Raw genomic sequence first — 60,948 nt, forward strand, 5'->3', positions numbered from 1 at the left:
TAAAAACCAATTATTTTGTCTGTTGTTATGACAATAAACGCAATTGGTGCCAAAGCATGCAATTTTTTACAACTAGAAGATTTGTACACGTTAATGTGTGTGGCGCTTCGTGTAATTAAAACACAAAACTTGTCGTAAAACATGAGATCATGTTTTCCTTAGTATGTTGCCGTTGTTCCATAACATCTGCTTTCTTTTGAAAAACAGAAGTAATAAATGTTGTCATCTTACTGTCGTTCACACTTTTATATCCATTAAGACTAAAATTACGTTAAGCACGCTTCAATATCTGTTGGAATTCCATTATCTATATTGTTGTCTATCCCTTTATGACATAACGTCAGCATATTAAAATGCCCTTCCATCTAAAAAAGTGAAAACAACACTTTATAAATTTCTTGTGTCCGCAACTTGACTTAGGACTCTAACAGGACTAACGTTTTCTGTTTTTGTCTCTACTTCTCTGTCATAATACAATGTCTGTCTCTGTTTTACTTTCGATGGTATACTATACCGTCGTTCTCATATTTTCTCTTGTGTCTAAGCTATCAGTATTTTCTTCGGTAGAACATTAATCTTTTCACAAAGTCAATTACACAAAGAAAGATTGATTACTAGTGCGAAACATCGTCGTAGTAGAAGAGAGACAAAAAGAACACTAGGATATTCAAATTCATAAGTCAAAAACGAACAGAAAATGACATGGCAAAAAACGAAAAACGATCAGAAGACCAAAAATAGTATACAAAATACAACATAGAAAACTAAGGACCGAGAACCCCGTCAAAACCGGGGGTGATGAAGAGTAAGCTGTTCCACTTGTTGCACCCCTCGTATTGCTTATGTAAGTGCGAACCCAGTGATAAGTCTAAATTGGTAGGTCACTTTCGAGAACAAGAGAACAGGATTGTGGTTACGACAATTGGAACATATTCATCGTCTTCTATGAAACTGATATTCCATAAAAATCAAACAACTCGTGATTTCGTCCGTGAAATTTAAGGGATGATTTCAACTTCACCGCTTGGAACTTTTGGTTTAAACCCTTTCTTAAGCAACAACTCTCTATCAAGGAATTCATGTTAAACTATTGCCATGACGTCAGCCTATTCATTTAACGTGGTTTCTTTTTCTAGAATAAATCTGTCGCTGAAATAGACTCACCAAATTATATTCAATTGTTTTCTTTGTGTGCCTAATTTCATTAAGTTTGAATTGGTTAATTCACTGATTTCTGTTCACTAATGGAATAAATTCAAAACCTTACCTTTAACTTTTGTAATTTTTATATGCCTTCACTTGGAATCGAACCCCTCCTTGAAATATGTTATGTGTGATTGACATCAACACATCGACGAAACCTCTCGATGGGTTGCATTTTAGATGTCATGAATGAACATATGATACACATTGGTACAACGGACACAAAGGACTTGTAGCTTTTTGTATATATATATATACGATCGTATAGTATAAGTTGGTAGTCGCTAGGATAAGATCAATGAGTTATCGAGTCAAGTTAGAAGTAGAGACTTGTCGGTTTAGGTTCGAATCCCTGTGTTCTCTTTGTTGTGGTTATTTTTTCTAGTTATAGCCGTTTTTCCCGTTTATTGTTTTAGATTATTATTGGCTATTTCACGTATTTGAAAAGAAAATGATTACACACAATTTGTCCATTTTTGTTTTATAAATATAGTATGATTTCATCTGTTTTACTACAAATCTTTACAAATACTTATTCGCAAATCCCTATGCGAGTAAATCGTGATGTGCCTAGAATTAGGTTCCTTGCTAGAAATTTCTGTAACATACTTATTATATATATTTAGAAATAAGTTGGAATATGCCTTACTTTGTAAATTACGGATAATATTCAGATGCATAATTATTTAAAGTCGTGTATTTCTCTAACCAATTAATTGTGAACTTTGATTTATTAATACATCATTGAACAAGATAACATGGTTATTCAACCTCACTTACAATACCTTTTAATCAAGAAAAGGCTTTAATTTTGAAAAGACATCAACACAATATTCTAAGTTGGAGACACAATGGATAAAAAATTTAAAAAAAAAAAACAACACGTCAGAAGCGCTTTTCTGGATTTACCTTCATTAGTAACGCTCAAAGCCGAATATTTGAAAGCCAAGGATGTATAAGGACCGAAAACGTTGAAGAGCTATATACCAAAAAGGACATAAATAAATAGCCAAATCCATCTGAGGCCAACTTTGCCTCAGGATTTGAAACTTTAATTTCTGTATAATTTCAACATACATCAACGGGCAATTTTAGATAGTTTGTTACAAATCATGTCAGTACCGAATTACTGACTACTGAGCTGATGATACCCTCGGGGACTGATAGTCTACCAGCAGAGGTATCGAATCAGTGCTGTAAAAGATAAAAACAACACGTCATAAATTTCATGCGTCCAAAAAAAAATCTTTTTTTTTTCAAGATCACTTTCTAGATTTATGTCAAGATATGAAGCTTACTTAACTGTATCTGTTTTTTCTTGTATTGCAAGTTCGATGGGATTGATGCGTTCAACATAGTCACCAAACTTTGAATTATTTAGTGAGAGGACATCATCTATGTAGCGGAAAGTGAAGTTAAAGGATAATACTAGCTTATTTTCATTCTTTCTAAGTAGCTTCTGTGTGATTGATTTATTGATTTATTAGGGTTTAACGCCATTTCAGCACTATTGTCTATTTCGTGGCAGTCAGTTTGATTTTGGTAGAGGAAGCCGATGTGCCTGAAAAGAAATACCGACCTTTGGTAGGACTATTTCTGAGTGTTAGCACAATTTTAACTGATTTCGGTTACGCAATTTTCAGTTCTTTTTCTTTTGATAGATACAACTTAATGATACTGACAATGCTTTGAATATTTGTCTGCAATATACATTTTTAATCACTATTTTTTATGACGTCTTATATAATGCACGTCAATAAATTTTATAAAGTTGTTTATTGGATATATTGCAATTATCTTAAATACCTTGTATTGTGGATAATTTTCAGTTATTTCTTTCGCACATAATTCAACTGTTAATGAGAAAACTGGAATGTTGTATGGTGTATGGGTACTAGCGTACGGTAAAATAGTGTTCTCAGGTATTCGTATGGTGTTATGGTATTATTATTTTATGATTTATGTTGTATTATATAATGATGTATGGTGTTAATGGGAAGTGTTATAACTCTAAGACTGTGCAATATAGACACACAAATATTTATTTTTTTGCACACAATATCTCATCTACAAAAGGATTAATGGTCCTGACTACGAACTGAAAAGGTATTGTGCAACTGAAAGACAAGAACTTGCAGTAGAATCAGAAAACCTTTGGATCAAAACAACAAAGTCCGACACAAGCATTGTACCACGAGAGTAAATCACTATTTCATTTTAACAACAAACTGATATTGGATATTAGTTGAACACATGTATTTGAGTAGCTTTTTTAAAATAAAAACGTCAACGATTACAATACAGGATGATGCAGCTATAATGTATCGAAAACATAATATATTTGTTGTTATCCTCATCATTTTAACCATATGTTTTTCAGAATAATACTTAGATCCCACAATGTTGTTTTGCATCATTATAGAACATGTCCACATGAGCGCAAGTGGAAATACTGCATGCAGTTTACACCAATTATTGATAGGAAGATGCTTCATTTGAAGTCAAAGCTACTCAGGAATGTGATGGGTGTAAAAGAGCAAATTGGTCTAATCTGATGTAAATAACGAGGAGAAGCAAATACAATGTGTTATTGTTAGAATAAAGACAATGTATGTGAAATGACCTGGGAAATCTTCAAATTTTGAAAAATGAGTTTGTTCTTCAGAATGTTCTTTTCGTTCAGTTTTGATTATTATCATCTATTGAAGTTAAAGATGATAAGCGTAACTTATGATGAGGATTAACTGCATTGTACGTATAAATCAATGAAAATTGAAAAACCTCCAGGAATGAGGGGTCCTTTCATCATTTTTCCGTCACAGCATTTTCTAAAATAGTCATCACCTTGGGTAAATACATATATTTATTAATAACATTTCATTTAAACTAGAAAACTACTTTAATACCCCTTCGAAATGTTAACATCGATAATAACATCGCCAGACGAGATCGCGGACAAATCAAATACGGCAGAGGTGTCTCTTTCATTGGAAATCATACCACATATTTTTTGTTGTATATTCAGCTGTTACTTTTTTTCGATTTTCTGGGTTAACGATTCACCCACCTGAAAAAAGGAAACAATACAGTTTGTCTTGTGGTTTCCTTGGTGTATTTAATGGCTCGAAATGCCGACCATAAAGTTTGTATTTGCACTTTAAGTCATGGACTTTCACAAAGGTACAGTTGATTCCTAAAGAAATTGTTAACTCAAGGTATTAACACTTGAGGACCCTAAATAAATCATCCCTACTTATGGCATTTTTTCTAAATGAAATTAACATACCTAATATAGTTTTGTTTGATCTGACTATTAGATAGATGAATGATATATATCTGCCTTTTCATTTATAAACATCAATGTAACCAACATCTTTTTATTTATGCATGTTTCTTCCTCCGATATCTTTCATCATATTGGGCGTCCGCAAATATTGACACCTGAATAGTCAAAAACGACAGTTTCAAATGTAACAAGAGTTTACAATTACATGACATATATTAATAATTTTTCAATATGGATAATAATAGTGGCACAGATTAGAATTAATCCATGTTGTTTTTTCAAATATTGGCGTTGTCAGTTTATTTTCGATCTATGTGTTTGACTGTCCCTCTGGTATCTTTCACCCCTCTTTTATATATATTTAATAAAACCTCCTACATTTCATATATTATATTGTATTCATGTATCAAGCTAGCTAAAAGATGCACAGTGTCTGAACGGTGACCTATAGCTGCTATGTTATGTTCTGTTAGAGGTTGTCTCATTGACATGTATATCATTTTTTAATTGTTATACAGTGTGTATGAATAAAAATAAATAGGACGAATATTTCGATGAGACTGCTACTGGTGTTTGGTGGGGTTCGTATTGCTCAGTCTTTAGTTTTCTATACTGTGCTTTGTATATTGTATATTGTTATTTATTTTTTTGTCTTTTTATTTGTTTTGCCATGGCGTTGTCAGTTTATTTTCGACTCATCATTTTGAATGTCCCTTTGGTATCTTTGGTATCTTTTTACCAGACAATCAACCAAGATACTTCTAGACTAACGGTAGCAATACATGTTGTCATGCCACTTGTGTAATGTAATATTTGGTCGTTTCGTGATGTACCAACACAAACATTGATTCAGTCAAAATTCATCATGATTAAGTATCGAGCAAAAATTACAAGACTTTCTAATACCAGAACGCAAAAAAGGACTATATTAACGGTGACATTATTCTTAATCAAAAATCATGAATAGATAATTGCATTATTGACACAACTGAATACAATGCCTTTGGATTCAGAGGTCAGATCTGTCCTGAGTCGTACTCTGATTAGGTTTGCTAAATTTGAAAACCGCACAAATCTGCTGGTGGCCAAATCAGAAAACCCGTTGTGCATTCATAGTCCACTCGAATATTCGTTCTAACAGTATGTCGCCTTTTATAATAAACATTAGAGTTCGTTACTTTTGTTATATCTTTTTTAGTGCCACTGGTGAAAGTTAATCCAGAAAAGAACTTCGGACGCATACAAAAAAGTAAAATAACAAAAGTACCAAACTCCAATGAAAACTAAAAATTGATCAAATGTTATTTTCTTTTTTTTTCACAAATTGTTTCCGCGGTTTAAGATACAAACGTTAAATCGGAATCAGTGATTGATGAACGTACGTCGATAAGAAATCACACGTTGATCTTACATATATCTATGTCCGCATGGTTTTAAAATGTATGCTTATATTCACATATATGCAACTAGTTGTTGGTTCATTGTCTGTCATATTTGTATTTTTTGTGGATTGTTTTATTATAATTAAGGCCGTTAGTTTTCTATTATGAATTGTTTTTCATCTCGGACCTATCATAGCCGATTATACGATATGTGTTTTTCTAATTGTTGAAGGCCGTATGGTGACCTATAATTTCTAACTACCACTTCATTTAACTCAGATGAATAGTTGTCTCTATGGCACTCATCCCATATCTTTTGATTTTTCACTTAATTTTTAGACGATATTTTTATATTTTTCCAATTACTTATTCAGTTCTATGGCCTACATAAAATCACTCATGAACTTAGCTGTACTCACCACATAATATCGAGACAAACGGAACATAGATATGTGTTTGTTCAACTTTTTTCAAGTATTCGATATCACTTGTGAGTCCAGATCTCTTTTTTGTGAACATCCAAAAAATATATACCAATGTCCAAAATAATTTTTTTTTGAAGAACGAATATCAGTTTTTAAACGTTCTCATACGGGGACGTATAAAAAAAACACTTACAGATTCAAAAATTCCGTCTGAACTTAATGTTGACATAGTCATTGCTGAAAATTTATCTTATCACAATACATCGGAAAGTGACTTTAGAACAAAGGCAGTTTTCGCTAAGGGATCAACACATCATCCATATCAAACTATACAAAGAGTAGTGGTCTTGTGAATAATGGCTACTGATATCGCATAAGGGAATTATAAAAGTAATATTTGAATTATCATAAAAACCCGTGATTAGACAAGTACCTCAAAGATTCAAAATTAATCTAATATAATAATGATAGATAAAATCAAAAACTCATTAAAGTTCAAGAGAATAAAGCACATAGTTATTTGTAATCATGTTCACCAATCATCTTTTGGGACATAAAGCTTTAGGTAAATACAGAAAAATAGTTCTTTCCACTGATAACGACGTCACTCAAAGAAAAAAAAATTGTGACTAAGATCTACAAGACAAACATAACGAAAATAACACTTTACAAATTTGGGTCGCCTGATTGACAATCTGTAGGAACGCCCAAACCAAAAAAAGGAAAACCTAGGATTAACAGCTCTTCAATACATGCGGAGCCATATATTACCAAAACGGACATAAATTTTCTAACTAAGGACAATCTTGACTGTTGGAGTTGAAACGAATTTTGTAATAATAAGCATAATCATTCCAGTGTCCAAACTATATGTTATGTAGAATCTATTAATGTACTGGAAATAGCGCAAACAATTACAATAATTGTTTACCTGTTATCTCTCGCACATACAAATTGTAATAATGGCCGAGGAAGTCGAAGTTATAAGGTCACTAAAGCTACAATTATACTCAATTTTAGAATTTCTGTCGGACGCGAGAAAGGAGTAAAAGTTTGTCAACTCATTAAACTTTTTTTAAAATGCTATCAATAGATAACATGAATTATTTGCAGTATTAGATGATAAAATTGAGAATGGAAATGGGGAATGTGTCAAAGAGACAACAACCCGACCATAGAACAGACAACAGCAGAAGGTCACCAACAGGTCTTCAATGCAGCGAGAAATTCCCGCACCCGGAGGCGTCCTTCAGCTGGCCCCTAAACAAATATATATACTAGTTCAGTGATAATGAACGCCATACTAAACTCCAAATTGTACACAAGAAACTAAAATTAAAACTAATACAAGACTAACAAAGGCTAGAGGCTCCTGACTTGGGACAGGCGCAAAAATGCGGCGGAGTTCAACATGTTTATGAGATCTCAACCCTCCCCTATACCTCTAGCCAATGTAGAAAAGTAAACGCATAACAATACGCACATTAAAATTCAGTACATGTTTTGTAAAAGTTTAATTAACGAGGCCCGTTTAGTAATGGAAAATACGTTCATAGAGGACTACGAATATGTTTCAGTGTTATGTATAAGAAGTAAAATCACAAAAATACCTAAATCCAAGGAAAATTAAAATCGGAAAGTTCCTTCACAAATGGCAAATTCAAAAGCTCAAACACATCAAACGAATAGAAAACAACTGTCATATTCCTGACTTGGTACTGGTATTTCCTTATGTAGAGACTGGTGTATTAAGCCTGGTTTTATAGCTAACTGAACCTCTCACTTGTATAACAATCGCATTAAATTCCATTATATCAACAACAATATGCAAGCAAAACAAACAGACATAATAGGTAAAAATGTAAAACAATTGGGGTACAGCAGTCAACATTGTGTTTAAAAAAAACACAAAAAAGTATTTAGCACGAAGAACACGATGGATGCCACATGTGGCGCAGGATCTGTCTACCAATCCGAACACCTGAACCTAAGATCGCCTAGGTTTGTTGGTAGGATTCGTGTTGTTCAGTCTTTATCATTTAATGAAGCCTCTGTTTCTGTTTTTTTAGTTTATTGCATGATTTTGTCGCTCTCTCTGTGACTTGTATGTATGGCGTCTTCAGCCTTACTCATATATCTGTTAACCCTGTTCAGTTTGTTTCAATACTACGATGTCATTAATTCTCATTGGAAGACTTGTTCAAGAATTAGCAAAAAAACGTATTTTCATAGATACTTTAAAAATTCTTTTCTTCGGAGAGTTTGGTTTTTTTTAACATTTATTTTTGTGTTTCTCTTTACCTTCACAAATCCCGGAAATAAGTACCAAAGCAGCAATGGCAATCCTTAGTTATAGAGGTAGATAAAAATTAATCTGATTTTAGATATATAAATTACCTTACTATAACAATATTCCAAACAATGCAACAACGGTATTCAGCGATTTTAGACATAACGCTAAAAAACAAATTTAGAAAACATTGAAACTGTAAAGGTCTTTAGAATAAGGTTTAGGAAAAAGGAACGGGTTTGACATCAAAAGTGTGACATATTAATGATACAAGAAGCACATTGAACAAACAGAAATAATCAGAATATATAAAACTGTACTTCCTAGTAAAATCATTATATTGTATGTATACAATACGCTCTATTTTTAACACAGATAAAAATTGTGTGACAATTGAGAAAGAATAATCATAATTGATATCAAAACTTTAAGATATGATATTTACCTCATTTACTTATAAGCACCTAACGAATTTCACAAAGGAAACTAGTTGTAAAGCGAGTATGTCTAAAAATATGGCAGTTGAAGAATACACATTTCATGAATTAATACTAAGAGAAGACATGATGCAAGAAGTTATTTACTACACAATATAGCTAATAATCTAAAATGATTTAAGACATTTGGAGACAATGAGATGAAAACATAACAAAAAAGGGAAATTGAAAAAGCCATCAATTTAAATCAAGTATATTGGATTAAGCCTGTAGTTCAGTGGTTGTCGTTGGTTCATGTCTGTTATTTCACTTCTTCGAAAGTGTTTTTGTTATAAATTAGGCCTTTAGTTTTCTCAATTAAATTGTGTCATCATTTTCATGTCGGGACATTTTATACCCGACTATACGATATAGGTTTTTCTCATTGTTGAAGGCCGTACGGTTGCCTATCATTGCTTAAATCCACTTCATTTGAACTTTGGTGGATAGTTGTCTCATTGACAGTAATGCCACATCTCTTTATATCTATGTAAGAAGATTGTTTTCATTCAATAGCGAATGATGTAGACGGACATAAAGAGGGGAAACAGTAATACCTCCTCTCGGTCTTTGACATCCACAAATCTGTAAGCGTATGTTTTATCACAAAGAAGCCAAATTTAAGTTATCGTAATTTCTTTTAAGTATAAAATAAAACCGCCATTTTCGTGCTAAAAAAATAAAAAATGTGGCGATTAAAATTCGTTAATGGCGAAAGAATTTGGCGAAAGAAATATAACGGTTCGACTTCGTCCATCTTGTTTACTTTTTTCGGGATTTCATTTTGAACCCGTTGCGATTTTGATAGAAAATCAATAATCAGCTGATTGCATTTAATAGCTATCGGCAACAATGGATTATAATTAATAAAGGTGTTGATTGTATTGTTTAATGAAATAATTTGGTTAAACGGAGTCACGTAAAGGATTTTTTTAAATCTTTGATAGAAATAATTGTTTTAAAGTGGGTACTGCACAATTGTTTTGGCAACGCACATGTTTGAAGCATGGTTTTATGTCTTCCCTTTTTCTTTTAACGTTGGTCTTCAAAAGAAAACTGTTGTTAAGAAGAAAAATATTCAAAAGTAATCTCTGACTTTAGTCTTTATCCTTCATCTAGACGGGAAGTATCCAATAAATTTATTGTAGATGAATCTCGTGTTCCCCGGCAGAAGTAAAAAATGATTATTTCGTGATCTATATTGCAATTTTACTGTATCTTTTAAAAAATATATGTTTGTAATTATTGAGTGTTTGTTCATTACAATGTAGACTAAAGAATAAAATTAAGAATCATAATAGACAAGAATGTGACAAACTGATTTTTTTTGTTAGAAAGAAGGAAAATTTTAAAAAATATGTTTATGTAAGTTGGCGAAAAAAATTGAAAGTGGCGAAGGATATATTATTTTGGCGAAAGAGGTGCCGAAAAACAAAATTGACGCAGGGGAAACCCTGTATGCAATGAAGTCAATATACAATATGTTCGCTTCTTCAAAGGTAGAGAAACAAGAAGAAATTGAAAATGCACAGAGTAATTAATGTTTTGTTTGGCCTTATATATTCTTTTATATTGTCTAGTCAAATCATCCAACCCGGTTATTACCTGATCAATTCACTTATCCGTATCCAGGAAAATAAGAGTTCTTATAAAATTGATATAAATATAAATTTGTTGTGTCCGAAGAGCTTTTCTGGATATACCTTGATCAGGAACACTCATACTACAAAACGTGAAAACCAGTACTTATTGGTACCTGAATTTGATAGGGTACGGCAGGTGAAGGGCTATGTCGCCAAATGGGACCTAACAGAAATAACTGAAATAACCAAATATGAAAAGGAAATTATGCTTCCCAATTTTCAGCACACACATAATATTTGTTCGGAAATACCAGCTAAATAAATGATAGTTTTAATGAAATATGTTACACCAATAAAAAAGCAGCCGGTTTTTTGGTGCCTTCAATATGGATAAGATATGACTATATGTTTCAACAACTATATTTGACGTGTGATGATAACCAAACTTTAGTGCATACAAATGAATTCACAAAAATATCGAACTCAAAGGAAAATTAAAAAAGAGAAGTCCATAAAACCTGACAAAATCAAACGCTCGAATATATCAACCAACGGAACAATGGAAAACAACTGTCATATTCCTAACTATAAAGTTATTCATCAAATATGGTCAATTATTCATCAGGTTAGCATTGCCTTTTGCTGAAGAATGATGAATCATATAAAGGGTTCTCAGGAATTTGAAGAAACAGTTAGATAAATTGATTACAACATCAATAGAAAATACAGAAAACCAGGCTTTGTTTCATGGTCGACATCATCACAAATATCGCATAGGTTATCCAAGATAAACGGCAATTGTCAACGAATAGACTTGAAAAAAGAGTCAAGGTAGAAAACTCATTTAAGAAGCGAAAATTTGTAAAAACATTAGCAATATTGAACCAATTGTATAAATGTGTGAAGCACTGTAATCTATTCGAAAGATTCTTCGTGGTAACTAAAGTTATACTGACATCTTAAATTGTATATTACCTACTTTTAGTGTATTTTATAAAGGTTTAACTAGATTCAGTGAAGTGATGTTGCAAGTAATAATCGATGTGGTATTGTCAGCTTCAGAATAATATAAATGAATTTACGGATTGGGTTCATTAAAACTTAATAACACTAATATTTACACATGAGAATTTCAACTCACTGAACTATCCTTGGTATCGGTATCGGTTTCGGTATCGGCGTATAGATTATATAGGTATTTAAAATTGAAAGAAATGTGACATTTTTAGTATAAGTACAAATGCGGCCATTTGGTAATTTAAAGAATATTTGTATTTTTTTTTTTGCACACGACAAAAGGTTTAAAAATGTTCACGCCAGTTGCGCGTTTTGTATATAAAAGGCTCATCAGTGACGCTGGAATAAAAATCCAAATACAATTCGAAGTATTAGAGTATTAAGGACCCAAAGTTTTGAAACATTTTGCCAAATACAGCTAAGGTTATCTATTTATGGCCTTGCGGTAATAAAATTTTCGATAACAATTATCGATGCTAAACGATGCCTTTTGTGAAAATCTTAAATGCTACACATCTTAAAAGAGAAGCGCAATATACGAAAGGAAAGTTCAAACTCATAATATGAAAACGAACTGACATCGGAATGGCACAAAACGAAAAACGACAAAAAGGCAAACAACAGTACATAACACACAACATAGAAAACTTAAAACCTGCGCAACACGAATCCGAACAACAACCGGATGTGACGTCTGGTGCTTTGGATATGTAAGAAGATCCTACTTCATGTGTGGTACCTGTCGTGTTGCTCATGTAAGTTCAAACTTAGTGATAAGTCTAATTCGGTATGTCACATTCATTAAAAAAAGAGTGACGAAAGATCAGAGGGACAGTCAAACTCATAGATCGAAAACAAACTGACAACGCCATGGCCAAAAATAAAAAGACAAACAGACAAGGGATATAGTTACGATACTGTTGTCAGGTCATTAAAGATTGCATATTTTGGCTTTAATATTGATTCACTTATAGGGTCTTTGCATCGGAATTAAACATATTTATTCTGAAACCAGTTGTTGGCATGACACGGGTTATGTTCTTCTCATATATTTTATGATGGTATAATACTAAACCCCTAACAGGAGGGATTGTGCCTGATACTCATATGATGAAGACATAATCTTTCAATCAGTTTAATTGAGGTCTGGAGCTGTCATGTCAGTAACTGCTAGTAGTCTGTTGTTATTTATGTATTATTGTCATTTTGTTTATTTTCTTTTGTTTCCTATTCTGACATCGGACTCGGACTTCTCTTAAACAGAGTGTTACTGTGCGTACTGTTGTACGTTTGTTTTTTCTACATTGACTAGAGGTATAGGGGGAGGGTTGAGATCTCAAAAAACATGTTTAACCCCGCCGCATTTTTGCGCCTGTCCCAAATCAGGAGCCTCTGGCCTTTGTTAGTTTTGTATCATTTTTAATTTTAGTTTCTTGTGTATAATTTGGAGTTTAGTATGACGTCCATTATCACTGAACTAGTATATATATTTGTTTAGGGGCCAGCTGAAGGACGCCTCCGGGTGCGGGAGTTTCTCGCTGCTTTGAAGACCCATTGGTGGCCTTCGGCTGTTGTCTGCTCTATGGTCGGGTTGTTGTCTCTTTGACACATTCCCCATTTCCATTCTCAATTTTAAATAATAGTACAGATGACACAACATAGAAAACTACAAACTAAGCAACACGAACCCCACCAAAAACTGGGGGTGATCTCAGGTGCTCCGGAAGGATAAGCAGATCCTGCTCCACATGTGGCACCCGTCGTGTTGCTTATGTTATTACAAATCCGGTAAATAGTTTGATTCGGTAGGTCGCATTCGTGAAAAGGGAAGTGTATTGTAGTTACGACATAAGGAAAATATCCGATATCATCTATGAAACAGTTATTCCATAACGGTCAACCAACTCGTGATGGCGTCCGTAAAATTTACGAAGGGATGATTTCAACTTCACTATTTAGAACTCTTGGTTTAATAGCTTCCTTGTGCTCACAAGCAATCCTTTATCAAGGAAATCATGATAGGAAATACAAGCCCGGGAATATCGTAACAATTGGGAGATATATACTCCGTATGCAGGCGCTGCTGGAATGTTGCTACATAGAAATGGAAAGTTCACAATTGGGAAACTTAAATCATCCCCTTTTGTTGTAAAGTTTTGTTTTCAACCGACCCTCATTGTCAATTTCTAGATGTAAGTCAAGGTATGAGATATTAAAAATAGCATACTAGGCGCCGTCTTAAACAAAGAGATGAGTTTTGTTTTGTTTTGTTTTTTTTGTTTGTTTTTTTTTCTCTGTGTTGAAGGCCGCACTGTGACTTTGAGATGAAGAACAGCAATACAACGCTGGTCCTTAGCTTTTTTTTGTGCATATACTGATTATGTGTCATGGATGGATACCCCATCTGTTATATAAAGGAAAAAACATATATTTCTTATACCAGATACCAGGGTTAGAATTTTGTACGTCAAACGTGCATTATGTCTACAAAGACTCATCAGTGACGCTCGATCAGAAAAATTGAAAGGCCAAATGAAGTATGAAAATGAAGAGCATCAAGGAATAAAAATTCCGAAATATTTTGCCAAATACAGCTAAGGTAATCTATTCCTGGGGTAGGAAATCCTTAGTATTTCAAACAAATCAAAGTTCTGTAAACAGTTAATTAATTGACATTTCCATATGAATGATAACGCAGAAATGTGGACTATTAGGCTCAAATGAATTTATTCCCGAAAACTTTACGTTGACCAATGACCATGAAAAATAAGTCAAGGTCAAAACAAACCTTGCAACAGTTTTGTAAATATTATGATAAATCAATCAACAATACATAGTCTGACAGAATATAATTTATTGATTTGTTGTAATTGTCTTTAAACTAGCTTTCGGTAACAAACAAATAAGTTAGGATCCTTCTTGAAAAAGTCATTAGAACTGAGGGCAGGGGACTCTTAACAGCTTGTTTGTTTTTATAAATATTGATGCTGTTTTTATTGTGTTTGTTTAATATGTATGTATATATGTTTATTGTGTTAATACATGTTGGTCACAAACTGTAAAGTTTATACGACAATAAAATATTTGATTTGATTTGATTTGGTAAGTGTGGGTACTCTTATTTCGGTGCGTAATGTCAATTGTTTTATGTTAGTTGTTTTTATTGCCTCCTATTGATTTTTTGAGATAAACCAAATGCTACTGATTTTTATAGTTTGTTCTTATGATGTACAGTTAAACCACTGTCCCAGGTTAGGTGAGGGTTTGGCGCTCACAGCCATATTTTTATAGTTTGTTCTTATGCTGTACAGTTAAACCACTGTCCCAGGTTAGGTGAGGGTTTGGCGCTCACAGCCATGCTTAACCCCGGTACATTCTTTGCGTGCCTGTCCCAAGTCAGGAGCTTGTTGTTTAGCTGTTCTCGTTGGTTCATGTCTGCTATAATTGTTCTTCGTAAATTGTTTTGATATAAACTAGGCTGTTAGTATTCTCGTTTGAATTGTTTCACATTTTTCATGTCGGGGTCTTTTAAAGCCGACAATACGACAATTTCTCATTGTTGAAGGCCGTACGGTTGGCTGTAATTGCTTATATCCACTTTATTCAACTCTGGTAAATATTTGTCTTATTGGCAATCTTACCACGTCCCCTTTTTTTTATAAAGTCATTCGATAACTCATGTTAGCTGAATACAATACATTATCGAAAAAACTAAACAGTTTGCTTTAAGCGGTCATTGAACTATAAAATAGTTTTAAAAGACTATCGAAGCAATCAGACCATGAGACATCTTCGTACAATGTATTAAATATCCAGGCTTTCTATGTAGTATATTGCAGAAGTAAACGTGGCCGTGATTGCTTGCTAATAATTAATTGTCCCCGCATTCTGTCAAAATTCGAGATAGACAAAACAAAACAATAAAAATGACAAAAACGACGATGGCATTTTTTCATATTGGATGTCAAAACTTTACAAAGTTATTCAAAATGAGAAATAAACAGCAGGTTCATCTAGGTGGTCCTCGAAATGTGTTCATTTTATTCCGGCTACCATTGCTTTTGAATTAAAGGGAGGTTGTAAAATACATTGTGGTAAATTCTACTTAACAACGTTGTCAATCATAGTTAGATTCTTAGAAATCAAAGACTTACTATAAAATTTCCCTTCAAACTCATTTTATAATTTCGCAATAATTGTTCGTCATTTTTCTCGGTCTGCATTTCATTTAACCCTATTGAAAGATTGCATCTTCTCGTTAAACATGGCATTTTCTACAACGTTTGTGCACATTAAGAACAATATTGATCCCACCAACAAACACACTAAAGAAGATTAAATGGTGACCAGTATTCAGTAAGCTTATTAGTCTATCGGAATGGGTTGATCTATATTTCAACTATATTCCTTTGGGTACTGAGTGTTTACATTACTGGTCGATGTGTCTGTGTGATCATTCAATGCAAAGTTCTTCGAAAACGGTCACAAAGATAATATAATTTGTTAATATCATGTCTAACAATAACCTATATTTCAAGGATATCTGGCTTGTCATATATTCAAGTAGATTTGTACTATAGTGTTATTAAATGGGTGTTTTCATATAAATCCTTTATTATATTCAAGCAAAGTCGTATTTGGTCGAGGTTAGCTGTATTGGATAGAGGCGTCTACAATCAAAATAATTTCACTGACGTATGTAAACAAAATGGCAACGGCCAGTTGAGAAGTCCTTCGGAAGTTAAAATCCTGTATAAAGACCAGTAAAAATTATGTATTAACCGGCTTTTCTGTATTAGACTTGCATTAACGACCGGTTATCAGACATATGTGACTGTATTAAATGGACAATTTATTATGTATTTTCATTCATTGGTTAATAAATTATATTATTACTTGAAGGTACTGCTTCATATTAAAATCCTTTCAAAATTGACATAGATGGATGACTCTAAACTAGTATCTAAGAATAACATGACGAATTCTACTTGTCTAATGTCAACTCTCGGCTAATTCCTCAGGAGTAGCAAACGTTCTTCCAAAACGAACATATTTTACATTTCTCAATTAAGACTGTATGTGCATGTATTTTTACATTACACGGACGTTTGTAATAAAGTTGTTCTACTAGCGCAAGAACTGAACTAGCGATATTATGATGAAGAACCTTACTAGTTGAATGGTCATCATCACAAGTTTAATCACCGATACGAAACGGCTATGTCTCAACTAACGAGAGAAATGATTTCGTATACTTGGGTCTTTCGAAACTACAATATCTGACTTATGTTGTAAACTTCCTGAATTAGTATGCATTATTGTTTAGGGGTCAGCTGAATCCTGCATCCTAAAGCGGGATTTTCTCGCTGCGTTGAAGACCGAGTGGTGGCCTTATGCTATTTTCTGCTCTTTGATTGGGTTGTTGTCTGTTTGAAACATTCCCCGCTTCCATTCTCTATTCTATTTTTCCTATTTCTTATCAAAGCATTTTACTGAGTCCTCATTTGTATGACCAAGGAAATATATACTGCCTAGAAAGAGGTACTTCAACGTATTAGTTCGGATGCGGTTTGGATAATGAACACTGAAATTCTTTTTAGCGAAGCTTTTATCAAAGGTTGAAGGAAAATAGTGGGAAATGCGCGTTTAATAAGAGTGGCAATATTAAGATTATGTGTCTAAACCTGAAATTTATAATATATGGACGTGTACTTCATATAAGAACTTAAGTATACCATGGAAATACTCAAACGGTCCCTAGCATTCAAACTGCATATTATATCCAAATTATTGTACGCTGTGCATTTCGATTTCCAAAGTATAATTTGATTGTTTTGGGTTTCCTTTTAATTTGCTCATCATTTTTGGATTAGTCAGATTTTAAGGACATGTCTGTTTAAAAAGTATCGGCTTTTTTGTACTGAAGAAAGGAGGATAAGGAAAAAACACCGAGCTGATATCAAAATATTATCTATTAAAGGGTAAAATAATCTTAAGTGATAGTATCAAATGCGGGAAAAAGTAAATAACAGCAAACTTGATAGGGATTTTGATGACTCTCAATATAAAGACTAAACAAACAAATTATTAACAGAGTTTGGCAATTTTAATCGTAGCACAACTCAACATTTAAAAAAAAGACATACTTGGATGTCTACGGCTTACATTAATAAAGAGTCTGAGAATGTTGTAAAGAGTATATTAAAGGCAAAGGACTCATAAAAGGCCTCGTTTGGCTCGAATAATTGAATGCAAAAGTTACCCAAATTTATTTGGAATGTAGAATTTTATTTCCCTTGCTGTTTGAACTACAATGGCGATGTAATTTATCAAAGAATCAAAAGTCAAGGTATATTTTGGTCGGAAAAAAAATTTCATCACAAATCAGCAACACAAACTCTGCACTGATTTCGTGTTACAAAATTACGTGTTTCGCTAAAACAAATTGCCGAAAAGAAATCTTCGATGTATTATGATATAATATAATGAATTGAAATTTCATTATTTTGTTAACAAATCTTACAATTGATGGTTATATTCATTTGACTGCTGACTTGACAATTATTGAGGGCCTTTTTAAGGGTTTGCTATCATCTTACTAAACGACAAAAACGACGGTGATGCTGTGCAGATCCTTTACATACGTAAGAGGTCAACATAAATGTTAAACTTGTATATTTTTTGCTCATTTTGAATTTTATTTTTGGATGATTTTCCATGTTATTGCATTCAGATATCACCATTTTGTATCGTAATATTAATACTAAAAATAGGTGTTATCTGGTAAATTCTTTGATAATTGTATACTTATTTGGTATAATTTTTGTTCACCTATATTTTCCAGTTTTTAGTTCAAATATACATGTACAACAAAATTATGTATTTTGTAAAAAATATTTCCGTACTCCATTATACCTTACAACAAAATTATTTTTATTTACCTGTGTACGTTATTTTATTTGGCGGCATTTCGTCCAAAGTTATGGTTGTCTTTCTGGTATTGTTTTACAACTAACCACCTTGTTTTATTAATTTTGTATTTAAATTGTGTCATAGATCAATTTTTTTTGTTCAGTGTATGTTCACTTGTTTTTGTTAATATGTCTTTTGATTTAGTTAAGCCATTGCAATTTATATTTTATAGTGTGTCTTTCTATGTTGTGATGTTACACTTTTGTTTCAGGTAAGGGCGAAGGTTAGCGCCTATTTACACGTTTAAACCCGCTGCATTTGTTTGCACCTGTCCTAAGTCAGGAACCTGATGTTCAGTGGTTGTCGTTTGTTGATGTGGTTCATAAGTGTTTCTCGTATTTCATATAGATTATACCTGTTTGCATGGTTTTAAACTAGTCATTTTGGAGCCCTTTATAGCTTGCTGTTCGATGTGAGCCAATGCTCTGTGTTGAAGGCCGTACTTTGACCTATAATGGTTTACTTTTACAAATTGTGACTTGGATTGAGAGTTGTCTCATTGGCACTCATACCACATCTTCTTATTTCTATGTACAATGAAATGATTGGCACCATTCGTTCGTGTGTTTGTTCTTTAATATGCAGGTGTTTCATAAACTGGACATGTAGTTTATTCGTCCTTAGACTTATAAGCAATCTCCCAATAAAAATGCCAGTTGGATAATCAATCATGATATCTCAAACAGTGAAAATAAAAAATTCAAAAAGAGATTGAATATCGTAGGCATAATTGCTTTTTTTTAAATCTGACATAACAATCCTCGTGAAAAAGAAATCATGTATTCAAAAGATATAAAACCGGTAAGAGCATTAAATCTGAAACCTGTTTTTTTAATTAAATAGGTACAAAAAATAAAGATTGAACAGTTATCCTAAAACTTAACTATCTATTTAGTAAGCATTGACACTATGTGGCTACGATTTTGCGACTGGAGTGCTTCTCACAATACTGAGTATACACTGTTTGCTTGTGATTGGTGTTCGTCCAACTTTCAAAAGGGAACATTCCTTCTATGATGATTTGCCTTGCAAGTAAAAATAAAATCAAAAGTAGTAAAAAACCCATTTTTATCATAAATAAAGAACAAAAATATTGGATATTTCTTATTTGTATATAACTGCAGTTTATTTTCTTTTTTTTTTTTAAATTTGTCAATACAAAACTTTCGAATTAGTGTGTCACAATGCTTATGTTATTACGTTCCAGTATAAACCGATTATTTAAAAACGTCATTTACAACGATTGACATCGGGTTATCCGGTTTAACTAATTCACAAAAGCAATTCGAGATTGATGTTTAGTTCAATTCAGAAATTTCCGTTATTCGGGAAATCTAGAATTAAACCATTTAAACCTTGTAAAATTTACCTTCTAAATATATGTCAATAGTTAATTGCCCAATCTTATGTTCAGCATTTTAAATGCAGCCAAGGTTGATTTTCATATGATGAAGACATTATCTTTCGATCAGTTTAATTTAGGTCTGGAGCTGGATAAGACATTAACTGCTAGTTTTCCTTTAATTATTTGTGTTGATCATCGCCATTAACATCGGACTCGGACTTCTTTTAAAATGATTTTTACTATGCGCATTGCTGTGTGTTTGTTTATTCTAGTCTGAAGTCAGGTACCTCTAGCCATTGTGAGTCTTTGTGAGGCTTTGTACTGCTCTTTGATCGGGTTGTTGTCTCTTCGACTCATTCACTGTTTCCATTCTCTATTCAATTTTTAGAGTTTGTCTTTAATGTCCTGTGGAGACAGTAGACTGCCTCCCCATGCTGAAGGATATAATTATAATATACAAGATGATGGAGTGTATGCCCGAGCGATAGCTTCTCTACGTTCATTTCTTCAGGCATATTTCATTCTGCACCCCATTCTTTAATTTGTCAGACATCAAGCGCTACCTTGATATACCCTGTCTTTTGTTGCTGTTCTCTGGTTTCGTAGTTTACATATTTTGTCGGATATTTGATGACGAATAGCGTTTGACGTCTCACGCTATAGAGTTATATCTTTTTACTTTCTTCAATTCCTAAATGCTGGTTCATATTCTGTATGCCAGTTTCTGTTCCTTTCAATCAAGATGTGATAACAAAATCATGCTCAAAAACGGAAAAATACTGAATACCAATCTTGGGCATAGGTTATCTACACGCATCAATCTTCAACATCGCTTATCTAAATAAAATACAATTGCTAACATTTTAAATAATCAATATCGTTGTTACCCTTCTATTGATGAGTGCCAAGACAAAAAAAAGACTTACATGTCCCCGTCTTTCCACCAACAATACAGTATGGTCCACTTTAAAGATTGTACAGTTTCCTGAAATTTTGAAACTGAATAAATTGAAAAACAAACAACATTATCTGTTTACTTACCTGAATTAAACCGGGCTGCGGTGTTCAGTGCGTGGGTGAAGCAGAAAGCTTTTTATCTAAACGTACACAAAAACACCTTTATCGTTTTGGAAGACCACATCAATTTAAAAATATCATTTATCAACACCTTCAGAAGCACAATCACTATATCAAATATATAACAGTTCTAAAAAAAAAGAAAAATAACAAAAATACCGAACTACAAGGAAAATACAAAGGAAAGTCCTTTATCAAATGGCAAAATCAAAAGCTCAAACACATCAAACGAATGGAAAACAACTGTCATATTTCTGGCTGGGAACAGGCATTTTCTTATGTAGAAAATGGTGGATTAAACAGGATTGTATAGCTAGCTAAACCTCTCACTTGTATGACAGTCGCATAAAACTCCATAATGTTAACAACAATATGTGAGCAAAACAAACAGACATAATAGGTTAAAATGTCAAAATTGGGGTAAAGCAGTCAACATTGTGTTATAATCTTAATCACTATAAAAACAAACTATTTCAACAAAGAAAAACAAAAAAGTCATATAGATACTCTATGGACAAAGTACATGTGCAAAAATGAAAGACAAGAATATGAAAATGACTATAGCACAATAACACAATGGTGGGAATACCGAGACACGTTTGCAACATTTAGAAGAATTCAATATGCAACCTGGGGAATCTAATTCAAAGCTTGTACGATCACGGAAAATAATTGAATTAAATTGGATTAAATATTTACAGACAGTTTATCCTATTGCTCTTAATGATAATATCATGGGAATTGATAATTTATCAAGAACCGATTCTGTTAACATTTATAGTTTCTAAAACTGTACATAAAAAACCGTTCTCACAGATGTAGAATAAATTGTAAAAAGAGAAATTTCGAACTAACAATAAAAATATTTCGGACATACAAAAACAACAGCAGACATCATCTATTTACCAAGATCTGTTCTTTACCTGTCAATGAACTACATCAAATTTTGGAGGATTGCAACAAATTTCCATATTGCATTTCAAAAAAAATCTTCCAAATTATAATTGCATACTGTTATTCTCAACTGTTTCCCATAATTGATAGACCGGAAGATCATAAAAACATTTCTTTAAAATCAAATAGGTTAATAAAAAGGTTTTAATTTTATAAATATTGTCGGTATTCTTAATGATCATGCTGTAAAAGAACAAATTCCTGGTTAATTTGATCATACTGAGCTCCCTCTGATTTGTTATGTTTACAAAAAATCTACCCGAAAATATGTTTTTCATTAAAGCGAGGTGTGTAAAGATTTAATATCAGTGACACTACACCTACGACATGAAATTGCAGTAATTCTAAATACATTTATGACCCCAGTTTCCATGTTATAACACTGTCTAGGAGCAGGAGTTAAAACATTACTTAGCAAAGTGCCTAAATATAGTCCATGGTCAATTTTAAGTGGGTTGAGTGTCGCAACATCATCGATGACTCACTCAATACTTACTGTATAAAATGGATATTTTTTTTTCAATTCAGTAATGAGAATAGTTGATATTCGTATTAATCATTTTAAAGGATATTTTACTCCTAACAGCCATAATAGCCCTATTTCTCGTATAAAACATAGCTAAGAGAATTGATAAGGCTGCCAATAATGTAATTGTTGTTTGACGTAAATTTTATATTGAGGTTCTGCAAAAAAAAAACACAAATTCACAAACATTTCAACTGACTGACTTAATTTTCGGAAAACGACATCATTAACAAAAACATAAACCTTTTCCTACCTCTTTACAAGCAGAACCGAGTAACATGAATGTTCCAAGTTTGTACTGGTCTCCGAAGCTACACAAAACACCTTACAAGATGTGGGTTGTCTTCAAGTCATTGTTCCACTACTAAATCGTCTATTTTACTTACCAGTACACTTTGTTCAATCAAGAACCTGGTAATAAAATAAGGTTGAAAACAGTGTGTTAATCACTTTTGGAGTGTCAAAAAATCGTTGAAAGTATTTGATAAATTGCATGTTCATATTGGTGCTTTCGAATCTGTTTATGGTGCTGATTTTTCTACCATATATACCGCTTTGCCTCATACCTTCATTTAGAAAAAATTAACATACCTGATTAAATGGACATTTAAAAAGTCAAATTGTGAATATATATATTCAAACACTTTTCGGTCATATTTCAAAAAAGACAAACCAATTGGACCTGCTTTGATATGATAACTGCATTTGATTGTTTATAAAATAACATGTCTGTTCGCTTTGAAGATTGCCAAATTATCGCGATTCCACTTAGGACTAACTGTGTACTATTAATTGCGGACCTGTTTCTGTATTGTTACGAATCACAATTTTTCTAAAATCAGCAAAGACCAGTCATCTTGATTCAAGGTTGTGCACAGACAGCATAACATTTCCTTACCATATTGTTTCAGTTAACCTCAAACATTTAACTTAAAGAGAATAATTATTCCAGTCAAATTCACAGCTGAAATCGCCATTGCTTTTTCAAACAAACACACTAAATGTCTTTCTTTCGGAATTAAGTTCAAACGGGGTTTCAAAAGGGTGACAGAACGTTAGACTTCAAATATTTTTTTAACTTTGACATACGTATTAATTTCTTTTTTACCCCTGTAGATTATATAAAATCTTAGTTTATCTGTGAAGACAGCTCAAGGAAAAAACTAACAGACAATTTCGCATGATTTCAACGTATTTGTTAGAGGACGGCCAATTTGGGTATTATTTTCTTTAATAAGACACATGCTTAAAAGATAGAAATACATCAATTTCTGACTCCAATGGCAAGTAAGAAACAGAAAACAGAAAAATTTTCTAAATTGCCGCCAATTTCATTTTTCCGCAAAATTAACGCAATTCCTTTGGATTTGTGATTTAGGATTTTCAAATAATGAAGCAGCTTATAAAAGTAAGAACCTTAAAAGAATAGTCAGACCTACCTAACGTCAATATTGCATGAGGGAGATAGAACTTTATTTTCAAAATAATTTTCAAAATTTTCAACCCTTAAGGTAGATTCATAGTATACCGCCAACTTGGATTGTACAATCCCAGTACAAAATCGGTCTAGTTATTTGTCTAAATCTGCAAATTTGGAGACAGACTTACAATTTATTAGTTAGACTGTTTATTTATGTAAATAAAAATTGGTGATTTATTGTATAACTCAAATATTTAAACAAATATCAAATTTTGTGTTTTTAGAATCAATTTTTTCAAATAAGCCATTTCAGGGAAGATAACTCTTTTAGTAAAAAATATATACTGGACTGATAGGGAAATTTTTTTATTTTTACTTGTAGCAAGAAAACAAGTTCGGTGACACCATTTTTTCTTTTTATTCTCTTAAAACATATTATAAAACCTATCTTCTTACAATTTATTTCAAAATTCTATCTCATGGATTTTTTTTTTATGCATACAAATGTGTTTTTTCATGAACAATCTAACCAAATTTAGGCAATTTTTAACTACTTATAGCATGGAAAATAGCACGGTGATCCATACTTTTTATTATATTTTAGAAAAAAGCATAGTAAAATCTTCATTTTGGCAAAGTATAAGAAAATTCTATCTCAAGAAATATATACCTATGATCTACCTTAATGTAAATAAAGGCAACAGTAGTATGAAAGGTATGTAAAAACTATGTCAGCGCGGACTACGTATAGTAGAAACAATAGATAAGCGTTTGTTTGATAAAAATATACCATTAATTAGGTCCTATTATCAGTGAGTTCAATGATTCACAATTCAACAATTAACCAATAGTATACAGGAAGTGGATTTAATTCATGAAAAATATTTAAAAACAAACTCATATGCAGTTTCAGTATATTTTACTGAAATTTCCATTGAATAATTATCAATCTAAGTACTATCCGTGATTTATAAAAATAAGGCATATTCGAACAACTTTCTTAGTATACATGATATGTATGTTGCAGAATTCATAGCAAGGAAACTGATTCTAAACACATCCCGTTTTATTCTCACAGTGAATTGCGAATATGCATTTGTAACGATATATATTAAAACAGATTAAATCACCCTGATTGTTTTTGTATATGGACAAATTGAAAAATACTTCTTACAGCAGAAATATCAACAATATCACAAAATAAGAAAAACGAAAAGCTTAAGAAACGGGACAAAGAGAAAACAGGACTTCGAACTTGAACCGATTAACTTTACGTCTAGAAAAAAGTAATATAACAAAAAAACCGAACTCCAAGGAAAATTCATAACGGAAAGTCCCTTATCAAATGGCAAATTCAAGAGCTCAAACACACCAAACGAATGAAAAACAACTGTCATATTCCTGACTTGGAACAGGCGTTTCCTTATGCAGAAAATGGTGGATAAAACCTGGTTTTGTAGCTAGCTAAATCGCTCACTTGTATGACAGTTGCATTAAACTTTAACTCTACAACTCATTCATCTAAACCAGGCGCCTACCAACTTTTACTATACAATTATACTATAATAAAAATAAATAAGCACGCCCTATCTGCCCATTGTACCGATGTGTATCAAATTTATAATAAGTATTAAGTAGACATCTTTTTTGCAGCAATCGGTAGCCGAAAGTTTCATCAATGTGTTTGATATCAGTCATACATTACAGACTTCAAGGAGGAGGATTGAATCCCAAATTTACAGAAGTGAATGATACGTGTTTAAATTAATTCCATTAGGAAACAGAAATCAGTAAATTAGCCAATTCAATCTTAATAAAAGTAGGCACATAAAGGAAATGATTGAATATAATTTGGTGAGGACATTTCAGCAATAACAATGCGTTGATTCTAGAAAAAAGAAACCACGTTATATGAATGGGCGGGCGTCACGGCAATGGTTTAATGAGCTGATAATGCCCTCGGGACAAGCAGTGCATTTGCTGCTGTATCTGAACATTGCTGGCAAACGAAAAAACTGTTTTTAAAAAAAAAGCAAAAGACACAAAAGGGACATTTTAACTGTCGAAAACTGACAATGCCATGACAAAAAACGAAAAACGACGAAGCAACAAATACCAATACTCAAATCACATTTTTTGATAGATAAAGACCCCACCAAAACATCGGCTGCATCTAAGGTGCTACGGAAGGGTGTGCAGAACAATAGGAATTATTAACCTTGTTCTTGCTTCTTTTCAATTTGGTTGTTTAATTCTATTTCAATAATAAATTATTACCTGAGAATAAACAAGATTGTGTTATGGTTTAATGTGGGTGAACGATGTCACAACTGTGATATTGGTTAGATTTTCTAATTTGCCAATCTTTTGGACTGTGCAAATATTGGAATATATTTTGATTGGATATTCAACTATTGTGTAATTTCAGTAAAATTAAATTTGTGAATTATATATTCAAAGCAATATTAATCTTTTAATGATTTTTCATGCATGAATATTTTAACATTGCAATAAAGTTACAAAAAATAAGAAGTTATAATACGAACTTACAGTAGTTAATATACTTAGCAAAACTGGCTAGGGTTTTACTGTGTTTCTCAATGTTCATGGTTTCATAAAAAAGCTAGATTAACACTACAAATTGACGAAACACAAATAAATACAAATAAATAACCAAACACTTATCAAACAAGACAGGTTAAGTGATATTGACCAACAGTCAGTTGAACATGTGTTTTAGAATGAGAATACTCCAAAACTTAAAAAGGCACGAACTTACATCGAATATTATACATGCAAATTGCTTACTTAAAAAACTGTTATTAAAGTACAAAATTTGTGTACATTTGTTATTTAACAGCAGCATTATTAACATGGCAAGTTTTTAAGAAAAATGATATAGAAATTCTGGTAAATTTGTTTCATATTTGAGTATAACAAGCAAATACTAGTATGCAACACTGTTAAAATAGCATGAAAAAGAACTCATTGGGCCTTAAAAACAAGGCACATCAAAACATTTTTCCAATTGTTTATTAACAATAAATAAGTTATAAATGACAGAATGAAATACTCCATTTTTCACTTAATTTAATACATCAACGTAGCATGGCCAAAAAAGGAGAACGAAATAATACATGTAATTTGTTTTGATATGACTGCTATGTTTATTATAGCAATAATACTAGTAATTCAAATATGAAAACAATCGAAAGAACTGTAATGATGCAGGGATAAACCTATATAGAATGATTAGACTATATAGGGCAATAAAGAATTTATCAATGTTAAAAAAAATATCAAATAAAAAACGATAAAATACAAAGAAGAGGACTTCTTAGGCAAAGTTATTCATCATGAATATGTGGAATAAGAGAAAAAAAACGTGTACTAATATGCTTATTTAGTTTGATGTCGTTTGTTACTGTATGATACAATATTGGAAATATATTTCAAATGATAGCAAGGCTCTCGGGATTTATAAAAAGTTAAAAACAACTTGTGCACGGTATATATGTGAATATATGCGTTAGCAATTATTCAATTTTTCATGTTCTTTGTCATCAATATTAAAAAAAAAAACAGTTTTTCAAATACTTATCATCACACGATAGACGGATGCAGTTTTTAAGGATTTACATGCACGCCCTACTCAATAATTTCTTGGCACTATATTTAACAGACATGGCATATTTCATCATTTAACGTTGACAGTTTTAAGATCTTATTTTCATTGAAAAACACCCTTAAAAAGGCTAGATTTACCCCAAACATATCTAATTCATGAAGTTGTAAAAATAATTATTTTATGATAATACTGATACCATCTTAAGACATGCATGTTGGTGTCCATCCTTCGGGATACAATTATTTTTTTCTAATTTTCTAATTTAAAATACTCTTTTAAACGTTACTGAGGAATTATGTATGGCCTTAGACCATTCAAGGATATAATTAGTTCTTATACGAAACACAGGGTCAAAATTATTATTTCAATATTATTATATGATTCCTACTAAGACAACCCATTATTATGTCAATTTCCATTAAAACCTGCAAGCACCAAATGTACAGTATTGATATGTGTAATGCATCTGATTTTGCACCAAAAACACGGATGACTTTTTTTTGGGGAAGACCCAACTGACTTTTTATCCTCTTTGAATTACGGGCAGTTTATTAAATTTGAAATAAAGAAATGATGAATGGCTTTAATAGTTAGGTTATAATTTTAAAATATGCACGACAAAAGGGCAAGTAATCTCTACATTATTTTTGGCTGGTTTAGGTATTTTTCGGAGGAAGTGGGGAGGATTAATATCCTTATATGATATGGCTTGTATATGTTATACATGTTCTTTAAATTTTAAAATGTTTTTCCTTCATAAACTTGATTAAAAAGAATACATGAAAATGATAAAAATATCTTTAATCATGACAAAAAAAGTGCGGAAAACTGATCATTTGAGTGAATTTTCGAAGTCCAAGGACCATAACTCTGCACAAAATCATCAGACCGGAACATAATTCGAACTTGATCTGTAACTTGTCATGATTAAACTATATATCAAATTTCAAATCAATATCTTCAAGCACGAAGAAAAACGTGTGGAAAACTGATTTGCCGGACTGACGGATGGACAGACAGAAGGACAGACAGAAAGACGGAGTGCAAACCTAAAGTCCCCTTCGACTTCGTCGGTAGGGGACTAATAATGCTCCGTTTTACTGAAACAGCCAATGACAAAAGACATATTTAAGACATGGCAGGTTAAATCATGTCAACAATAAGCCAATAGACTACGTTATTGAGGAAATGAATAGCACTGAATATAACGATACGAAAAAGCCAACAGTAGATTGATATTTCCTATAACTAAAAGATAATACGTAAGTTTTCCTTAAGATATATGAAATAATTATAGCAATCATTTGCATGAATGGCGCAGTTTATGTAAGTTAAATGCTTAATGCAGAAATCTTTTAATTCTCCTCTTAATGAAGAATGTATTGTCAGTGAGTGTTCAACAATTATTATATGAAAATTAAGTAGTTTTTTTTGTAATAATGTAGCTGAATGCGATACTTAAGTATCCTATTGTATAAATCCATAGTGCGATATATACATTGTGTCGCCCTTTTGACAATTAGAAATCATTAACAGAAATGTCAAAAAGACAAAAACTCGACCAAAGAGCAGAAAACAGCCCAAGGCTATCAATGGGTCCTATCATTTACTTTCCATTTCATTACATGTTTGTGTATACGTCCACTTGCAAAAGGTCTATTTCTATCCGACGAAGCTCATATGTTAAAATAAGATATATAGATTATACGTCTATAATAGATTTATAGGTAAGCTTCAGTGGCACAACGTTGCCAAAGGTAGAATAGAAGTGTAGAAGTGGTTTTTTTCAAATATGTTATAGCAGTAGCATGTAATAACTGCTTATGTTCCTGACTTAAATCTGAAATGCATTAGGTCGCGAAACAGGTCATTGACGAATCGTCGTTTACCAAGGCATTCTGTGCTAGGAGAAAACATATACGGTATCATTTCGGGAACACTGAAAGAATAGTAGTAGTGTGTCATTTGTCTACAAATACTGCTTAACACAGTCTAAATCTTTATGAACCATTAGACTGTGTATCAAAAATATATTGTTTTGAATATGATAAAAGTTTAGTTCGCATTACCAAAAACGGACCCGACCGATGAGTATTTTTCAAAATCAGGAAAATTCCTTCGGTTATATCTATAGGTTGTACTACTGTAAATATAGACAGTGCAATTTCCCATAGGAACTCCTTTTACGACTAAAACTGTACCACTTTTACTATGAAGTTTTGTAAAATATCATATCCTTGTGTGGAAAGTTAATATGCACTTCTATTTTTTTCAAAACAAAGTGCCTTGTGGAATATTTTTAATATTTATATGACTTGAACTTCTAAGAGTTCTGCGATGAAACATAGAGATCATATACCGAAACCAGACGGTAAACAAAACAAAATATCTATTAATATTAAATATCTTCACCAAAGAGACATAGTTTGTGAAACAGCTGTTTTATATACAACCTATACTAACATTTATTCAAATAGAAAAATCTTGAAAAACACCTTTTCTCACAACAATACTTAGTTATCAGAATCATAGCCTAAAAGAAATCAGTGAATGTACTCTAACATTTTTTTTACAGTACATTTAATACCCCAATCCTTTTTCAATTTTTAAAGAATTTGAAACAAGACTTTAATTATTGTCAGCTTATCCTATGTGCATGGTGTCTGACATGAAATGCCTAGAACCTGTATGAAAACAAATTTCCAGCATTTCAGAATACTATAAATGTAAACTTAAATTATTCCAACATTCAAGTTTATATAAAAAATGAATCCAATTCTGACTCAGTGTCCAGTTCACATTTTACTGTATGCCAATTTGTCTATAAACGTTCACAAATTTTGCCTCAAATAGTCCGTTTACAAATCTTGTCACAATTTTATCAACCCTTACCATATATCTAACATACTTTTGCTAAAACGTGAACTAGAAGTGTATTAAACAAAGCCATATTTGCAAAAGTTGTATGTGTTTAGTTACCAGTTAATATATAAATTCATTAAAAGCTTTATATATAGATATAGGAAGATGTGGTATGAGTGCCAATGAGACAACTCTCCATCCAAGTTACAATTTATAAAAGTAAACCATTATAGGTCAAGAAACGGCCTTCAACACGGAGCCTTGGCTCACACCGAACAGCAAGCTATAAAGTGCCTCAAAAAATTACTAGTGTAAAACCATTCAAACGGAAAAACCAACGGTCTAATCTATATAAAAACGAGAAACGAGAAACACCTATGAACTACATAAACAGACGACAACTACTGTAATCAGATTCCTGACTTAGGACAGGTGCAAACATTTGCAGCGGGATTAAACGTTTTAATGGTACCAAACCTTCTCCCTTTTCTGAAACAATAGTATAACATCACAACATAGAAAAACACACTATAAAATATCAATTGGAAGGCTTAACTCAATCAAAAAACGTACTTTAACACACAATGAACGAATAAATTTGACCTGTGACACCTGAATGCAAATACACAGTTAATAAAAAATACCAAGGGATAAATAATTAAAGTCAAAAGTAAATAAACAGGTACTCAAATCTGTTTTTTGCAAACCTTTAAAGCAAGGTTATGATTTTCTTTACAAAAGACCGTTATAACTATTAAATCATAGTCTTAACAGGTCAAATTATCTGTTTTATGACCCAGAGGTTAGGGATTTTTTCTGGTTTTGCCACTCTGGCCTCAAATTTGCTAAATAATTCGGCCTTTTCTGTGAATATGGAAATTTTAGTATATTTTTAGAATAGAACAACACACCTATTGTTAATTTTATAAAGGTATTTTTGTATCTCTAGCTTGTATTTTTTTAACGCCGCAGTCGCTAGAAAGCAAAGTCAGGTGTTATGGCTTACTTACGGGTTTTGCCAGGACATAATACCTTAACAACAATGTGCATCAAGGATCTAGGAGTTTTAGTGACTGCGAAGAGTAAATGTAAGCACATCTTAACAATTTGAATTACATATATGCATATTTTATGAATTAACCTTGTATACAGGGTTTTAGATAAACTATATAGATATAAGAAGATGTGGTATGAGTGACAATGAGACAACTCTCCATCCAAGTCACAATTTGTAAAAGTAAACCATTATAGGACAAAGTATACATACTGTTAACTGTGAATTTTTGCTGAGTCATCATATTTAAGGCCCAGATTTTCTCACCCTCCATGAAGTATTTGTAACACTTTATATTTGAGTTAATATTATTCAAATCTCTGAAGGTAAACCAGATTTTGTGAAATTCTACATCTTCTCATTTTTCATATAGGTTGCACTTCTAAATATAGACAATGCGATTTGCAATAGCAACTCCGTTTACGGCTAAAACTGTACCACTTTTACTATACAGTTTAGTAATAAAAAATATCCTATAATGGAAAGCTCTTATCCAATTCTATTTTTTTCAAAGGTCAAAACATAAAGCTGTGTGGCATATTTTCAATATTTATATGCCTTGAACATCTAAGAGTTTAAAGTGTACTAAAATTCTGTACTACCGCTCCTTTTACTGAATTGCATATAAATATTTCATATCAAATCAATATCTTTATGACATGTGTGAAAAGATCAACTTGATTACATAACAGGTAAATTTTCTTTCGTAGGTCAAACGTTTTAATTGAAATGGTTATATAGTGTCGCAGATTAATCAGCCCTGACAATATAATATTTTTTCATTCGACCAGTCTGTTTTCCTGGTGGAATGAATATATCTTGTGACCGATAAATAAAACCCTCGACACGAAATGCCATGATAATGGTGTGTTTTTTTTTTCTTTCTTGTTGTTCATCAACTGTGTGGTTTTGGTAAAAATAACATCAAATGATTTTTTAATACTTCCAAGGTTATACGTCATAATCAGCTTACGGTTAATATCAGGTAAATCTTAAGAACTTAGATAGTGTTGTAGCTCTGAGAAAACAACTATATATTAAGCAACAAAAAAGAAAACAATGATAAAAAAAGTTTTTTAAAAGATAACGAACTCCAACGTTAATTCAAAACGGAGAAGTCCGTAAAAACTGACAAAATTAAACGATAGACTTTATGAAACAACTGAACCAATCGAAAACAACTTTCAGTTTCCTGACTTGGTCAGGCATTTTCCGAAAAAAACAATGTTGGATTAAACTTGGTGTTATAGCTATCTTAACCACCAGCTTGTATGGCCGTTGTTTATATGATTCGTCTAAATTTGTTAATTATAAAGGAGCATTTTTTAATATACGTTTAGAAATAAATTCTTTGGAAAGTAACACAATTAATGTAGAATTCCTGATGACTTTCATTTTACAATTAAAACCTGAAACCATTTAAGTGGTCATGAACCGGTAAGATTATCATGATTAATAAAGTAAATTTTTTAAATCTTATATCTGATTCTCCCAAAACTCTGTATTATTGTTTATGGATCGTGTGTTTTTATAGGTGTAGGCATTTTATATCGGTCACAATAACTATATACCGAAAAGGAACATTAGAACCTTGCTTAATGTATTGTTATATATAGACAGTATGGCACTTTCAACGGAGTTGTTTTTCTAAGTTTCTATTTTTCCTTACTTTTATTCTTCTTCCACACTTTTTGTCCACGCTAGTTCTCGGAATTGAATGGACCAATGTTGATGGAACTATGCTATAATGATGACCACCTTGTGAAATTAAGCACCTGACTTTGGAATGTGCAAAATGGCCGCGGTTACCATGGAAACGGCAAAAATGTTAAACAAAATCAAAACTTTAAATCTTTTGTTATTAAACCAAACGTACTGAAACTTTATGAATATGTTTTCTGTGGTGTCTTGAGTTACCAACAGTACTTAGAAATTCCAAAAATGAGTAGCATTGCCATGGAAACTGAGAAAAGATTAACATTGACTCTGTTGAAAAAAAACAGTAATGCATCATTTTCTTAAAGAATATTAGATCAAACACAATGAAACTTCATTAGAATTTATATCATGGCATAAGTCAACGTTGCAGTAGTTGTTGGGATTTTCGAAATGAACACCGTAATCATGGAAACAGCAAAAATATCAAAAAATTTCAAAATGGTCCAAACTTAATGAAACTTAATATACATGTTTCCGGGCAAGTAAATATGAGACGTTTGACCTTACCTTGGAATTCAAAAATGGCCGCCGTTGCCATGGAAACTGAAAAAAAGTGAAAAATTGAAAAAGGCTTCAAACTTCATGAACATTACAGACAATTGTGTTGTGATGTATTCATTTGCATTGATTGTTTAAAATTTTCCAAATGGCTGCAGTTTAGTGTCAATTTGAGAAGGTTGCCATCCGCTATTGTTTGTAATGGCAAATCTAGTTATTCTTGGTTTTGTGTTCAATACTGTTTAATTATATAATTTGTGACAATGATTTTCTCTTCGAAAAGTAATTCAAATATTAATTAATCGACTCATTCCAATCTCCCCTATGCATCTACATTGGTTCTCTAGATTAATTATCTTCATATCATGTCTATGAAGAGTAAAACAAGTAAAATTATCACAAAAAGGTTCAGAGAAGCAAATTATGTATAGAAAGTTCAAAGTTCATAAAGTACCAATATTATGTTTTGTTAAAGCCTAGAGAAATTGTTCTTTTGAATGGGTTTAACTGTGGTTGCTTTATTCAAGGTTGAAATATTATACTTCTAAAAAGTAAAATCACAAAAATACTGAACTCCGAGGAAAATTCAAAAAGGAAAGTCCCCAATCAAATGGCAAAATCAAAAGTTCAAACACATCAAACGAATGGATAACAACTGTCATATTCCTGACTTGGTACAGGCATTTTCTTATGTAGAAAATGGTGGATTGAACCTGGTTTTATAGCTAGCTAAACCTCTCACTTGTATGACAGTCGCATCAAATTCCATTATATTGACAACGATGCGTGAACAAAACAAACAGACACAATAGGTAAAAATGTCAAAAAAAGGGGTACAGCAGTCAACATTGTGTTATAATCTGAACATTCCTTTGTTTTAAACAAATAAAGCTAAACGCAAAACGCACAAAACGCTCACGAGGATTATTATATTTAATTAATTTTGTCAAGGCAAACGAATCACTCTGAGGATTCTAGTTAAACTTTTAAACATGTTAAATACATTTTTTTACATTGATCTCTAAAGGTTTCTTACAACTAAAATCAATATTATATTACTATTTGCTTAAGGTCATACAATACAAATTTCAAACTTATGGAGGATATGTTTTATAAACCTGAATGGCTAAGTTTAAAAAAACTCGAAAGTTAATTAGCAGCTAAAAGAGAGGAGAGAGATACCAAAGTGACATTCAAACTCACAAATCGTAAATAAACTGACAATTTTATATAAGGTTGCGATTAATTATCACTAAGTGAAATGTTTGTTGTTATGAATTCGTAATAAATATTTAAAAATGCGCTTTGATTCCTCTTTCCCAATGAATAAATTGAACCGTAATTATACGTTTGCAATATTTCAATTCAGTGATGCAAGAAAATAAATATTGGAAATATGTAAAACAAAAAAAACATGAAAAAGAGAAAAGATTATCCATATGAAAGAAAAGATTATAGTCCCTCACCGAAAAGGTCCGGAAGTCATATTGTTGTATCCAAAATAAAGCTCTAAACCGTAGCAAAGAGTACCATTCTGCAAGCAGTTGTAATCCTCAAATTGGTATCAACACTAGAGAAGAAAAGTGTGTGAATGTTTCTAAATGTGTTTTTTTTTGCCTGTTTGTTTCACTCGTCCCCGGTTAATGCGAAGACGTCTTGAATCTGCAAAATAAAAGCAAACACTGAACAAATGCAAAGTCGTCTGTAATTGAAATAAAATGTCATAATATCTTTTCTTAATTGACTATTAGCTAACGGTATTGTTGTTGGATTGGTCAATAGGTATATTTAACGTCCAGTAGAAAATTAATTGCATATTATGGACGATAACGTGATAGTGAAATATGAATACAAACACTGATTTGTAGTAGACCGATACGCTGAGTCGGATTTTTAACGTGCTAGATCACAATGTAGCAGTCCGAGAACGACATATCACTCTACCCGGACACATTATTCTGATTCCGAGCTGACCAGTTTTTGCTCTTACTCCCAAATGCAACGTGTATAGCGAAGAAGCAGCTAATACCAATTTGCTAGTGTTTGGTTTGACCTGAATGGTGTTCCAACCCATGACCTCCTGATTTCAAGAGGAGCAAACTACCACGAGACCTCCAATGCGTCAAAATTAGTAATATTAGTAAGCGTTATAAGTGTGAAGTTATAATACATATAGCGGAATAGATGAAGAGCACCAATGTATTTCTATTGATTGGCAATCAAGTATCTGTATTGGAAATCAGTTGTGTGGGTATCTGAGGATGTATTGTTTTTGATCAAATGTGAGCAATTTATGTGCAAAAATGAAGTCACGAAAATTTTAGTCGTCAGATAGAGGGCTACTATTTCTTTCTTTTTCTGCAACTTATATGTATGATACACCATGCATTGGAAATGAGTAGTCCTGGTATACAAGCTTAATATATCGTTTCATAAATATAAGCAAAAGAAGTGTAAAAGAGAGGCAAAAGATACCAAAAGGACATTCAAACGAAAAACTTCCTTATAGTGTTGAGTGCTTATTTTTCTTCTTTATACTGAGAATCAAATAACTTAGAATAAGAAGGCTGTGTTCCAAGTATCTCAGTATTATCTAAAATTGTTTGATTTAATGACAATTTATGGCATACTTCGTTTGGCTATAGAATTATAATTATCAATTAATCCGCCTTTATATATGATCTACAAGGATTGCTCTCAAACCACAATATTTGATCAATGGGACGTTTATTTACCAATTTATGATCTTCCTTTATTATGATGTTGAATTTTCATCGTTTTATATACTGAACATTTCTCACCTTGTAGGCTACGTGTGTGTTTATACTTACTTCTAAGATCTCAATGAACGTACTCTTTTTGTTTCCTAAAAATATCATAAATAGGTCAAACATGAATTTAAAAGATTTTAAGTATGATCTCGTGCAATTATATATAACACGTTTTTTCTCATACCTTGATCATCTTGATATTTGCGGTGATTCTATTCATGAAGCAAACAAGCTTCGGAATTTCCTTTAAATCATTTCGGATTGATAGACTTAGTCATATCAGTTTTTAAAATAGTCTGTTTGCGGTAATGATGATAAGAAATCATTATCATCAAATTTGTTAAGCATTTTAAAGGAATATCTTATCTAAATCAAAATAACAATCAATGCTTTATAGATATACTCAGTACTTTTAAAATATCAGACAATATAGCATTAGGATATAGTATTTCAGTAACAACGTCTGTAGTAAGCATATATTTAATTTGGTCAAGGAAATAATCAGGATTGTATTGAGTAACACACCGTAACTACTTACGTATATATAATGAAAATATTATATGTTACATGTTGTTAAATTTTTGTAACGTGTTAATATTCCATCCTCAAAACGCATAAAATACATTTTGCGTGAATTAAAAAGATAGAAAAAAGTAAATCATATAGTTCAAACTTTTAGCACTTTCCGTCTGATTTTTGAAGACATGAGCCTAAATTGAGATAAGAAAATGGGATGTAAAGAGATGAACTAGTTGTAAAAAGAAGAATAATTAATTCTAAACTTAATCATCCAAGAAAAACTAAAATATTTGATGTACATCAGAACCTTAATGATGCGTTCACATTGATACATAACTTGTCTGTCTCTAGACATTACTTGTCTGCTTTTGGACAGTCCTAGTGTGTCTCAAAACATTATTGTTTCTATTGCAAGACATGACTTTTAAATTCTAAGTGGTCAGTGCATGAAAAACATTTGCAATGTTTAGATAACGTAGAAAAATGTTGTCCTCTCCATTGCAAGTGCCAAGAAATAAAACTCACAGGGGTCCTAAGTAGAATTACTGAAAGAAAGTCAAGAGCGATCGATTCTGTAGAAAAATGTAGTTTGTGTTGAAAAAAAATGACACTGACGAAGGCGATTTCATATGCTGTTTTGTTCAATATGTTCAGTGTGCATATATTGCGCTCGAATCAAAATAGCTGACAAGCCAACTCAAATATGAATTTCAAGTGCCTTACACAAAAGTTCCACAATGTTAGGCCGGATACGGCTTACGCAATCTATGCCTGAGGTAGAAAATCATTAGCGTGGTTTGAATATTTCAAAATTTTATAAACAGTAAGTTTACACAAAATGTCCATATCAGTGATATTTTATTTGATACTCAAACGAGAACTAATACCAATATTGACATATCGTGAATATTTTGAAAGTGAACTTGTTTGACTCTCAGTTCCAAGTGAACTGTGAAATGTTTAATGACTGTTTGTTGATTTAAACCTTTAATCATCTTGTCTATGTCTACACTTTAATTCATTGCTCATTGATTGACGATTATATAATGGATATAAATATCAAGGTAGGTGTAATGACCTCTCAATAATACTGTAGAAATACATGAAATTTAGTAGTTAAAATGCACTAGTTTTGTCGGGTTGTCTAGTAAATTGATAGTTGTTTAGAACATTTTATTGAAATACACACAGAAACTTTATAATCTGTTTTGTTCAAAAGCTATTGTCCTTTTGCACAGAATTGCATTTTAATTAAAGTAATAAAGTTTAATTTGATAATATACACTTAACGAGATATTGTATATATTTAATGAGATACTTTTGAGTTCTGAATTTGAAGTAAGATATCAGTATGAGACACCACCATAAACAGATGATTTATCAAATAAAAATCAATATATTGTTTTTTTCTAACGATGACATTAATCATTATCCATTTTATATTTTACTACACAAGTTGAAGTTTTTATAAGCTGTTGCACTTATAAACATCATTATTGCTTTAATTGTAATAATAGGGTTTCCAATAAATGAACTAATGTGTCAAGATTGTCGTACATTTATCTCCTACGTAAAAAATTACACATAACAGTATGGATCATACTTGTAAATATCGCTGCTTTGAGCATGCCATTTAATTTTACATGCTTTACAAGCTAACACTATTTAATTCCTCGTAATTTTGTGTTTTTCAAAACATTTTTACATCTTATATCAATATTCTTTTTTTATTTCATCAGATATTTTTACAAGCTGATGAAATATTTTCAAAACATTTTCTTTAAACGATATCTCGTTAAATATATACAATATCTCGTTAAGTGTATATAAGATAAGTACTGAAGATGAAATCAAATCGGGCTACTGAAAATTAGCTGAAGACTGTTCATAAATATACGACTTAATACAGAAGTTTCTCAGAAAAGAAGAAGAAACTAACTTCATCTTTTAATATCATGATCCGCCGTTTTGATGATTTTCTATTAATAAATAATTTACCTACCCACTAATTTTGGAGGAAAGACCAAAGAGTACCACAGATATCGTGAAGACCCATTATGAATTGTCACAAAATGGCAACAAAACAAAGTTTAACACCTTAACACATTGTCATAACTTTACTAACAAATTCAATATTACAAAAAGGTCAATAAATGTGGCTTAATGTACGTGCAAATAAACTGTCAGAGTGATATCTATACCGGTTTTGGAGAAATACAGCCGCCAAAAATGACTTGACAATATGTAGACTTTATATAGAATAGTAAAATAGACACAGGAAGCTTTTTAATCAAGCTCTATAAAGTGACAACCGATTTGTTGATTTAAAGTATTTAGGGCTGTTAAAAGATTTTTTGAAACTAAAAAACCTTAAAAGGTACTACCAATATAAAAACTAGAGGCTCTTAATACCCTTTGTCGCTCACTTGATTCTACATTGGTTTTGGAACTCATGTAAAACTAGATTAAAATCATAACAGATACCCTAATAATGATTGAGGCCAAATTTGGTTTAATATTGGCTCGGTAATTCAATCAAAAACAGAAGACTTTTGTAAAGTTTACAATAATTACCAATAAAGTCATTGAAATTGTAGAAAATGACTTTATAAGGACAATAACTCCAACAAGATGTTGACTTATGTGTAGATCTTCTTTTCTTGATATTTTAGCAGTTTAAAGTATATCTCAATGTATAAAGATACATGTATTAAGGCCTCATCAGCACCTCATAAGGAACATTTATGCCATGTTTGGTTTCATTCCATTCAGTGCTCCTCTAGAAGGAGCATTTGTATGTATTTCCCATAGCACTTATGTTAAACTAAGTCCCCTGCTGGCGGGCATCTTGGATTACGGTTTGGCTACAAAGTAACAACACTTGGTCAGCGCCTCGTAAGAAACATCCATGCCATGTTTCATTTCATTCAGTGGTTCTCTAAAGGAAAATATTTGTATGTATTTCCCATAGGGTCCTATGTTAAACTAAGTCCGCGCTGGCGGCCATCTTGGGTAATGGATCGGCTACAAAGTAACAACACTTGGTCAGCACCTCGTAAGAAACATTCATGCCATGTTTCATTCCATTCAGTGGTTTTCTAAAAGAAAATATTTGTATGTATTTCCCATAGTGTCCTATGTTAAACTAAGTCCCTGCTGGCGGCCATCTTGGGTGATGGATTGGCTACAAAGTAATAACACTTGGTCAGCACCTCGTATGGAACATTCATGCCATGTTTGGTTTCATTCCATTCAGTGGTTCTCTAGAAGAAGTTCAAAATGTAAAAAGTTAACGACGACGACGACGACGACGGACGACGGACGCCAAGTGATGAGAAAAGCTCACTTGGGCCTCCGGGCCAGGTGAGCTAATAAGAATATGTGGCATGATTGCCAATGAGACAACTCTCTACAAGAGACCAATGACATATAAATTAACCACTATAGGTCATCGTACGGCCTTCCACAATGAGCAAAACCCACACCACATATTCAGCTATAAAAGGCTCCGAAATGACAAATGTAAAACAATTCAAACGAGAAAACTAACGGTCTGATTTATGTTCAAAACCAAGCCAATTTGATTAAGCTGGAAAAATGTTCATATGTCAGACCCATGTTCTTATCTTTCAAGAAAAGGTTACAGCATAATGATAAAAATACTCACTTTAGAACCACAATATTTAAACATTAAAATCATGCAGATTACAGGTTCAAATTAGAAATAAAAAAAAATATGCATTCTTCTCGTATCTCGACTTTCATTTGGAAATTGACAGAGAACACATTTTTAGCTCACCTGGCCCAGAGGGCCAAGTGAGCTTTTCTCATCACTTGGCGTCCGTCGTCCGTCGTCGTCGTTAACGTTTTACATTTTGAACTTCTTCTAGAGAACCACTGAATGGAATGAAACCAAACATGGCATTAATGTTCCTTATGAGGTGCTGACCAAGTGTTGTTACTTTGTAGCCGATCCATCACCCAAGATGGCCGCCAGCGGGGACTTAGTTTAACATAGGACACTATGGGAAATACATACAAATATTTTCTTTTAGAAAACCACTGAATGTAATGAAACATGGCATGAATGTTTCTTACGAGGTGCTGACCAAGTGTTGTTACTTTGTAGCCGATCCATCACCCAAGACGGCCGCCAGCGGGGACTTAGTTTAACATAGGACCCTATGGGAAATACATACAAATATTTTCCTTTAGAGAACCACTGAATGAAATGAAACATGGCATGAATGTTTCTTACGAGGTGCTGACCAAGTTTTGTTTCTTTGCAGCCGATCCATCATCCAAGATGGCCGCTAGCAGGGGACTTAGTTTAACAAAGGACCTTAAGGGAAATACATACAAATGTCTTCTTTTAGAGTACCACTGAATGGAATGAAACCAAACTTGGCATGAATGTTCCTTATGAGCTGCTGACCAAGTGTTGCTACTTTGTTGCCGATTTACTGTTCAAGATGGCCACCAAGATATTTTATTAAATAACGGGGCCAATATTAAACCAAATTTGGCCTCAATCATTATTTGGGTATCTGTTATGATTTTTATCTATCTTTACATGATTTCTAAATCTAAAGTAGAGTCAGGGGAGCGACCCAGGCTCTTGAAAGCCTCTAGTTTAAGGATAAAAGGAATGATTCTGGCTTTCAAATTGTGAACTTTCGATTTCTATCTAGCAACATATTAGCAGCACCTTTATTAAGAGTAAACATATCCTAGTTTATACGGTATTCTATACATTATGTTCCCATGATTCCCTTGAGTGATGGTTACTTATAAGAAAATTATTAAATCAACGGTCCAAGTGGTCACATTGAAGTAATGCTTCAAAAGTTGTATGGAAGCCATCACGAGCTAGTTTACCATTATGGAATATCTGTGTCACGGATGACCACGGATATTTTATAATTGTCAAAACCTAGAAGCTCCTGGCGGCTTGATTGTGTCATCATCAAACGTGTAGTTATCATGCGTAACATCACGAATGCCAATAATAAACAACGATCTGCTTCCCTTCCAAAGCACCTGAGATCAAGTCCGGTATTTAGTGGGGTTCGTGTTGCTCAGTCATTATTTGTCTATGAAGTGTTTAGTGTGTTTTTTTGTTGTTTTTTTTTTCTGTCGTCTTATTTGGTTTTGCCATGGCGTTGTCAGTTTATCTGAACTTGAGCTTTTAATGTCACCTTGATATCTTCTGTTTTTTTTTTTTTTTTTTTTTTTTTTTTTAACAGATAATTATGTGTATGCATACAATGATTCCATAAACAAAATGAATTATTCCTATTTCTCACAATGAATTAAAAAAACGTGTGATAACAAAACCATTACAGTTTTCTGAAGTAGTTAATACACCATGAAAAGTGAGTCAATGCCATAGGCAATATGTCAGACGAACTATAAGTAGCTGCGGAACCGTAATTCTTATGGTCATTATGATCATGATGTTTTGACAATTTGCAGACCATAGAGCTACGTCTTGTTTCTATGTGAAAACGTTCGGAATGTCGACCCAGGTTCTGATCGCAGATAATTATAAAAATGTCATTGTTTGTCGCCCGTGCATAGCTTGTCAATATATACAGTTCCTTTGTTGGTTATCTATCTATGATATGATGTTCCTATTTATGTTAAATATTCATTTCCTTGACACTGTTTTTTTGCCTTCTGTATACGTCTTTAAAACCAATATAAGATAACGGTTCCTCAGTTAGACTATAACACGCATAACATTATATAGTGGTCCTGTTTATTATATGTCAACTTTAAGATTGTTTTTCTGGTCAAACATCAAAGTTAATGATAAGCACATTTTATTAACGTAAATTTTTGATTTCAGTTATAAAAAACATTTGAAGGGTATTATGATAGAACTTCTTTTCAATACCAAAAAACGCATTATTTGTCGGGAATATTATGATCACTGTTTTAAGATATTACAGAAAACATAACAATGGAACTTAAGGAAGGGGTGTATTAGAAAATACGCTTTATTCAAATTACATGATTAATTGATATTTTCCCAATCAGTAATGTATTTAAACTCATATACATAAGATAGACTTTTCTGTGATGCTCGGTTGGTTGGAACGCTAAATCAATCACGAAGTTAAACATCACTAAAACACAAAATTTCCAAATATTTGTGCCAAATCTTGTTTGGGCCATCTGTATTAGGTTAGAGAAACTTGGTTTCTCGAATGATCTTAGCCGTATTTCTTGCGAAAATTTAATGACAAATGACTGCATGAATGATATTTCATGTCAGCACAGGAATAAGGAATACTGGGATGGTGATACCCTTGTTTAAAATACAACTGTGATTTTTTCCATTAACTCTCCATTATTTTTCAGGAATAGAGAGTTATTTTCTATTGTTCGTCTTCATTCATCCGGACGTTTTGCTCTTAGGATATTTCCATGGGCACTTTCTTAAAAAGTGTTCACCCATGGGAATAATTCTGAAGGACATAACGCGATATTGAATGAAGAAGAAATCTTACTAAAACGACTGATACTTGATTTTTTTAAATTGGGATCATAGTAATACAATGAACACTAAATATTTCATTATTAACAAACAGCTTTTATTTGCGAGTCGTAATTCCATCGTGTAAAATATAGTATCGTATTTACTAAAATTCAACAATATAATCCACAATTTGTTTAACGATGCAAATCTTGGCTGAATTTTTGTCACGGATAGTATCCAAGTGGGTAAAAACGAATATTTTCCATTAAGTTCCATTCCTCTTCTGTGCATCTACAAAATATCAAACGTGTTAACTGTGTGTGAGTTAGTGAATTCTATTGTAATATTGAACACAAATAAATAGAATAAATAGTCCAAGAAACTGAAATGGTCAAAATGGCGTATTCGGTATTTTATTTGATTGTTCGTTGTTATAATTTAAATATAGTACTAATGAATACAATTTCAGGGGTATGTATAACATTTGAATAATGCTTGTGTTAAATATTGGGCGGGGTTTTTTCAACAGAAACGCGTAACATAATCGAATACATTCACTGTTGTTATATGTCCAGTGCCAAATATAACAGTTATATCGGCAGTGCAAATAAACGGCGTTAATCTTGAAGATTGTTTAAATGAAATTAAAAGGTAGTTGTTCATGCGGATTTTTTTAAACTATTTTGCTTCCTTTCTGATAATAGGGGAGAATTAAAAATACTTTCAGTTTGCTTGTATTGCTATTAAAAAAAAAGGCATAAAAGTTTTGTTCGTTGTAATTAGCAAAGGGAAAGACGAAATGTTGGGTTGTGCATGAAATACTGTTTTCTTGTTTCATTTTATTTCATCGAATAACATGGTTTGAAATATAGAATCACATTTTGTGTTCGATATGACTTAAAATCGAGCACACCGTTATTGGTTAAATAACCTATACTAGAGTGTTACATACCTGGGAATTCATTCTTGTTGAACCATTTCATTTTTCACAGACGATTCTACATCCAATATTTTTCAAAAGAAAAACACACATAATCCATTAGCATATATGCATAAATATAGTTTTTTTTACTCTCCCGAAATACCACTTAAAGACAAAAATAAATATCCTTTCAATCCCACTACAAGAAAGATGTGCGTATCCAATGACTTTAAACATAAATCTGAATGAACTTTATTCAAAGATCTTTTTATAGTAATTATTCTACTGTTCATAAATACTTAGTTAAGTGAGGTCAGCTTGATCTTAAATTTTGCCTTCGGATTCTTGGGTACAACACGAGGAAAATGAAAAGAAAACCATCACAAAATTAAATAAAATTCTTTAAAATGTTATAATCTGAAGAATCGTTTTTAATATTTAAGGTGTATTTTGAGTTAGCGAAAGTCCAAATAACTGTCCATTCCTGGGAAATAATTGAGCGGATGCCTACGGGCCTCTGCTTCATTATTTCCCAGGAATTGACAGTTATTTGGACTTTTTCTATAACGTAAAACAAGCAAAGTAAATCAGGTCGTTAGTTTTCTGTTTTGATTTTTTTGCATTTTTCATTTCTGGGCCTTTTATAGCTGACTAAGCTAATAGTTGAAGGCCGTATGGTGACCTTTAGTTGTTTATTTGAATGGCATGTGTTCTCTGGTGGAGTGTTCGTTTCATTGGCAATTTTTACCAAAGGCACCTAAAGAATGTGGCGGGGTTAAACATGTTATTGGTCGCCCAACCCCTCCCCTAACCTGGGACAGGAGTGTAACAGCACAACATATGAACAAACCTAAACATCACTTGAAAAGGGCTTAACTCATCAGATCGATGACAGTCAGAAAAACAAGTAACCAAAACACATACCGGACGTGAACACTTATAATTTTCAATCCTGTCGATACTTAAATTTCGAACACGGTCAAGTTTTCATTTCTCAGACTGCTTATGTTATTTTCTCTTCTGGTGTACCCCTCACCGGTTTTCATGGAACTAATCCTTCGCTAGGAGAGCATTGGGCTTTAGTACAAAGAAGAGGCAGACAAAGCTAAAAAGACAATCAAAAATCATTAGTCGAAGAAAAACCAACAACACGCGTACGACGGCAAAGAAAACGAAAAACCACGAAAAGACACAATAGAGTCCACTAAACATAAAAAACAAACTTAACACTGATCAAAACGAATCCTAATAAAGAACGTGACCTCGTGTGATCTGGAAGGGTAAGCAATTATGCTCTACGTGTGGCCTTTTTCATGTGGATCATGTCAAATACAAATTCGGTGATAAGTTTCACTGGGTGTTGTAACAATCGAGAAAATGAGGACGGGATTGTAGCTGCAACAATTAATTGGAACATAAACGTGGTCATCTGTGGCACAGAGATATTCCACGAAAGTAAAGAAAATCATAGGCGTCCGTATAGCTTTAATTTCAGGTTGAGATTTTTCTTTCGACAGAATCTATAAGATTAGTTATCACCCCCTGTTTTTTGTGGTGTTCGTGTTACTCAGTCTTTTGTTTTTCTATGTTGTACATTGTATGTGTAGACTGTTGTTTGTCTATCCAGATTTTTACCACGGCATTGTCAGTTTGTTTTCGTCTAATCCGTTTGACTATTGCTTTGGTAGTGCCGCAATCATGTATTACAGAGAAAAAGAAAAAGAAAGTAATAAAGGTAAAAGGTTGGCACTGCTAGCTGATGTTTCCGAACTGCACATTTATTCAGAAAATTAAGGCAACAGTAATTAACTTATATACAAATCTCGTATATCGATTGAGAGGCAAATCAAGGTGGGAAACAAGAACTGAGAGAATCGCATGAACTTCGAAAAGAGTGAGACCAGGCCGTTCAGTCGTAAAACTTTACTCAGTATTCGGAGTACAAAACTTGTGCTCGAACACCAAATCCATTATACTGATTGGTTGATTTATGAATCTGATAACGATAATCATGATATTTTAATTAATTAAAATTCAATAATTGGCAGCAATCATGTAGAATACCATACTGGAAAGTAAACTTAAAACATAATCTTTTTTTTTAAGTTACAGTGACGTTATCTTTGACCTTTTGGCCCAAAACTCAAAATGCTTCTTTCTCTCCCTATACCGTCCATCTGTACGATTTTCATTCCAATGATGCAGGTGTACCTCAAGTTACCCACCGCAAACCAATTTTCCTTCAGTTTTCTTTTTCAGCGAGTGAACTTGATTATTGACTTATTGATCCATAAATCAGTAAGCTCCTTCCCATACCTATATCTTCCATCTGAACAAGTTTTATGTAAAGCATGCAAGGGAAACTCAAGTTATCATCATCCGGAAACTATTTGCTTCGGACACACGGAAGGACGGATGGGAAAAACGACTAGTTTAAAAATGTGTTCACAAAATTACCATACTCCAAGGTAAATTAAAAAAAAAAGGAATTCCATAAAAACTGACAAAACAAAAACGATCGACTTTACCAACCAATGGGACGACTGGGAAACAACTGTTATATCGGGGTTTTTTTCTGTGAGCATGAAAAAAGTAAAATAAAACTTTTAAAAAGACATGCAAGATTACTGCATATAATTATTCTGATACTCCTATACTGCACAAATATCCTTTTGTTTTTAGTAACTATATGAAAGACGTTGACCTTACATGAAATTACCTCATTTCTAAAGAATTTCTTTATATTTGACTATACATACAGGTTAGGTTGCAATCAGATACCAAGGGAGAAAACGTAAAAAAAAGACAAACAACAGTATACGAAGCACAACACAGACTCTAAAGACCGAGCAACACGATCCCCATCAAAAGCCGGAGGTGATCTCAGGTGCTATGTAAGGGTAAATTTTTGATTTATTATCAGGAAATAAAGATGACTGATGTTCTGACAGACTGTAACCTCAATAATCCCTTTTCATATTCTTAGTTCCGAGCTGTTTATGAAAACAACAAAATGTGCAATCAAAAGGGGATAACCCACCAAAGGACATCAACAGCACATGTGAAAAAAACAGACAACACCGCGACAGTAGCTTTAGTATGAAGTAAAACATTGGTTGTAACTGGCGTTGTGGTCGACACCTAAACTCAACTATACCCAATTTAGCTACACTGACCTGAACTAATTGGACCTCCAAAGTAATATTTTATCAGTATTTAATATCCGACACTATTCCAATTGCTATAATATGTTTTCTCTGATGGTTATTTATTTCATGCATGAAGAGATATTTCTCGTATCACACTGTAAAAAGTGTGATACAAAAAAAGTCATACGAAAAATCCGTTAATTTGATTGACTATCCAGCATCATGAGATGCTATTGCAGTATTTCGATTGGCTTTTCGTTAGGTCTATTGATGACTTTTTTCCTATTATGTCTGTTTGTTTTGTTAACACATTGTTGTCAATATAATGGAATTATATGCGACTGTCATACAAGTGAGAGGTTTAGCTAGCTATTAAACCAGACTTAACCCACCATTTTCTACATAAGGAAATGTCTGTACCAAGTCAGGAATATGACAGTTGTTTTCCGTTCATTTTTATTTTGCCATATGATCAGGGACTTTCCGCTTTATATTTTCCTTTGAGTTCGGTATTTTTGTTGTTTTACTTCTTTCAAAGTTTAAGACAATATACATTTCGTCCATGGCAACGGAAATAGGTGATTTCTTTAGTATTATACAAAGCACTCACACTTGTAACCTGAAAATCTTTTTGTCAAATTTTCTTACATTCTGAAGCGTACAAAAAAATATCTGATGTTATACTTGTATTTGCAAAAGACTAGATTAATAATTCGCGGAATTTGTCATTAAGCACAACGAGAATGTTTACAATAAGAGAAATAGGTTTAACAACTCATTAGAATTGGATTTTGCTTGATATCAAATCTCGTTATTTGATTTAAATAGAAATGATACACTCACCATATTCATTGCTATAATATGTCATTCATATGTGACATAATTTGTAAAACTGCAACCTCTGTTGAGACAGCTGGTGGAATCGTTCTATAAAAAACCAGCCTAGTGCTACTATCAACCTATGAATGCAATGTAATATATACACACATAATGGTGTTATTGCACATGACAACAATGTCATAAAAGATACAATGCTTATAATTGGGTACGCTAGACGTACGTTTCGTCTACAAAAGACTCATCAATGACGCTCGAATAAAACAAAGTTAAAGTGCATTCAGTACCCAAAATTCCAAATACCAAATACAAATATATTCCTGTTTCCGAAAATATTTAGTATTTCAAAGTTTTTTTATAAACAAATGTACTTTTTGATATTATTTACCAATAGCATTGCTGATATGCTATTTTCCTTTGCTAATTAGAAATTTATTTGATATATTTTTATTGTTTAACTCCACTCATCCACGTTTATTTATATCACGACATCAGATGTTTATTGGTGGAGGACGTCGGAGTACCCGGAGAGAACCAAAACCCTTTTTTATGAACAAAAATATCAAAGTATTTTTTTGTTTCAAACCAGAGTTTAGAAATGGGCCAATTCTACAACACAAATATAGTAACACTGAAAGAAAAGGTATATTGGAAAAGATATTTAGGAGTATTTGAATTACATGACTTGTTTGTAATGTCAACTTTGTGTATTGAATGATTTATTATTTTTTATTTAACTTACACGTACATTGCAATATTTATATAATCTGGCACAGTGTATATACTGTACAACAACACACAACACAACACAACTGCTTTCGGTTACAGTATGACGGTCAATCTTTCTAATTATAACTGACTTACCTGCATAATAATATAGATAAAGCTAATATACAATCTATTCCAAAATATATTATAAACAACCTTCAACTGGAAACACATACAAATTAATAATAGGTTATAAACCTTCCCAATCTCGGACGAGCTATGAAATTCCGATAATCTCGAGCTTGTTAAAGGATCTGCTTACCCTTCCGGAGCACCTGAGATCACCCCAGTTTTTGGTGGGGTTCGTGTTGCTAAGTCTTTAGTTTTCTATGTTGTGTTTTGTGTTCTATTGTTTGTCTGTTTGTCTTTTTCTTTTTTAGCCATGGCGTTGTCAGTTTATTTTCGATTTATGAGTTTGAATGTCCCTCTGGTATCTTTCGTCCCTCTTTTTTAAAAGTATAAAAGTATAAATTATTCGAAATACTAAGGATTTTCTTATCCCATGCATAGATTACCTTAGCCATATTTGGCACAACTTTTTGGAATTTTGGGTCGTCAATGCTCTTCAACTTTTATACTTGTTTGGCTTTCTACCTATTTTGATCTGAGCGTCACTGATGAGTCTTATGTAGACGAAACGCGCGTCTGGCATTTTGATACAAATTATAATCCTGGTACCTTTGATAACTATTATACGCCAGATGATATCAATACAGTAATGTCATTATTTTAAATTGATGTTATATCAATATTTTCGTAAACGACTAACAAATTGCAGTTTATCTATCTGACGATTCCTTAACTTCTGGTACTAATGAAACGGGGACCTTCACTGAGATAGCTGTGTCAGTGGAGTCATTGTGAATAGCGTGTGCAATATTGTTGTTGAATAAAAAAAAGAAATAAAGGATACAACAGGCACAGTTAAGTCTGCCTCATATCTTGACTTACATCTAGAAATTGACAATGAGAGTCGGTTGAGAACAAAACATTACGATAAGAGATGATTTCAGCATCCCAATTAGGAACTTTCCATTTCTATGAAGTAACATTCCAGCAGCGCATATGGAGTATATATCTCCTAGTTCATACGATATTCAATGCCTTGCATTTCCTATCATTATCTCCAAGATAGAGGGTTGCTGCATACAAGGATTTCCTTCATAAAGGGTTGCTGCTCACAAGGAAGCTATCATACCAAGTGTTTCAAATGGTGATGTTGAGATCATCCCTTCGTAAATTTTACGGACGCCATCACGAGTTGGTTGACCATTATGGAATATCCGTTTTACAGATGATAGCTGATATGTTCCTAATGTCGTAACTACAATCCTGTTCCCTTTTCAGGAATGTGACATACCGAATTCGACTACTTACCGCGTTTGTTCTAACATGAGCAACACGACGGGTGCCAACTGTGGAGCAAGATCTGCTTACCCTTTCGGAGCACCCGAGATCACTCCCAGTTTTTGGTGGGGTTCGTGTTGCTTAGTCTTTAGTTTTCTATGTTGTGTTTTGTGTACTATTGTTTGTCTGTAGGTCTTTTTTCTTTTTTAGCCATGGCGTTGTCAATTTATTTTCGATTGATGAGTTCCAAATAAACGATAATCTTGCAAATTGTCCCTTGTTATATTGTTACCGCTACAAAATTACAGTTGATCCTAAAACTGAGTATATCGAATTTTCATAGACATTTTTTAATTATCTACATTAAAGCAGAACAGCTTTGTTTTGTTTTTGTTGGTACGTTTAAGTGTAAGAATCGTACAATTTAAGCTAGACAAGCTATTTAGACGTACCAGGAAAAACGTCTCCGCAGTCAGTCAATTTGTGGTGTTAAGGATGTAGTCATTTCAGGTTTGCGAGTTTTTGTTAGATGTTCGGGGTTTTCCTACAAGACAGGGTAAAATATTTTGGGCATATCACCAACTTTTCTTTTCATAGAAGACTTATTGCTTTGTGTTTCTTTATTCTACATTGGCTAGAGGTATAGGGGTGGGTTGAAATCTCACAAAACATGTTTAACCCCGCCGCATTTTTGCGCCTGTCCCAGGTCAGGAGCCTCTGGCCTTTGTTAGTCTAGTATGTTTTTTAATTTTAGTTCATTTATATATTTTGAAGTTTAGTGTGACGTCAATTTCACTGAACTAGCACACAATTTTAGTTAGGGGCCAGCTGAGGACCACCTCCAGGTGCGGGAATTTCTCGCTGCATTGAAGACCCATTGGTGGCCTTGTTGTCTCTTTGACATATTCCCCATTTCCATTCTCAATTTTATTCAATGGTTTATAAGGTCATTACCAAAATTTAAGCAGATTCTAGATTTCTGTTCTTATGATTTGAAATCCAAATAATGCGAATGCAAAATATAAGGAGTCCGAGTCAGACTTTTCCCGCCATTTTTTTAAAATCAAATATTTCGGAAAGGAGTTCCATAACCTATCAATATTTTAGCTTATTTTGTTTCTTAACTAATGCTCTTCTGATTTAAAGTATCAATTTTGAATTCCATATTTCTTTTAATTTTACCTGACTTAAACGCCCTCAAACAGTAACTTAGTTCTCGAAGCCTGACTTTATCTCCGAAGCCAATACAAGGCTACTGGAATCGGGGACTGGGAACTGCTACATATTATGATTGTAGTGACATATTACATACAATTGAGGTGTTCTATCAAGACCCTCTTGCATCTCGGTCAATGTCATAAATACTTCAACTCTAGTGCTAAACAAATACGCAGCCAGGAATATCGTAATAATACATCACTGTCTCTTCAAAACGTCTCTATTAATGATCTTCTGGCATTATACAGACGTCATTGGCTTAAAATGCTGAAGAAAGTTCATTCACTTTACCTTTCGAAAAAAAATAAAATGTTTGTACAGATAATGCTTCTAAAACTCCCTTAAAAATCCCCCTTTTCAGATAGCCATCTTAACGGGGGTAATTCACATTTAGATTATCGTCCTTATGTCAATTATACAAATATTTGCACGCGACCATGAACAAGTCAGCTATGAGATATTGTACACTTCAATAACTCTTAACAGCACTGATTTATTTCCAAAACTGCAAAACCTGTAACATTAAGATAATAGATAATCAATTAACTAGTAACATAAATGGAAAGTCTTACTATACAGTGTATTAAGAGGATTAGAATTGTAAATCTAGTAATATTCTTTGCGGATAAGGGTGTAACCTTTTCGGGTTGGCATATGCCAGTTAAACAAAAAGCCAGCTAATATGAGGCGAGGATATAAACAAAATCGTTGTATTTAAGAAGCTCTATAACTCGATTTTTATAGTGTTGTATTCATTTTGCATACCTTTGTACTCTATATTTAACTTATTTTGTACATTATCGGAAGAGTGTATAATTATAATTATGTCGTTGAGTTGTACTATTTTCACAGATCCACTAATAAAGTTAACTCGGGATCAAGTGACAGGTAAACCTCAAAGCCATTCCTATACACAAATCAACTTTGACCAACTGTTCCAAAGTTATTTTTATCTACTCTACTACACTCTGTCCCGATTGCATAAATGTTATAAAATATTCTTGTTTCTCTATATTAACATATTGCATACACATTTTTTATTTTAATAAACATATAATCTGACGTGACTTGAAAAAAGATATCAATAACACTGTTGCTCAGGACCGATCAATAGCAATCTTTCTACAGGTCTGTTGATAACATACATGCCCTCTGGACTGTCAAAAGCACACCTATCCCCAGGACCGATCTTAAGCAGACCTGTAGACATCGGGATCATACATATCCTCAGCACCGGTCAAAAGCAGGCCTGTCCTCAGGACTGGTCAATAGAAGACCTGTCTGCAGGTCTGTCGGTAGCATACATGCCCTCTGGACTGGTCAAACGTACACCTGATCTCAGGACCGATCTAAATCTGACCTGTGTACATGTCTGTCAGGTTTTTACATGTCCTCGGGACTGGTCAAAAGCAGACCGATCTATATCAAATATGTCTGAAGGTCTGACGAGAGCACACATGCCTTCGGGACTGGTCAAAAGCAGACCTGCACAGTGGTCTGGTCTGGTAAAGACATGTCAACAGGACTGAAGAAAACAAACCTAGGTCTGATCTGCCACCGAAATAGTTAAGTTTCTTGTCTGCTCCACATATAAAGCTAACTTTAAAAAAATATAAAAGCTTCTAAAAGTTAACTCGTGTACAGGTTATGACCGCAACCATCTGAAGGATAAGGGATCAAATTTTAACGTACTTTTCGATGATAATCGAATATTTTAACTCTTCTAAAAGACAAAAAAGAAAAGGCAACTTGCAAAGTTCTTTACTTTTACTTTCAGATATATTGATGATGTCCTATCACTGAATAAACCATATTTCAGTCAGTACTTGTATCTCATATATCCCAGTGAACTTGAAATTAAGGATACTACTGATACAAGAAGGACTGCTTCATACCTTGATCTTTTCCTCAATATTGACAATGATGGACGATTTCACCCTAAAATCTATGACAAACGGGATGATTTCAACTTCCGAATTATCAATTTCTCTGTACTAACATACCCTCTTCTCCGTCGTATGGTGTGTACATATCTCACTTGATACGTTATGCTCGTGACTGTTCACACTATACTGACTTCATATACAGGAGTGTGCTCCTTACGTAGAAACTGCTCCAACAGAGTTATGAGGACGAAAGATTAAAAATGACACTCCGTAAATTTTATGGACACCATCACGAATTGGTTGATCTATACGATGTGTCTGTGTCTAAACTAAGTAAAGACATTTTTACCACGTCTTAGATTGTGGTAAAACATCTATGTTGTCTGTCTGCTAAGTACCGAACGTGACCTATTCCCGAATAAGACTGTTATACCGAGAGTGAATTTACATTGCTATACGACGTGTCTTGGTATTTTGTACATCCAACATTCATGTATTTATTTTTGATGTTTTTGTTATAGTTTCTGTTGAATAATGTGTTTTGTCGTATCGTTTGTTGTCCAAATAATAATAAAATTGCCTTTAATACCATCATTGTCATATTTCCGAATATGACTGTTATTCTGAATGTGAATTTGCATTGCTGTGCGGCGTGTCTCGGTGTTTTGTACATCCAACATTAATGGATTAATTTTGATGTTTCTGTTATGGTTTCGGTTGGATAATCTGTTTTGTCTAATCGTTTGTAGTCCAAATAATTCTAAAATTGCCTTTCCATACCATCATTGTCATGAAAATTGTTTGGACGAATATTGTGAAAATAATTGTATAAAGTTCGAGATTGCATGTTAGTTACGTAAGCGCGTCACTGTTTTTGATATCCTGTGGTATTTTTTCGTTGATGGAATATGTTCGATGTTCTTCTGTGGTTTGCATGTTGTGTCGACTATTATATTATTTGTTTGTGCGTTTCTCTGTTATGAATGTTCTTGCGGGTGTTTGTGCTGTATTTCTGTCACGTAGTGTTTTAGCGATATTTTTAACATTGTCATAAAGCGGGAGGTTTGGCATGCCATAAAACCAGGTTCAACCCACCATTTTTTCTTAAAATGTCCTGTACCAAGTCAGGAATATGGCAGTTGTTATCAAATAGTTCGTTTCTATGAGTGCTGGCGTTTGTTTTTGTTGCACTTCGGTGTTCCTGTTGTTCCTTTGTTTTCCTCTTATAGTTGATGTGTTTCCCTCGGTTTTGGTTTGTTACCCGGATTTGTTTTCTCTCAATCGATTTATGACGTTTGAACACCGATATACTACTGTTGCCTTTATTTACTTATTTTTGTTATGTCTATAAAAAAACCTTCTTTTTTCCAAAACTATGCATTAAAAGGAAAACGTAATTAGGGATATAAGACTGTCGTTGGTCTACAAACATTTATTCTTGGTTAATTGTAGGACTGCTGTATTGTTGATATAAAACCTTAATCTAAATTTAAGTTGAACAGGGATGTGTTAATGTCTGATATATTTATAATATTTTCCCAAATGGGACTTGTTTCTTACAAATGGAAGCTTATTTCAAAGTAACCATGACTGTTACATTAGTATTAATTAAAACTGAATAATTAAAAGCTGGCTTCAACTCAAATAGTTGAAATATGAAAATATAATTGTATTCGATTTGTTTTGTACATATCTAAGTTTTCTTAGAATGAGTTCATACAGGGATTGTGAGTGGAAGTTGTAGTTGATAGAGACTGGAGTGCATTTTTCAAGTTCTACAAAATAATCTGTTATACTTTAAATCAAATAGTTCATGTATATCTTCGTTTCGTATGATCTGTAAAATTTCCGATTGTGTCATTTTGAATTCGCATGAAGTCAGTCAGAATAATAATGTACAAAACGACATAAACAATGTTGACAAAAAAAATTAGAGAACCTTTACATAAATGAAGCAAAGAGAGCACATGAGAGATCACGTGTAAAGTGGATAGAAGAAGGATAAAATAACGCAAAAATCTCTATAGGACTGGGAAAGTTGAGACAAACTTATAAAAATATTTATGTCCGAATAAATGAAAATTTATATACTACCACAAAACATCATGATAATGAAATATAAAAAAAAAACAATTACAGATAGACAACTATGCTGGTATCTAAAGATATTAGACCGCAAAGACATGTGGCTTGTTATTTGAGAAACCGACGTACCGTATCGGTCAACCAATTTGTGATGGTGACCGTAAAACTTATGAAGTGTCAATTTCAGTCGTTCTCAATCATAACTCTGGGAGAGCAGTTTTTTGTGTAATGAGCACTCTCTTGTTAATGAAGTTCATATAGTGTATGAGCGTAACGCATTAAAGGAGATGTTAACGCATACGATGGAGCAAAGGGTATGTAACTGCTATGAAATGGGAGATGGACAATTGCAGAGCTGAAATCATCACTTTTGTCATAGATTTCTTTTTGAAGTCGTCCGTCTGTGTCAATAAAGAAGAACAAAAATCAAGATATGAAGCAGACCTTTCGGTAGTATCCTTAATCTCATGTTCACTATATATGATATGTAAGCAATCATTTAAATGTGTCGTATTGGGTACCTTACATCATCAATATGTCTGAGTGTGAATCTAAAGAACTTTGGAAGATGCTTAAAAGTGATGGACATTCATCAGGATGAATAAATACATTGCCCATTTATATCAATTCTTATATTTTGTACAAAAAATTTACTTATTTCTTTCATACAATATTGGATTGAAAAGAGATTTCGAAAGTATGCTCCACATTGATCCATTGATATAACATAACGGTTCTTACAATCACTCTTGTGTAAAACATATACCTTAATTCTAAAATTAAAATTTTTAATGAAACTTTTTTAATGAATACTCTCATAGTTTGGACACCAGAATAAAAATTCAACAATAAGAGTAAAGAAATTAAAACCTACTCTTAGCTACCCGACAATGATGTATTTTTAATATCATATTGCTGTTTATTTTTACCAAATCTAAAAGAGGAGTTATAAACTAGTACATTTTGTTAATAACATGGATTTTGACAATGATTTTTAGTTTCTAGTGCTTTCATTCATTCTTTCAAGGCTGTCTATCTATTAAAAGTTTTCAAGTTGATATGTAAAAACGGGGGGGGGGGGGGCAAAGGATCTTTTGTGGATGGAATAGTCATTTTCACTTGTTTTAAGCTCGATTATTTATTTTTCAATTTTGTATCCTGCATTTTGTGGGGCATAATATCAAATCAAATGGTCGGTACCTAACAGACATATTATCTAATAAGTTGACTAATGTGTTGATACTGTTAACTCCTCTGTAGAAAATAGTGGTGGGCTGCTCTTTATTCAAAATGTACTCCTTTCTTTGTTCTCCTATTACATGAAACAGAACAGTAAGTCATATTTGTTTTTTTTTAAAAACACTCAGTCAAGTGTTAACAATTCAAATAGAATCAACACATAGTTATTGCTCTCTGTCATTTTGAATGACAGCACAAGACACCTATAGAAACATCTGAAAAAAAGTAGTAAAGCATGGATAATAAACTTAGTGTTACCTTTCCTCGTCAGTAGAATCTAGAGCTGTAACACAGTACCTGATATATTAGGCATGAAGATGGAATTGATTGCAGATTAGCTGAATATCTATCGCATAGGATCGTAAGATACAGTCACAAAAATAATTATTTTGATAAGTACGTCTGAACAAGTGACAACTCTACGACAGATCCATCTATTGGATCACCAGTGAAGGTGATACACGGCTGAAAACACATATTATATTCATAATTACTCTAAATATCAGCACAACAATGTTAAATCTGCACATTTGCGGAAGCACATTTTTGTTCTTCTCTCGTCGGGATTCAAACTCATGCTATTTGGATATCGAGACAACACCGCCTGCACTGTGTCCAGCGATCTAGACACACGGCCACCTAGACTGAACTAATAATTCAGCTTTCGGTGGCCTAGTGTTACATTTCCTCGTCAGTAGAATCTAGAGTTGTAACACAGTACATGATATATCAGGCATGAAGATAAAATTGATTAAGTTGCAGATTAGCTGAATATCTATCGTAAAGGATCGTAAGATACAGTCACAGAAATAATTATTTTGATAAGTACGTCTAAACAAGTGACAACTCTACGACAGATCCATCCATTGGATCACCAGTGAAGGTGATTAATTATATATATATATATATATATATATATATATATATATATATATATATATAAGTACGTCTGAACCAGTGACAACTCTACAACAGATTTATCCATCGGATCACCAGCAGTGATGGTGATACATGGCTGTGTACATTCTGTATATACAATGCGTCTAAACATCAGCCCAACAATGTTAGATCTGTAAATTTGCTTTCGCAAATTTTTTGTTCTTCCCTCGCCGGGATTCAAACTCATACTACTGAGATATCGTGACACCAAATCGCCTGCACTGTATCCGACGCGCTAGACCACACGACCACCTAGGCTTCACAAGCCTAGGTAGCCTAGGTGGTCGTGAGGTCTAGCGCGTCGGATACAGACGAGTTTATAAAATTGTCATTACAAACTGTTATGTTTCTGAAAAGAATATAAATGAACCAGACGTTCCCGTGACGAAAACTGATAGATTCTACATGTTGCCCTTCCGTACGGCATCACCACACATGCTTCCGAAAACTTTACGTTTTTTGCGGTTTTTTTTCAATAAATATATATGCAAAGTTGCAATACGATATTTCTTATCATTTTAAGATACGTTTATCATATTATGTCATTTATAAAACAGGTTCATTGGTAGAAGCGAAAAGGCATACCAAGGAGGACTTGCACATTTGAAGGTTTCAAATAAAGACATAAAGCATTATACAAGTGGTGGTAAGTACCATTTTATGAATTTAAAGCAGGTCGTTTCAAAATAGAGATAGTTCATTTTTTTCTAAAAATTATTTAAAACACGTTATATTCAGGAAAAAATGTGATAGATTCAAAGTGTCAGGAGGAAATGTGAAAGATTCATATTTTCCCGTTTAATATGTAATAAATATATACCACTGCTTTTTGGAGATATACGAGTTAAACAACGAGCACGTAGTGCGAGTTTGTTTACGAGTTTATCAAAGGACCATGATTTTATACAAAACACAGTTATTATTTCCTTAAAAGATCAAAGAAAAAAATCGACATCATGTAATATGTGTATTTAGTTTGTTGCTCGTTTTTTGTTTTTCAAAATAAATTTATTCCTGCTTCAACTTTAAGGTTCCAGATGTCTTTACAAACACTTTGAAACTTATCTATGTGCTCTTGGAAACGACGGATGTTTCTACAGAAAGCCTTTGACCAGCGGAATACGCTATGGAAAACAACCATTAGGCGTGAACAAACTAGAGTCTTTAATGAAGGAAATGTGTGGAAAAGCCGGGCTAACAGGAAACTTCACAAATCATTCGGGAAAAAGAGGTTGTTTTACGTCCTTGTATAAGGCTGGTCTAGTCGACCAGTCCATAATGGACCGTACAGGTCACCGTTCAACTGCCGTGAGAGCGTACAAAACAAAGACCAACGAACTAGAAGAAAAGGCATCGATGGCCCTAAACCCCCCGTCTGAGGAGAACACCGTCGGAACAAGAGATGAAAAACAACCATCCACCAAGAAAATAAAATTCAATAATTCTGTAGAGGTTCATGACGACACAGGGCAGGAATTATTCGATATCACGAATGGCCCCGCTTCTCGTGGAAATGTCAGTTATAACAATTGCCATTTTACTTACAACGTTACTAAATAAAGACAGCCGCGATGTGCATTTCAGAATATATTTTTTGATTATATAGTCTGACAGAGAAAAGCAGACATTTTTCAATAGATTCATATATTGCAAGATGGATAAAATTTCAACCATTATTTTTTTGAAAGTGCTATGAATGATCCTGTATTAGTGCGATTTTTGAGACATTACATAATTTGGAAATTGTTTCTATTTCTTTGTATGTTTTAGATACGAAAAGTGAGCTCATTTTTCGTCAGGAGTAATATGGTCTAAAATAGGGTACATTTGGCATTAAATGGTAATTTCAAAAGAGGATTTGTCATATTTATTAAGTACTCCTGGTAGAAATGTGTACATTTTTCAAAATTGAAAAAAAAGACAGCATCACCCAAAAAACATGTTTATGATTGAGCAGTTAAAAAAGAAGTGTATACAACCGAAGCGATATCCAACAAGAAGGGGAATTAATGGACAAAAGGCACATACCATTTGATTTTCTGGGGGCCTGGAAATTCTTAGAACAAAATATTCCGGCTCTGATTTGTCATAAAAAATTTCTTAAAAAAAAAAGATTTTCCCCAACAAAATTTTATTGCAACAAAATTTTATTGCATTATTTATTGCAGATGTGTCTAAAAATTTCGTTGAAATGTATGAAGTCAGTGACGGAATTCCCAGAAAGTAGAAATCCTATTTGTAAAACAAACGAAATCCTTGTCCTCGTGCATTCACTAAACTGTCAATCACATGGAGGCGTAACAAAGAGGCGGAGTTTAAATCATGGTTTAACATAAAAAATATCAGATTATAACATAGTCCAAGCTCCGCCTATCTACATGAAGTTGCAAGAACAAAGTACGTCATGATTCTTTTTAATGGAATAACATACAATCTTTATATGAAACCATGATTTTTTCAGAAACCGAACTATTAAGCAAATTATCGCGTAAAAACTTCAAAGGAAAAATGCTGTATTATGTTACAAGTCTGGTATCTTTAATGAGTTTTTACAACTACTGGGTGGATACCGCTGCTAGTGGACATTTCGTCAAGTCACCAGCCAAAGAGATAGCACTTTTGTCATTTTGTGTTGACGTGAAATATCAATGATATGTTCATTTTCTGTAAATTTACTGTTTTCGGTTTTTAATGTTCTTAAACTTTGTATTTGATTTGCTTTCAAACTGTTGAGTCTTATGAGACGAAAAGCACGCCTTTCGTACTTGAAATGATAACCCTGATATCTTTGATGAGTTTTTACTTACAAGTCCTATTTGTACAAATATTGACATAACAAGGATACAGATTGCTTCTTATTAAGGTTATTCTAATTCACAATAATTGATAGCTTATAATACCTCATAACGTATTCTATATTTCAACTACAAGAATCATAATCAATCAGTATTCATTTCACTACCCACCAATTGTTGCATAGAAAGGTCACAGTTTTTTGACTGATTTGATCCTATATGATAGCAACTATCCAATACAAGGTGAAGTCTTATAGTTTACGATATATTTA

General features: G+C 32.9%; 1 protein-coding gene and 3 long non-coding RNA genes across 14 annotated transcripts in view; 2 read left to right on the top strand and 2 right to left on the bottom strand.

The window, feature by feature from the left end:
* LOC127719317 (uncharacterized) overlaps window positions 1-4,875 on the top strand; it is a 20,302-nt gene extending 15,427 nt beyond the window's left edge. For 2 of the 5 annotated variants that reach the window (XR_007990215.1, XM_052225373.1), the window contains one exon: window positions 3,584-4,875. Coding sequence is in view for 4 of the 5 variants with exons in the window: in XM_052225373.1 (XP_052081333.1) it covers window positions 3,584-3,758 (175 nt within the window). In the remaining variant the exon portion in view is untranslated. The other 3 variants (XM_052225374.1, XM_052225377.1, XM_052225375.1) reach the window with 3 other exon arrangements.
* A 14,569-nt stretch (window positions 4,876-19,444) lies between these two features.
* Window positions 19,445-37,261, bottom strand: LOC127719319 (uncharacterized). 5 transcript variants are annotated; one of them, XR_007990220.1, is made up of 6 exons: window positions 37,027-37,261; window positions 36,549-36,583; window positions 35,184-35,379; window positions 33,727-33,762; window positions 22,790-23,102; window positions 19,445-20,964 (listed from the first exon to the last, which is right to left on the bottom strand). It is a non-coding gene; the product is annotated as an uncharacterized LOC127719319 (long non-coding RNA). The 5 variants fall into 5 exon arrangements; XR_007990218.1 differs by having other exon boundaries at window positions 19,445-22,947; XR_007990216.1 differs by having other exon boundaries at window positions 19,445-23,102.
* A 38-nt stretch (window positions 37,262-37,299) lies between these two features.
* LOC127719320 (uncharacterized) lies at window positions 37,300-59,627 on the top strand. Of its 3 annotated transcripts, none has more exons than XR_007990221.1 (5): window positions 37,300-38,071; window positions 46,041-46,148; window positions 47,175-47,313; window positions 58,439-58,527; window positions 58,912-59,627. It is a non-coding gene; the product is annotated as an uncharacterized LOC127719320 (long non-coding RNA). The 3 variants fall into 3 exon arrangements; XR_007990222.1 differs by having other exon boundaries at window positions 47,175-47,307; XR_007990223.1 differs by lacking the exons at window positions 58,439-58,527; window positions 58,912-59,627 and adding an exon at window positions 53,510-54,209 and having other exon boundaries at window positions 37,301-38,071.
* On the bottom strand, window positions 42,911-50,108 carry LOC127719321 (uncharacterized). Its single transcript, XR_007990224.1, has 3 exons — window positions 48,406-50,108; window positions 44,444-44,489; window positions 42,911-43,782 (listed from the first exon to the last, which is right to left on the bottom strand). It is a non-coding gene; the product is annotated as an uncharacterized LOC127719321 (long non-coding RNA).
* Window positions 59,628-60,948: the final 1,321 nt, after the last annotated feature.

Source organism: Mytilus californianus, unplaced genomic scaffold (assembly GCF_021869535.1).
Source record: "Mytilus californianus isolate M0D057914Y unplaced genomic scaffold, xbMytCali1.0.p SCAF_11, whole genome shotgun sequence".
NCBI lineage: Eukaryota > Metazoa > Mollusca > Bivalvia > Mytilida > Mytilidae > Mytilus > Mytilus californianus.